Below are 60,948 nucleotides of genomic sequence, written 5' to 3' on the forward strand. Positions count from 1 at the left end.
CTACCTAGTTAAAAAAAAACTTATCGTCACCTTTTTGAACGTGATTATTGGACACCCGTTAAATCTCCACCGAGGTTTCTTGAGAGATCGTTCAGCGAGCGAGTAATAAAAAACTACGTCGCTTCCAACCTCTGCTGTCACTGTAAACTCGGACGTGATGTTCTGCAGATGTGCAGTGTGCCTTTCCTCTTGTCGTATTCAAGAGTACTCACTGTGTGAGCTCCTCACTGCGTGTTCTGTATTCTACTGTGATTTAATTTAGATGATTACGTGGAGTAGAGTGACAAGATCTACTTGAACATTTTCGGTTTGTGAAATGAAACACTAAATAGACTACTGTAAATACGAGTAATGGACATTTAAAATAACCACAGTAAAGCTAGAAGAGTGAAAGATAAAAGACTATTTAGAATGACATTCACAATAGAATTAAAAACAGCACAGCCGCCCGAACAGGGACTTGAACCCTGGGCCCTCAGATTAAAAGTCTGATGCTCTACCGACTGAGCTACCCGGGCTCTGAAAGAAAGTCGACACTGTCGGGATCCTCGCAAGTCACGTGTCTCTTGTGCCGAAGAGCAGTCATACCTGACCTGTCTGGAATGACCACTGACAGACTTTATCCAGAAGCGACAACCACTCCCAGTAGAATGAGTGACAAATACAGCATGACATGGGTAGTTAAGGGGCTCCCACAATCCATCTTTCCTCACATTACTTTTTTTTTTCAATAGCATTTTGACCTTTTTTCACATTCAGATTTTTTTCACATTTAATAAAATCTTTTAATCAACAACATTAAAAAGAAAACAAATGGAACATTTTTTGGAACAATAATTAAAAAAAAAACTTTCAATGCCTTGGTTGTATACGTGTGCACACCCTTTATAAAGGGAGTTGCAACAGTGCTGAAATGTAAAGAGCATTTCTGTAGAGAAAACAGCATTTTTTCTGCCTTGATGTTATAGGGAGCCTGTCTTTTAGAAATTCTATTTCTTAACACCTTGCACAGCCTCCCGGTAGACTAACAAATATTTTTTTGGAGAAATTGGCTCACACACCGGAAGACACTAACGTTTATTTACGTTAGAGTATGTAAAACTCAGGCTTTAACAGATGTTCATGATGTTTCACACGGGGTGTTACCTGTTGTAGTGTTTCAAAAGATGTGTTAGCGGACCACAAATTATCTTGAAAAGATTTGGGTTTGTACTGGCTGGGATTCAAACCCGACTCAATTATTTGGAAGGCGCCTGTACCACCAATGCACTTCCGAGAAGCACCTGCAAATTATCACAATCCTCTCTCTCACCTACAAAGTTATGGAGACACATACGTCCAATGAAAACTAATTTTATTCACTCAAGGCTCCACTCTTTTGTTGTGATGTCATTTTAATTGATATTAGCTTTGATAAGGTGTCGTTTTTGCCTCTTAAAGTTAAAGTCAGCTCCTTTGTTCCTGGTATAGAAATAACATGTTCCATCTTTGTTTAAAAACACCACTAAAAGTAAATTATTCAGCTCTAACGCCTGTGTGCATTGACAAGACATCTCAAAAGGACTTATCAAATAAGAACACGATCCTGCTTGTTACCATTCCTGTGGTTGGGGTGTTGTTTCACCCTTTTATGTTCTTCTACACTATTTGCAGACAGGGCTTTATCACTCGAGTTGTACAGAACAAGTAGAAGAACAGGGGACTGTTGACATTACATGTTACAGGTGTGGACTAACAACGCACAAAGCAGATGAATGCGGAGCGCAAACAGCAAAATGTCTACACTGCAAGAAAACAGGACATTATGCACTAGTGTGTAGAAAGAAAGACGGTTCCCATCAGGAAAAGAAATTGAATACAAATAAGGAAGGGACAAAACTGCGAGCAGTTCAAGAACCGTGTTCAGACTCAGATGAATTTGTTAATTCCATTGACCCTGAAGGTAAAGAAACTGTTCGAATAAATGGCCAAGAGATAAAAATGGTGATAGATACAGGAAGTCAAAGAAACTTCATTGGAGTAGAATTTTTAAAGAAAGTGTTTGCACACAGAACTAAACTTCAGCAGACTAAGAAGAAATTTTATGCCTATGCACAAATTAGTCCACTTAAGTGTGTTGGCTACTTCGAGGCACAGCTGAAATGGCAGAAAAATGTAATAAAGGACAAAGTAGTTGAAGGAAATGTAGAAGTGTTGTTGAGAAGAAAAGCATGTTTTGATCTGAAGATTCTGAATGTAGGAGACACTGTCAATGCGGTTGACCAGTCTTCAGAGAGGTTTAAGCGGTTAGCACAGGAATATGAGTCACTCTTTAAAGGTTTAGGACAGATCAAGGGTTACAGTCACAAGGTTACAGTAGATGAGAAAGTTTCACCAGTAGCTCAAAGTCTGAGATGAGTTCCCTATCCAATGACAGAAGCTGTTAATCAAGAGTTAGATAAAATGTTGGATGATGGAATTATTGAAGACGTGAATGAAGGTGCAGAATGGATCTCAAATATTCTGATAATACCTAAAAAAGACACCAAGGAAGTGAGACTGTGTGTGGATCTGCAAGAAGTGAATAAAGCAGTTATCAGAGAGAGACATCCAGTACCAACGGTTGGCAGCATATTGCAAGCAGTGCAAGGAGCCAAAGTTTTTGCAAAGTTAGATGTTCGAAAATGGTTCTGGCAAGTTGAGTTGGCCCCGGAATCAAGACACCTGACTACCTTCATCACACACAGGGATTGTTACCATTTCAGAAAAGTTCCCTTTTGGCTTGTCTAGTGCCCCAGAGGCCTATCAGAAAGCTATGGACTTGATGTTGTGTGCAATGCCAGGTGTTGTATGGTATATGGATGATGTTGTAGTACATGCGGAAAATGAAGAACAACTAGAACAGAGGCTCAGGCAAGTATTCCAAAGATTCCAAGACAGAGGCTTAACTTTAAATAAAGATAAGTGTATATTTGGCCTGAAAGAGATCGAGATACTGGGACATTTGGTCACTGCAGAAGGAATAAAACCAGACCCGAAAAAGGTGACAGCTGTTTGCAGTGCACCGAGACCTGAGAATGTTGCACTTTTGCGCTCATTCTTAGGAACTTGTGGATTTTTGATTAAATTTATTCCGAATTATGCAGATATATCAGAACCCCTTAGAAAACTAGCGAGGAAAGGACAGAAGTGGGAATGGACATCCGAAACTGAGAAAGCCATTGCCGAGTTGAAAAGAGCACTTGTAACTGAACCATGTCTGGCATACTTCAAACTAGATGCGCCACCAGTAGTGATCAGTGAGGCGAGTCCTGTAGGACTTGGAGCAGCATTGCTACAAAGACCAGAAGAAGCCAGTGGCATATGCAAGTTGCTCACTTACCCCAACAGAAAGGCATTACTCGCAAATAGAGCGTGAAGCCTTGGGTTGTGTTTGGGCAGTGCAACATTTTAGGACATATTTATGAGGAGGCAAGTTCACACTTCAAACGGATCATAAACCCCTCATTTACATGATCAATCCCAAAAAGGCAACTTTGTTACCACCCAGGATACAAAGACTTGGATTGAGATTACAGCCGTATGATTACAGAATTGAACACATAGTAGGGAAAACCAATGTTGCAGACTCATTGTCACGTCTTCCTTTACCAGACACAGAAGACACTGGTTATGTAGACACCTATGTTGATAAAGTGCTTTCAATCAGCACTTATGAACTGCATGCACTGACACTTGAGGAACATAAACAAGCAACAAACGAAGATGACACATTGAAATTGTTGATGTCCATAGTGGAAAAAGGACAATGGCCTAATCCAATTCCAGACGAACTGCAGCCATACCACAGGTGTAGGTTGGAGTTATCTACATATGATGGACTGCTTTTAAGAGGACAGAGGATTGTGTTACCGAAAACAAAAATCAGACAAGCACTGAAAATAGCACATGAGACACATCAGGGTGTAGTTCGTACAAAACAGTACCTGAGAAGCAACTTTTACTGGCCCAACATGGACAGTGATGTTGAAAGACTAATCAGGAATTGTTCCACTTGTGTGTTGAATCAGCCATTGCAGGAGGATCAACTTCTCCAACCACTTGAATTACCACCAAGGCCTTGGACAAAATTGGGCATTGCCCTGGTAGGCCCCATTCAGAATGAATACATATTGACTGTCATAGACTATTATACTTCTTAACCTGAGGCGGTTGTTGTATCAGACATATCTTCAGCCACAGTTATTAGAGAGCTGATGAACATCTTTGCACGATTTGGTTATCCACTAGAGGTAGTAACAGATAATGGCAGGCAATTCATAGCACAGTTGTTTGAATAATTTCTGACTAATTGTGGAATTAAACACATCCGTGCATCACCTTACTATCCAAGATGTAATGGCAAAATTGAAAGATTTCACAGATACCTGAAAAAGGCCTTAAGAGCAGCTGTGACAGAAGGAAAAAAGAGAGAGAGGAATTCCCTAAGATTCTGCTGACTTATAGATCAACACCACACAGGGCATCTGGAGAAACCCCAGCTAATCTTATCTTTGGGCGTGATATCCGGACTAAACTACCAAACGTGGAGAAGAAAGAAGAAGAGTCAAGGGACATTCAAAAGACAAAAGATATCCATAGACATCATGAGGAGTGTAGTGATTCATAGCCGTTCAGGGACGCCAAACATGTAACGTTGCCATAGCCAAAATGTAATGTAGTGGCTCTCTGAAGGCACCAGTTCTGTAGGGTTTGGGCATTTACTGAAACAATTATTAATTGTAGCAGTAAATCACAAAGTTGATTCTTTTGATGGCTTTAGAGTCCAACTATGCGACATAACTCAAACAACGCACACACACAGGTACTAATACACGAGGATACATTTATTAATACATAGAATATGCATGTAAACCTAACAGATCTTATCGAGAGGGTTATCAGAATACAAAAGATATATATGCAATCAGTTACGAAGTGTTACATATATCAAGAGGACATACGTTCAGTATATCATTCATTAAGACCGTTTCGTAAATGAACTTAGTTATAACTTCTACATTAGATACTCAAACAAGTACATAACTCTTAGGAATTAAATTGATATCAACTGGTTGGGATAACAATTGAATTCTCGAGCTGTAATGCATTGAAGTTGAATACTCATCCAATCTTTGGGGATTCAGATCTCCTGCGGGCACAAAGAAACAGTTGCAGGCTGTTGCTGTCCAATCCGCGCTCTCTGGCTCCGTGCCAGGCTGTGCTGTGCGGCTTGCGACGGTGCGCTGCTGATGCTCATTGTTGGCTTTAACTAGCAAAGTTTGTGCACAGGAGAAAAGATGACTGTGGGTCCCAGCAAGTCAGGAAGAGGACCGGTTCATTCCTGGTGAAGAGCTAGTTCTGAATAGTGATTCAGCTGTCCACAGTTCCGACCTGTTCACGAGGCCTGCTGCTGGTTACTCTCTGGCAACCTCCACTCTAGACTCTTAGAACAAAGGAAAGTTCTGGCACTCGGACACACTGGCCGTTCCGTGGTTGTCCGGGCTGAATCTCAAGATGGTCAGGAGGCGTGCTGCGAGGATGTCCTGCCCTTGGGAGCCTTCTGCTCCTGGGCCGTCCTGCCCTGGAATTCTCCTTTGAATTCCCTTTAGAACAGTCCACAGAATCCTCTCCAGAATCCCTTCTGAATCTTGTTGAATCTCCCTTTCTGAATCTGAATCTCACAGGCTCTCTGTGTTGCCTGTTTTTACCTGGAGGAACTTCAGCTCATTGATTGGCTGAAAGTTCCATGGGCATCAGAGTCCCACGTGGGTTACTCGGCCCTACCGGTCCCTGATTGGTTGATCAAGGTGAGATATGAGTCACTTACTCCTGACACTTAGTAATGCAGTCCAGATGTCCAACTGGCACTCCCTAAACAGATAGGCGCCAATGGATGACCATTGATCATGATAGCCAGGCTTAGCTAAGTGCATCCCCCTGTGGGAGCTGTCCTTATCAAAAGAAAACATCTTGCATGAATAGTTTCTCTGTGGCTGCACCACAGAGATGAACAGAGAAATGGGGCCTCATTTGGGAAGCTCAGAAACACTTAATTCTGCCTTATTATTAAGCCTCGCCGCTACAGGAGTATGCACACAAAATTGTACTGTTTACTGTGTGTTGATATAAACTTGTTACAATTGTATGGTAAAGTTATAGACTTTATAAATAACAAAGGAAGGGATGTAGTATAGTGAATAGACATCGCAAGACAACAGAACGAGAGAGTAGAAGGCGGGAACATATGGTGTGAGAGCGTGATTTGTGTAGTTAATAAAATAGTCTAAATCATGTAAGAAAGGCTCTTTATTAAGATACACAACATGCTCAATAAGCTACTGGACACACCCGTCCCTCCTCACACAGACCGTGGAAAAGCCCACGAGTGGGAGGGCTCTCTCTTCCTCCCAGGACCTCTTGGACACGATGCACAGACAGAGCGCGGGGAGCCGCCGCCTGCAAACACAGCTCCAGGCAGGACTCCGCTCCGCAGGAGCCACAGAGCGGAGGAGATGGGGGCTGCTTAGTCCCTGTGCAGAGACCTGAGCTGTTGTTGCTGCGGACGCTGTCTTTTCTTTTCACGGGGTAGGAGTGAATTTTAAGTTGCCCTTAGAAATGAAGCAGAGCACTTCAACGTTCGATCTGTCTCCCAGAATCACCAGGGCGCACGGGTGTGTGTGTGTGTGCGCCCTGGTGATTCTGGGAGACAGATCGAACCTGGGCTAAAAGAGAGGGGGTTTAGCCCTCTTGCATTTGCTAGTTCGAAGTTGTACAACCCATTTGTATCTGCTAGGCGGCGCAGTCTTTGTGCACAAAGAACGCTTTGAAAAGCGTCAAAAGCAAGTCATTCTGAGTTGGTCGTTTGTGTTTTCCGTTCAGACGCGAAATGCTGAAATGAACGAACGGCGCTTTACAGAGGAGTACTGCCTGACTGGATCGGTGATGAACGACAGAGGCCACTCCGACCTCTTCTCGGTTTTCTTCAATGACTTACTAAGGATCTTCTTCACATTCGCCCATGCAGGGGAAGCCAGTTACACCAAAGCAAACGCAGGAAAGTGCAATTCAAGCAGAGACCAGGAGGGACTTGTTTACACCGAGAGTGGTCGGAGAATGGAACAATGCGCCCAGCCCTGTTGCTGGAGCCGATTCTTGATGAGATCTTGGGCTCACTAAGAGGCCCCCGCTGGATGCTAATCTTTCTGTTGTTCTTGCAGGTCCTGCTCTGCTTTTGAGCCGACAGAGCTCGTCCTGGTCTGTCTGCACAGCTCAATTGCAAATGATCGGCTCCGCGTACAGAAGGAACGTGCGTTTGGTACAAGAGTGCACGAAGGCACCGGAAATACATTGGGAACAAATGACCGGTCGCTCAAGACCTCTGTGAAGTACAGGAGCGTGCAAAACAAGGCTGTTTCCGTCTGGTTTCAAACCAGGGATCTTTCGCCTGGGAAGCGAACGTGAAAACCGCTACACTACGGAAACCTGCAGGGACCGCTGCTGGTGTCTCGCTTGCGTTTCGGGCTGAGAAAGGGAAGCGTCACTTTAGGCAGGGGGCGCTGGAGAGAGGAACAAAGGGCGCGATGAAACAAAATGCCAAAACCCGGGATCTTTAGATCTTCAGTCTAACGCTCTCCCAACTACGGAAACGGTTAGAACACAAGTCCACCGGCAGTGAGTATTCAACCTCATTGCGTTACTGCTCCCAACCAGTTGATATCAATTTAATTCCTAAGGGTTATGTACTTGTTTTGAGTATCTAATGTAGAAGTTGTAAACAAGTTAAATTACGAAACGGTCTAAATGAATGATATACGAAACTCATGTCCTCTTGATATGTATAACTCTTTGTAACTGAATGAATTTATATCTTTTGTATTCTGATAACCCTTACGATAAGATCTGTTAGGTTTACACGCATATTCTATATATTAATAAATGTATCCTCGTGTATTAGTACCTGTGTGTGCGTTGTTTGAGTTATATCGCATGGTTGGATTCTAAGACCATTAAAAGAATCAATTTTGTGATTTACTGCCACAAAAATAATTGTCCCAGTAAATGCCCAAACCCCTACAGAACTGGTGCCTCGTGAGAGCACACTACAACAGTGTGTGATCTCCTGCCCCAGCCTGAGGAACAGACATTGAGCCTGTCTCTCAATAATAATAATACAGTGTGTGATTTCCTGTCCCAGCCTGGGGAACAGTGAGCCAGATACTCAATAATAATAATACAGTGTGTGATCTCCTGTCCCAGCCTGGGAAAAAGTGAGTCAGACTCTCAATAATTATAATACAGTGTGATCTACTGTCCCAGCCTGAGGAACACACAGTGAGCCAGTATCTCAATAATAATAATACAGTGCGTGATCTCCTGTACTAGCCTGAGGAACAGTGAGCCATACTCTCAATAATAATAATAATACAGTGTGATCTACTGTCCCAGCCTGAGGAACACTGAGTTTATCTGTCAATAATAATAATACAGTGTGATGTCCTGTCCCAGCCTGAGGAACAGTGAGCTTGTCTCTCAATAATAATAATAATAATAATAATACAGTGTGATCTCCTGTCCCAGCCTGAGGAACCGTGAGCCTGTCTCTCTATAATAATAATACAGTGTGTGATCTCCTGTCCCAGCCTGAGGAACGGACAGTGAGCCTGTCTCTCAAAGATAATAATAATACAGTGTGTGACCTCTTGTCCCAGCCTGAGGAACAGGCAATGAGCCTGTCTTTCAATAATAATAATACAGTTTGTGATTTCCTGTCCCAGCCTGGGGAACAGTGAGCCAGACTCTCAATAATAATAGTACAGTGTGATCTACTGTCCCAGCCTGAGGAACAGACAGTGAGCCTTTATCTCAATAATAATAATACAGTGCGTGATCTCCTGTACTAGCCTGAGGAACAGACAGCGAGCCTGTCTCTCAATAATAATAATACAGTGTGTGACCTCCTGTCACAGCCTGGGGAACAGTGAGCCAGATACTCAATAATAATAATACAGTGTGATCTACTGTCCCAGCCTGAGGAACAGACAGTGAGTTTGTCTCTCAATAATAATACAGTGTTATCTCCTGTCCCAGCCTGGGGAACAGACAGTGAGACTGTCTCTCAATAATAAGAATACAGTATGTGATGTCCTGTCTCAGCTTGAGGAACAGAGAGTAAGCCTGTCTCTCAATAATAATAATTCAGTGTGGGATCTCCTGTCCCAGCCTGAGGAACAAACAGTGAGCCTGTCTCTCAATAATAATAATACAGTGTGTGACCTCCTGTCACAGCCTGGGGAACAGTGAGCCAGATACTCAATTATAATAATACAGTGTGTGATCTCCTGTCCCAGCCTGGGATACAGTGAGTCAGACTCTCAATAATTATAATGCAGTGTGATCTACTGTCCCAGCCTGAGGAACAGACAGTGAGCATGTCTCTCAACAATAATATGAATAAACTATGTGATCTCCTGTCCCAGCCTGAGGAACAGTGAGCTTGTCTCTCAATAATAATAATACAGTGTGTGATCTCCTGTCCCAGCCTGAGGAACAGACAGTGAGCCTGTCTCTCAAAGATAATAATAATACAGTGTGTGAACTCCTGTCCCAGCCTGAGGAAGAGACAGTGAGCCTGTCTCTCAATAATAATAATACAGTTTGTGATTTCCTGTCCCAGCCTGGGGAACAGTGAGCCAGACTCTCAATAATAATAATACAGTGTGATCTATGTTCCCAGCCTGAGGAACAGACAGTGAGCCTTTATCTCAATAATAATAATACAGTGCGTGACCTCCTGTCCCAGCTTGGGGAACAGTAAGCCAGACTCTAAGCAATAATAATAGTGTGATCTACTGTCCCAACCTGAGGAACAGTGAGTTTATCTGTCAATAATAATAATACAGTTTGATCTCCTGTCCCAGCATGAGGAACAGTGAGCTTGTCTCTCAATAATAATAATACAGTATAATCTCCTGTCCCAGCCTGAGGAACACTGAGCCTGTCTCTCAATAATAATACTACAGTGTTGGATCTCCTGTCCCAGCCTGGGAAACAGTGAGCCAGACTCTCAATAATAATAATAATAATAATACAGTGTGGGATCTCCTGTCCCAGCCTGGGGAACAGTGAGCCAGACTCTCAATAATAATAATACAGTGTGATCTACTGTCCCAGCCTGAGGAACAGACAGTGAGTTTGTCTCTCAATAATAATACAGTGTTATCTCCTGTCCCAGCCTGGGGAACAGACAGTGAGACTGTCTCTCAATAATAAGAATACAGTATGTGATGTCCTGTCTCAGCTTGAGGAACAGAGAGTAAGCCTGTCTCTCAATAATAATAATTCAGTGTGGGATCTCCTGTCCCAGCCTGAGGAACAAACAGTGAGCCTGTCTCTCAATAATAATAATACAGTGTGGGATCTCCTGTCCCAGCCTGGCGAACAGTGAGCCAGACTCTCAATAATATTAATAATAATAATACAGTGTGATCTACTGTCCCAGCCTGAGGTACAGACAGTGAACCTGTCTCTCAATAATAATATAGTGTGTGACCACCTGTCCCAGACTGAGAAAAAGACAGTGAGTCTGTCTCTCAATAAGTATAATACAGTGTGTGACCTCCTGTCCCAGACTGAGGAAAAGACAGTGAGTCTGTCTCTAAATAATAATGATACAGTGTGGGATCTCCTGTCCCAGCCTCGGGAACAGTGAGCCAGACTCTCAATAATAATAATACAGTGTGTGATCTCCTATCCCAGCCTGAGGAACAGACAGTGAGCCTCTCTCTCAATAATAATAATACAGTGTGTGATCTACTGTCCGAGCCCAAACGAAGACACAGTGAGCCTGTCTCTCAATAATAATAATACAGTGTGTGATCTCCTGTTCCAGTCTGGGGAACAGAAAGTGAGCCTGTCTCTCAGTAATAATAATACAGTGTGTGATCTCCTGTCCCAGCCTGAGGAACAGACAGTGAGCCTGTCTCTCAATAATAATAAGACAGTGTGATCTCCTGTCTCAGGCTGAGGAACAGTGAGCAGTCCTAATAATTACCGCTTCCTGATTTAGCTCAGCAGCTTTTATTTCGCCTGAAGCACAAGCAACTTGTGAGAACAGGTTGGGTTTGCTGTGCTCAACTGGATCGGCGTCTTCGTGTCGTAGCGCCGCAACGGTGTGTTTTCCTTCCTTCTCTTTTCAGCCCAGAAGAAACATTTTACTTGTTCCTTTTGTAGCCCACGCATGCCGACGCCTGTGTTGTGTTTTGGATTTTCTCCTTCTTGAATTTGTACTCCTCCTCCCTCTCTCTCCCTCTCTCTACCTCTCCCTTTTCCCCTCCCTACCTCTCTCCCTACCTCTACCTCTCCCTCTCTCTACTTCTCCCTCTCTCCCTAACCCCCTCTCTCTGCACCTCTCTCCCTCTCCCTCGCCCTCCACCTCTCTCCCTCTCTCTACCTCTCTACCGCTCTACCTCTCTCTACCTCTCCCTACCCCTCTCTGCTCTCTCTCTCTCTCTCTCACTCTGGAGTTTATTTTCCAGACAGAAATCCAGCTCCGTCCCTCCTGTGGAAGATAGGTGATGCAGGATGAGAGCCCCTAACCGAGAGCACTGCAGCGGCATGTTCTGTGGTCTGTTTCAAATCCGCCCGCGATGAGACACCGAGGAGAAATGAAGAGCCCCAGTCGCGCTAGAAAATCACCCGGGAAAGAGACTTTCAATGTAGGAAAAAAAAGTCGTTAGTAACAGACATAATATGTTTATTTTGTTTTTTTCATCGCTGCGATGTGTGACTAAGCTCATACGACTAAGAGTTGCCCCCTTTGTCTAGATCTGGTAACCTGCTCGTCGCTGGTGGGCCAGATCGTGTCCCCCGTCACTATACTGGTGCATTAGGACCCACACAGACCACAGGGTGAGCACCCCCTGCTGGCCCCACAGAGAGGGAGAGGTAGAGCACCACAACCCAGACTCAACCACATCACAGCACAGATCAAACAGCAATATCTCACACACTGGGACACACACAAACACAACATAAACTGGAATGCTACAGAACCTTAAACAGACAATACACACTAGCTGAATATTTGACCAAAATAAAAAATAACAAACAGAAACAGACCCTGACGAAGTACAGGCTCAGTGACCACAACCTGGCCATAGAAACTGGGCGACACAGGCAGACCTGGCTGCCCAGAGAGGACAGGCTGTGCTCCCACTGCCAGCGGGGAGAAATAGAGACAGAGGTGCACTTCCTACTGCACTGTGACAGATACTCTGGGATTAGAGAAACATTCTTCCCGAAATTCAGAAATCTAATCCCAGAGTTCCCACACCTGCCAAAACCACAACAGGTCCCAATCCTACTGGGAGAGGGAGGAGGGAACTCAGTTGATCTGGCAGCCCAGTATGTGATCTCCTGTCACAGCCTGAGGAACAGTGAGTCTGTCTCCCAATAATGCTCCAGCCGCCTACAGTATATGTCAATATTTTATAATATGTCTTTGTTGTAAATGTCTGTAACATGTCTGTAGATTTTATTTTACTTCTATTTCTTGTTTTGTTCCATGTTAATTTTATTATTTTTATTTGCTTTGGCAACACTGATTGTACCCATCGGTCATGCTAATAAAGCACCTTGAATTGAAATAGAGGTAGGGAGAGAGGTAGGGAGGGGAAAAGGGAGAGGTAGGGAGAGAGGTAGAGAGAGGGAGAGGTAGAGGTAGGGAGAGAGAGGAGGAGTACAAATTCAAGCAGAAGCCTGAGTGGAGCACTGTCGTATGGCCCTGACATCAATCCCTCAACTCTCTGCATAAAGCAGTGTCTTATGGCCATGACATCCCACCCCCACCACTCTCAGTGGAAAGCACTGTCGTAACCCACCTCCTCCGCTCTCTGCGAAAAGCAGTATCTTCAGGCCCTGACATCCAACCCCCGCCACTCTCTGCGTAAAGAAGAATCGTCAGGCCCTGACATCCTACCCCCGCCACTCTCTACGTAAAGAAGTGTCATATGGCACTGACACCCACCCCTTCACTCTCTGCGTTAAGCTGTGTTGTCAGGCCCTGACATCCCACCCCCGCCACTTTCTGTGTAAAGCAGTGTCATATGGCCCTGACATCCCAATCCCGCCACTCTCTGTGTAAAGCAGTGTCATATGGCCCTGACATCCCACCCCCACCACTCTCTGTGTAAAACACTGTCATAAGGCCCTGACATCACACCCCCACCACTCTCTGCGGAAAGCACAGTCATATATCCCTGACACCCACCCCTCCACTCTTTGAATAAAGCGGTGTCGTCTAGCCCTGACATCCCACCCCCGCCACTCTCTACGTAAAGAAGTGTCGTATGGCCCTGACATCCCACCCCCACCACTAACTGCGTAAAGTAGTATCGTCAGGCCCTGACATCCCACTCCCGCCACTGTCTACGTAAAGAAGTGTCGTATGGCACTGACACCCACCCCTTCACTCTCTGCGTTAAGCTGTGTTGTCAGGCCCTGACATCCCACCCCTGCCACTTTCTGTGTAAAGCAGTGTCATATGGCCCTGACACCAATCCCTCCACTCTCTGTAAAAACCAGTGTCTTATGGCCCTGAAACCCTCCCCTCCACTCTCTACATAAAGCAGTGTCTTCAAGCCCTAACATTCCTCCCCCGCCACTATCTGTGTAAAGCACTGTCATTTACCCCTGACACCCACCCCTCCACTCTCTGCTTAATGCAGTGTCGTTAAGCCCTGACATCCCACCCCCGCCACTCTCTACGTAAAGAAGTGTCGTATGGCCCTGACACCCACCCCTCCACACTCTGCGTTAAGCTGTGTTGTCAGGCCCTGACATCCCACCCCCGCCACTCTCTGTGTAAAGCACTGCTGTATGGCCCTGACATCACACCCCCACCACTCTCTGTGTAAAGAAATGTCGTATGGCCCTGACATCACACCCCCACCACTCTCTGCGGAAAGCAGTGTCGTCTAGCCCTGACATCCCACCCCTGCCACTCTCTACGTAAAGAAGTGTCGTATGGCCCTGACATCACACCCCCACCACTCTCTGTGTAAAGCACTGTCGTATGGCCCTGACATCACACCCCCACCACTCTCTGCGGAAAGCAGTGTCGTCTAGCCCTGACATCCCACCCCCGCCACTCTCTACGTAAAGAAGTGTCGTATGGCCCTGACATCCCACCCCCACCACTAACTGCGTAAAGTAGTATCGTCAGGCCCTGACATCCCACCCCCGCCACTCTCTACGTAAAGAAGTGTCGTATGGCCCTGACACCGACCCTCCACTCTCTGCTTTAAGCTGTGTTGTCAGGCCCTGACATCCCACCCTCGCCACTCACTGTGTAAAGCAGTGTCGTATAGCCCTGAGACTCACCCCTCCACTCTCAGCATAATGCAGTCTCGTCAGGCCCTGACACCCCCCCTTATCACTCTCTGCGTAAGGCAGTATCGTCAGGCCCTGACATCCCACCCCTGCCACTCTCTGCGTAAAGAAGTGTTGTATGGCCCTGACACCCACCCCTCCACTCTCTGCGTAAAGCACTGTCGTATGGCTCTGAAATCCTGCCTCCTCTCCTCTCTGCGTAAACCACTGTCGTCAGCCTCTGACATCCCACCCCCACCACTCTCTGCATAAAGTGGTGTCTTACTGCCCTGACATCCCACCCTCTCCACTCTCTGCATAAAGCGGTGTCTTACTGGCCTGACATCCACACCCCTCCATTCTCTGCATAAAGCAGTGTCGTCAGACCCTGACATCCCACCCTTGCCACTCTCTGGGTAAAGAATTGTCGTATGGCCCTGACACCCACCCCTCCACTCTCTGCATAAAGCAATGTCGTCAGGCCCTGACATCCCACCCCCTGTACTCTCTGCGTAATGCGGTATCGTCAGGGCTTGACATCCCACCCCCACCACTCTCTGCATAAAGTGGTGTCTTACTGCCCTGACATCCAACCCCTGCCACTCTCAGCGTAAAGCAGTATCGTCAGGCCCTAACATCCCACCCCTGCTAATTTCTGCGTAAAGCAGTATCGTCAGGCCCTGACATTCCACCCCTGCCACTCTCTGCGTAAAGAAGTGTCGTATGGACCTGACACCCACCCCTCCACTCTCTGCATAAAGCAGTGTCGTCAAGCCCTGACATCCCACCCCCGCCACTCTCTACGTAAAGAAGTGTCGTATGGCCCTGACACCCACCCCTCCACTCTCTGCGTTAAGCTGTTTTGTCAGGCCCTGAAATCCCACCCTCGCCACTCACTGTGTAAAGCAGTGTCGTATAGCCCTGAGACCCACCCCTCCACTCTCAGCATAATGCAGTCTCGTCAGGCCCTGACACCCCCCCCTTATCACTCTCTGCGTAAGGCAGTATCGTCAGGCCCTGACATCCCACCCCTGCCACTCTCTGCGTAAAGAAGTGTCGTATGGCCCTGACACCCACCCCTCCACTCTCAGCGTTAAGCAGTGTTGTCAGACCCTGACATCCCTCTCCCTCCACTCTCTGCGTAAAGCACTGTCGTATGGCCCTGAAATCCTGCCTCCTCTGCTCTCTTCGTAAACCACTGTCGTCAGCCTCTGACATCCCACCCCCACCACTCTCTGCATAAAGTGGTGTCTTACTGCCCTGACATCCCACCCTCTCCACTCTCTGCATAAAGCGGTGTCTTACTGGCCTGACATCCACACCCCTCCATTCTCTGCATAATGCAGTGTCGTCAGACCCTGACATCCCACCCTTGCCACTCTCTGGGTAAAGAATTGTCGTATGGCCCTGACACCCACCCCTCCACTCTCTGCATAAAGCAGTGTCGTCAGGCCCTGACATCCCACCCCCTGTACTCTCTGCGTAACGCGGTATCGTCAGGGCTTGACATCCCACCCCCACCACTCTCAGCATAAAGCAGTGTCTTACGGCCCTGACATCCCACCCCCTCCACTCTCTGCATAAAGTGGTGTCTTACTGCCCTGACATCCAACCCCTGCCACTCTCAGCGTAAAGCAGTATCGTCAGGCCCTAACATCCCACCCCTGCTAATTTCTGCGTAAAGCAGTATCGGCAGGCCCTGACATTCCACCCCTGCCACTCTCTGCGTAAAGAAGTGTCGTATGGACCAGACACCCACCCCTCCACTCTCTGCATAAAGCAGTGTCGTCAAGCCCTGACATCCCACCCCCGCCACTCTCTACGTAAAGCAGTGTCGTATAGCCCTGAGACCCACCCCTCCACTCTCAGCATAATGCAGTCTCGTCAGGCCCTGACACCCCCCATTATCACTCTCTGCGTAAGGCAGTATCGTCAGGCCCTGACATCCCACCCCTGCCACTCTCTGCGTAAAGAAGTGTCGTATAGCCCTGACACCCACCCCTCCACTCTCAGCGTTAAGCAGTGTTGTCAGACCCTGACATCCCTCCCCCTCCACTCTCTGCGTAAAGCACTGTCGTATGGCCCTGAAATCCTGCCTCCTCTGCTCTCTGCGTAAACCACTGTCGTCAGCCTCTGACATCCCACCCCCACCACTCTCTGCATAAAGTGGTGTCTTACTGCCCTGACATCCCACCCTCTCCACTCTCTGCATAAAGCGGTGTCTTACTGGCCTGACATCCACACCCCTCCATTCTCTGCATAATGCAGTGTCGTCAGACCCTGACATCCCACCCTTGCCACTCTCTGGGTAAAGAATTGTCGTATGGCCCTGACACCCACCCCTCCACTCTCTGCATAAAGCAGTGTCGTCAGGCCCTGACATCCCACCCCCTGTACTCTCTGCGTAACACGGTATCGTCAGGCCTTGACATCCCACCCCCGCCACTCTCTGCATAAAGCAGTGTCTTACGGCCCTGACATCCCACCCCCTCCACTCTCTGCATAAAGCGGTGTCTTACTGCCCTGACATCCAACCCCTGCCACTCTTTGCGTAAAGCAGTATCATCAGGCCCTGAAATCCGACCCCCGCCACTCTCTACGTAATGCAGTACAGTCAGGCCATGACATCCCACCCCCGCCACTCTATGTGTAAAGCAGTCGTATGGCCCTGACATCCCGCCTCCTACGCTCTCTGCGTAAAGCACTGTCAACAGCCTCTGACATCCCACCCTCACCACTCTCTGCGAAAAGCAGTATCTTCAGGCCCTGACATCCCACCCCTGCCACTCTCTGCATAATGCAGTCTCGTCAGGCCCTGACATCCCACACCCTGCCACTCTTTGCGTAAAGCAGTATCATCAGGCCCTGACATCCTACCCCCACCACTCTCTGCGTAAAGAAGTGTTGTATGGCGCCGACATCCCACCCCGCCACTCTCTGCGTAAAGCAGTATCGTCAGGCCCTGACATCCCACCCCTGCCACTCTCTGCGTAAAGAAGTGTCGTATGGCCCTGACACCCACCCCCCACTCTCTGCATTAAGCAGTGTCAATAGGCCCTGACATCCAATCCCCGCCACTCTCTACGTAAAGAAGTGTCGTACGACCCTGACATCCCACCCTCGCCACTCACTGTGTAAAGCAGTGTCGTATGGCCATGACACCCACCCTGCTACTCTCTACGTTAAGAAGTGTCGTATGGCGCTGACACCCACCCTCCACTCTCTGCGTTAAGCAGTGTTGTCAGGCCCTGACATCCCACCCCCACCACTCTCTGCATAAAGAAATGTCCTATGGACCTAACACCCACCCCTTCAATCTCTGCATAATGGAGTGTCGTCAGGCCCTGACATCCCACCCTTGCCACTCTCTGGGTAAAGAATTGTCGTACGACCCTGACATCCGTCCCCCACCACTCTCTGCGTAAAGCAATGTCGTATGGCCCTGACATCCCACTCGTGCCACTCTCTGCATAAAGCAGTGACGTCAGGCCCTGACATCCCACCCCTGCCACTCCCTGCGTAAAGAAGTGTCGTGTGGCCCTGACACCCACCCTCCAGCTCTCCGCCGCCCCAGGCTTGAGCTCGATAAGCTACTGGACACACCTGCCCCTCCTCACACAGACCGTGGAAAAGCCCCCGAGTGGGAGGGCTCTCTCTTCCTCCCAGGACCTCTTGGACACGATGCACAGACAGAGCGCGGGGAGCCGCCGCCTGCAAACACAGCTCCAGGCAGGACTCCACTCCGCAGGAGCCACAGAGCGGAGGAGATGGGGGCTGCTTAGCTCCTGTGCAGAGACTTGAGCTGTTGTTGCTGCGGACGCTGTCTTTTCTTTTCACGGGGTAGGAGTGAATGTTAAGTTGCCCTTAGAAATGAAGCAGAGCACTTCAACATTCGATCTGTCTCCCAGAATCACCAGGGCGCACGGCTGTGTGTGTGTGTGTGCGCCCTGGTGATTCTGGGAGACAGATCGAACCTGGGCTAAAAGAGGCTGTTTCCGCCCGGTCTCGAACCGGGGACCTTTCGCGTGTTAGGCGAACGTGATAGCCGCTACACTACGGAAACCTGCAGGGACCGCTGCTGGTGTCTCGCTTGCGTTTCGGGCTGAGAAAGGGACGCGTCACTTTAGGCAGGGGGCGCTGGAGAGAGGAACAAAGGGCGCGATGAAACAAAATGCCGAAACCCGGGATCGAACCAGGGACCTTTAGCTCTTCAGTCTAACGCTCTCCCAACTGAGCTATTTCGGCGGTGCGCAAAGCCCACAGCCACCTGCTCCAGCCTTCCTGTGTTGTGGCATGAGCGCACCAAGAGTAGCGGGAGTGTGTTGCAGGAACGTCACTCAGAAGGAAAACCACCCAGCTGCGCCCTCTGAGCTCTGTCCAGCGCATCTTCCTCGCATGGACTCCTGCCTGCGACGGGCAGGAAACAATTAGCAAGAACAGAACGACACCCCATGGGTGTCTCATGACCGCACCTTAGGTTGTGACACGTGCAGGTGTGAGGGGTTGCCGGGCTGCTTTGGAGCAGAGCTTGGGCGGAGGGGGGGCGGGAAAGCAGACAAAGAGGTGACACCTCAAGGTCTGCACGATCACAGCTCTCCGCCGCCCCAGGCTTCCGCTCGATAAGCTACTGGACACACCCGCCCCTCCTCACACAGACCTCACTCTTCCTCCCAGGAGCTCTTGGACACGACGCACAGACAGGGCGCGGGGAGCCGCCGCCTGCAAACACGGCTCCAGGCAGGACTCCACTCCGCAGGAGCCGCAGAGCAGAGGAGATGGGGGCAGCTTAGCTCCTGTGCAGAGACCTGAGCTGTTGTTGCTGTGGATGCTGTCTTTTCTGCACTCGGGGTAGGAGTGAATGTTGAGTTGCCCTTAGAAATGAAGCAGAGCACTTCAACGGCACGGGTGTGTGTGTGTGTGTGCGCCCTGGTGATTCCGGGAGACAGATCGAACCTGGGCTAAAAGAGAGGGGGTTTAGCCCTCTTCCATTTGCTAGTTCAAAGTTGTACAACCCCTTTGTATCTGCTAGGCGGCGCAGTCGTCGTGCACAAAGAACGCTTTGAAAAGCGTCAAAGGCAAGTCATTCCGAGTTGGTCGTTTGTGTTTTCCGTTCAGACGCGAAATGCTGAAATGATCTCTCGGCTCCTCGGTTGTCATTTCTGCTCCGTAAAGGGATCACAGCACGCGTCGGCTTCCAGCATGCTGGGTCGGGACACGATGCCGGGGGTTGGAGCGAGCGTTGTCTTCTCGTTAGTATAGTGGCAAGTATCCCCGCCTGTCACGCGGGAGACCGGGGTTCGATTCCCCGACGGGGAGTAGCTTTTCTTTCACCTCCTTAGAGAAATGACTGCCTTTCACTTCTCTGTTTTCTTTCACAGCGTCGTGCACCTTTTCATTGTTCTCGCTTTCAGAGCCTCCGCACGGCACACGACTCGACATCAGGAAGCACATTGAAGTGAAAGCAGGAAGCGCTGCGACATGCACTGTGCAGATCCCGCCACACTAAGAGGTGAGTGGGTCTGTTCGATGCACAAAGAACGCTTTGAGAAGCGTCAAAGGCAAGTCATTCCGAGTTGGTCGTTTGTGTTTTCCGTTCAGACGCGAAATGCTGAAATGATCTCTCGGCTCCTCGGTTGTCATTTCTGCTCCGTAAAGGAATCACAGCACGCGTCGGCTTCCAGCACGGTGGGTCGGGACACGATGCCGGGGGTCGGAGAGAGCGCTGTCTTCCTCGTTAGTATAGGACCTGTCACCTGTCCCCACCTGTCACGCGGGAGACTGGGGTACATCAGGACGCGCATTGAAGTGAAAGCAGGATGCGCTGTGATATGCACTGTGCAGATCCCGCCACACTAAGAGGTGAGTGGGTCTGTTCGATCACAGCACTAGGCGAATCCCCAATCCCCTTTTGTACCTGGCGACAAAAGATGTGTGTTTCCACCTGGTTTCGAACCAGGGACTTTTCGCGTGTGAGGCGAACGTGATAACCACTACACTACGGAAACGGTGGCAAGGTGTGCCCAGCGGCCCAGCGCTGAGCTTCGCCAATGCAAACGCAGGAAAGTGCATTTCAAGCAGAGACCAGGAGGGACTTGTTTACACCGAGAGTGGGCGGAGAATGGAACAATGCGCCCAGCCCTGTTGCTGGAGCCGATTCTTGATGAGCTCTTGGGCTCACTAAGAGGCCCCCGCTGGATGCTAATCTTTCTGTTGTTCTTGCAGGTCCTGCGCTGCTTTTGAGCCGACAGAGCTCGTCCTGGTCTGTCGGCACAGCCCAATTGCAAATGATCGGCTCTGCGTACAGAAGGAACGTGCGTTTGGTACAAGAGTGCACGAAGGCACCGGAAATACATTGGGAACAAATGACCGGTCGCTCAAGACCTCTGTGAAGTACAGGAGCGTGCAAAACGAGGCTGTTTCCGCCCGGTCTCGAACCGGGGACCTTTCGCGTGTTAGGCGAACGTGATAGCCGCTACACTACGGAAACCTGCAGGGACCGCTGCTGGTGTCTCGCTTGCGTTTCGGGCTGAGAAAGGGACGCGTCACTTTAGGAAGGGGGCGCTGGAGAGAGGAACAAAGGGCGTGATGAAACAGAATGCCGAAACCCGGGATCAAACCAGGGACCTTTAGATCTTCAGTCTAACGCTCTCCCAACTGAGCTATTTCGGCGGTGCGCAAAGCCCACAGCCACCTGCTCCAGCCTTCCTGTGTTGTGGCATGAGCGCACCAAGAGTAGCGGGAGAGTGTTGCAGGAACGTCACTCAGAAGGAAAGCCACCCAGCTGCGCCCTCTGAGCTCTGTCCAGCGCATCTTCCTCGCATGGACTCCTGCCTGCGACGGGCAGGAAACAATTAGCAAGAACAGAACGACACCCCATGGGTGTCTCATGACCGCACCTTAGGTTGTGACACGTGCAGGTGTGAGGGGTTGCCGGGCTACTTTGGAGCAGAGCTTGGGCGGAGGGGGGGCGGGAAAGCAGACAAAGAGGTGACACCTCAAGGTCTGCACGATCACAGCTCTCCGCCGCCCCAGGCTTCCGCTCGATAAGCTACTGGACACACCCGCCCCTCCTCACACAGACCGTGGAAAAGCCCCCGAGTGGGAGGGCTCTCTCTTCCTCCCAGGAGCTCTTGGACACGACGCACAGACAGGGCGCGGGGAGCTGCCGCCTGCAAACACGGCTCCAGGCAGGACTCCACTCCGCAGGAGCCGCAGAGCAGAGGAGATGAGGGCAGCTTAGCTCCTGTGCAGAGACCTGAGCTGTTGTTGCTGTGGATGCTGTCTTTTCTGCACTCGGGGTAGGAGTGAATGTTGAGTTGCCCTTAGAAATGAAGCAGAGCACTTCAACGGCACGGGTGTGTGTGTGTGCGCCCTGGTGATTCTGGGAGACAGATCGAACCTGGGCTAAAAGAGAGGGGGCTTAGCCCTCTTCCATTTGCTAGTTCAAAGTTGTACAACCCATTTGTATCTGCTAGGCGGCGCAGTCGTCGTGCACAAAGAACGCTTTGAAAAGCGTCAAAGGCAAGTCATTCCGAGTTGGTCGTTTGTGTTTTCCGTTCAGACGCGAAATGCTGAAATGATCTCTCGGCTCCTCGGTTGTCATTTCTGCTCCGTAAAGGGATCACAGCGCGCGTCGGCTTCCAGCATGCTGGGTCGGGACACGATGCCGGGGGTTGGAGAGAGCGCTGTCTTCCTCGTTAGTATAGGACCTGTCACCTGTCCCCACCTGTCACGCGGGAGACTGGGGTACATCAGGACGCGCATTGAAGTGAAAGCAGGATGCGCTGTGACATGCACTGTGCAGATCCCGCCACACTAAGAGGTGAGTGGGTCTGTTCGATCACAGCGCTAGGCGAATCCCCAATCCCCTTTTGTGCCTGGCGACAAAAGATGTCTGTTTCCGCCCGGTTTCGAACCGGGGACCTTTCGCGTGTGAGGCGAACGTGATAACCACTACACTACGGAAACGGTGGTAAGATGTGCCCAGCGGCCCAGTGCTGAGCTTCGCCAATGCGATTCAGCTGCTTCCAGTGCCTTTATTGGAGTGCGCTGATGGACCGTGCTCTCTCTCCAGAGACCAGCACGCCTGTCATGGACGGAGCAGGAAAGGCGGCGCCACATTCTACAGCCCTCTCCACGCAATCGACGAAATCGGGCTACTGAAGTGGAGAAAATCGCCTCTCCAGAAAGTGCAAATATCATCTTGGAGACTATAAATCCTATTGCCGAAGGTCAGCCCTGTCTACCAGAGTAACCCTCCTGCAGCGATGATCAGCTCGTCTCACACGCGAGAAGTTTCGGCTGGAAACAAGCGCCCCCTCTTCTCGCACGTTTTGCACGTTCGAGTAGTTTTAATGTGGCTCCTTCGTACACGGTGCTGATCTTTTGGAAAGCAGGAGGCAAAACTGACACGTTCCCATACCGGGAGTCGAACCCGGGCTGCCTGGGTGAAAACCATGAATCCTAACCGCTAAACCATATGGGAGCGCACAACCCTGCTGTTCCGGGCATCATGCAAGCAAACTACATAAATATGAGAACACGCAAGAGAGTTGTCACTCAGAGTGTCGAAGGGTCGATGTATACTGGGGCTCAGTTGAAATGCAACGTCAGGACTTTTCCGAATTATGTCACACGAAGAGAGCACATCCTTTTCCGCCCTGCTACATGTGTCTCGGTAACTCGCCGTGATCGTATAGTGGTCAGTACTTTGCGTTGTGGCCGCAACAACCCCGGTTTGAATCCGGGTCACGGCAGAATAGGGGCGTCTGCTTTTACTACTTGCACGAATGAAGGCAAGAAAAAGCCAATCGATGTGAACGAACGGCGCTTTACAGAGGAGTACTGCCTGACTGGATCGTTGATGAACGACAGAGGCCACTTCGACCTCTTCTCGGTTTTCTTCAATGACTTACTAAGGATCTTCTTCACATTCGCCCATGCAGGGGAAGCCACTTACACCAAAGCAAACGCAGGAAAGTGCAATTCAAGCAGAGACCAGGAGGGACTTGTTTACACCGAGAGTGGTCGGAGAATGGAACAATGCGCCCAGCCCTGTTGCTGGAGCCGATTCTTGATGAGATCTTGGGCTCACTAAGAGGCCCCCGCTGGATGCTAATCTTTCTGTTGTACTTGCAGGTCCTGCGCTGCTTTTGAGCCGACAGAGCTCGTCCTGGTCTGTCGGCACAGCCCAATTGCAAATGATCGGCTCCGGTTACAGAAGAAACGTGCGTTTGGTACTGTTGTAACAGAAGGAATAAGGTTCTTGATCCCAAGATGAAGTAAAACAGATGAGTTTATTGCATGCAAGGAACAATAAAGCCGAAGTCTTGTTTCCCGCAAGAAACAACAAAACCGAAGTATTGTTCGATGTGCCGGTACAAACTTTTAGGTTATATAGTCCTTGCTTGCTGCTTCAGACGTCATTCAATGTTATGGTAAGGGGGGGGGTCATGGTATTTGGCCAGTTAAGAGGCCCTGGCCAAATGGTCAGTTTAAGATTATGCCCCCAGGGGGTTCCTTGTTCGCATCCTTATCAGTTAACCCCCTTTCCTGCCATAAACCCCTGTTGCTTAGAAGTCTAATTTTCAGGCAGAACTGACTTAAGTTAACCCTTTTTACATCTTATCTCTTACTTCATTCCCCCCTTATAAAATATGGCATACGTCAGGACTGCCTATTTTTACACATACAATGTCAGGGCAAATCTTTCCTTTTTAGATGTACAGGCATGCATTACCATCACATTGTGTGTTCCACAGTTACAACAAGATGTTATTGATGTTTTTGTACAAGTGATAGTTACAATTATACATATAAAACAACCCTAATCCTACAAATACATAAAGTCCTACTCCAGGACCCAAACGCAGACCTCAGCCATGTGGAGATCTATCCTCAGGATCTTGGAATAACAATATTGACCCAACTCCGATTATAATTTTTTTGGCTGAATAGATATGCCAACACCCGGAATGTATTGATACCATATCCTCAGTAATGCTCCTCAGGCCTAACAAGCACACTGTTGGTCTTAGGAAACATCAGACACAGAAACGGTAACAACATCCTTCTTTCTGTTCACTCAGTCTCTGGTGCCGTGGGTCGGTGAAAGTGCGATACGCGGATCCAGCGATCTCATCCTGTCACTCAGATGGCACAGTCAGTAGTTGGAGGCACTTGATATGGTCCCTCCCAGCAGGATTGCAACGTCTGGCAGGGTATCTCTTCTTCACCTACACCCACTCGCCAGGTATCCGGTCGTGTCTCCCCTCTACTGGAGGTCCCCAAGCGTCCGGCACCTGTTCACGAGCCCTGTGCACTGCTTCAGTTAACAAACCTACAATACTTTAATAGAGAGTTAGTTAATTCATCAGTGCGTTAGCCAAACTTGGCCTCCAGGGAGCTTCTTTGGCTGCCCGTGATGATCTCAAATGGGCTCAGTCTCACAGTTCTGTTTGCTCCAGCCCGCAAACCGCACAGGACTGCAGGTAGAGCATCTACCCACGGTGTTCCTTCAGTTGATATTTCCTTAGTTGGTCTTTCAGACTGTGGGTGATGGGGGCAATGTGACTTCTAACTTACCCCTAGTGAGACAATTACAGCCTGGCACACCTTCCCAGTGTAGTATGCCCCTAGATCAGTATCCAAGGGGAAGGGCAGTCCGTACCACGGGATCATCTTTGTCATACACTTGGGTATGTGCCAGCCCACATCCCATCATTATACAACCCCACATTTTTACACATTTGTTCTAACCACTATTAAACATCTATTAAAGCCCTCAACCTGAATTCTCCCCTTTCCCCAATAGAGGTTTCACAGGGGTCTCAGACTCCCGCTCTCCCAGTGCCGCTCGTCTGGCATCTGCATCTGCATGGTTGTTACCTTGAGTTACTGGAATTCTTTATTTATTGTGTTATTTACACCTTACTCAAGCTGCTTCTGTCGGCAGCTGTAAAACTACAAATCAGTTCAGAGACAAGCCCAGTATTCTTAACTGGAGTCCCTGCCGTTGTGAGAGAATCCTATTTCTCCATAGCCATCCAGAATTGTGGCCTACATGCAACAAATACATACATTATATACATATACAGTAACCCTTTGTCCACACTTACATATAAAGGAATGGTTGATCCATCTGAGGAAACCCCAGTCTCAGCACCTGTAAGAGAGCTTGTTTCAAATGATTACAGGCGGCTTTTGCCGCTGGAACCAAGGCAATCTTGTCCTTGTACTGCACTCCCCCCTTAAGCAGATCTGTTAAAAGTTGTGCTCACCCCGTAAAAACATTGCACCCTGGCCCTGTTAAAATTCCACAATGCTCGACACAAAAGGGCCTTATTATAACTGCTTAATATTAGACACTCTAAAGCTGAAGCAACTCAGACTTGTGGGTTTCCTCGTCAGGGGAAGAACTCAGAATACCATCAACATACTGAGTGATCACAGTCAGTTGAAGCCACGTGATACCCTGTTCTGGATAGTCATTCTTTGTAATGCATAATATTCCAACCCAATAGATCTGGGATAAAACCACCCATTAAAATCTGGTACTCGGCAAGTAAAACTTGCTGCCCCAATACTCCTGTGGCCTCCTGCCGTCTCCCCATATACATTACTCTATAGCACACTGTTGAACAGAGGAGTGAAACAAGCATGACAGTAGTGCTCCAGTATCCCCTAACAGAGAAACCAACACTCCATTAACAGTACATTTTTATCCACTGGACTGGGACAGACTTAGGGAGGCTACAAGGGATTTACAGGATCTAATCGTTAGGTAAACAGATCTTCTCACAAGACGTTATTCTCCCCAGTCTCGATTCTAAACCTACAGCGTTTCAGCATGTCTGGTTTCGAGACATTCGAAAAAATCCAAATTGTTTCCACTATTGCAACTAATTGTATAAAAATACAAAAACTGTTTATCTAACTACTTTTACATCCACCTGTACTGTACTTATACGTTTCAGACACTCTTATATTTTCCAATCTCCTTACAGATGCAGCCATTCAAAGTGCGCGGTACAGACACGTACCGGAGGTAATTGGCTACGGCTTCGTGCATCGTGACACGCGATGACGCAAAATACCGCGGTGCGTGATTGGTTGACCGACAGGGGCACTCGTGGTCCGTTGGTCTGTCGTAGAAAGACTTACTGTAAACGTCTTTACTGTGCCCGTTGTAGATATTGAATTTTACCACTGAAGGGAAATCTTAGTAGCTGAGCATAAAAAGAATAGGAGCATACTGTAACGCGTGTGAAGGCCATAAACGATATTAATTTTGGAACATAGACATACAGTATATAGCTGGTCTTGGTACTTTAAAGAAAAAAATACACACCAGTATTCCATTTCTCCCTAAACATTGTAAGCTTCGAAGTCTTTAACTAACGTGATACCGGAGTCAACAAGCATACTTTTAGAATTTGATTAAAAGGGAATATAATATGGAATCGCGTATCTCAAGAATTTAATAACGGTATGATTATATCCATGTACTGCGACAGGGCTCTGTAGGGCTGTTTCGCCTGCCTGTTCATGCGAGCTGTCTTGTAACCTACTGGTCTAGGTGCGTGACTACCAACTGGCAGGTTGTGTGTTCAAAACCAGCTGGTGCTGGACTTTTCATTTGTATTTATTTATTTTTTAATCACGTAACATAAACATATTACCGTATGCAAACTGTACTGTATACAGTATGTATATGTATATTTAATGTCTTAACTGTGCCCGGTTAAGTATTGAATATTCATATCTAATTTTACCACTGAAGGGAAATCTTAGTAGCTGAGCATAAAAAGAATAGGAGCATACTGTAACGCGTGTGAAGGCCATAAACTATATTAATTTTGGAACATAAACATACAGTATATGGCTGGTCTCGGTACTTTAAAGAAAAAAATACACACCAGTATTCCATTTCTCCCTAAACATTGTAAGCTTCGAAGTCTTTAACTAACGTGATACCGGAGTCAACAAGCATACTTTTAGAATTTGATTAAAAGGGAATATAATATGGAATCGCGTATCTCAAGAAATTAATAACGATATAATTAAATTCATGTTGCAAAAGAACTGCAACGGACATAAAAACTCCCTTGCTTTTAACAGAGCGTTGCATAATTTCTAACTACGAAAATGCCAGGTGAAAGGATTTGTAAAATATTTTGTTAAAGCAAGTCAGTTTTTTCCGCAACACATAAAATACATTTTTCCAAGAAAGTTTAGCCTTTGTCACTAATGAAACCACTAAATAAAGACATAAATATAGAAATCTTATTTAAATCTTATTTAATGTTGGTAGAAGGATGAACTGTCAGAGTGTATATTTTGTTGCAGAGTTGCTGCAAGATGTTAACAGTGAAAAAGGTATTTAGAAATGAGTTATTTCAAGATGAAAAAGAAAACATACACGAAACATGGTTTCATTATGACAAAAATCGGTCTTGAGATATTTTTAACTTGATTTACAGTATTTGAACGGTATGTCTTAACACCGATACTACAGTGCTTAAATACTGCTCACGTATATGTTTCTAGGTTTATATTATGCATTCCATACGGTCAAATTACTTTTGAGCAACTAATAAGAAGCGCGAAACGGTATGTGTTTTAGTTTCGTTTTGTGCTGGGACCCGTGGATTGATTAGAGATATCAAGTACATACAAGTCATTTTTTAAATGTTGTAGTTCGTCTTGAAAAAAATGTTACGAGTACATCATCTATCAACAATTACACAGGTTCTGTTTCCATATTGCGGATTTTGGTTACGTAATATTATTTTCTAGATTTCACGTTGTGAATATATGATTTGGGCAAACAGAGCCGCAAAGAAGTTAATTATTGGTTGTTGGGTTTTTTTTTGCAGTTTTATCTAGAACAAGCGATGCTTAAACCTTTGTCTGATTCTTGTGAAACTATCCACACGACAGTTACAGTACCTAGGAGTTGACTTCAGTGATGTCACTGATGGGATGTTTCTAAAAATCCATTCTCTGTAAAACGTCTTCTCTAGTTGTCCTGCATATGTATTCGCTAATGAAGCTGTGTGTTCTGAGCCTGGATCTCTACATTTCTGTATGAACCAGTTTAGAGGGCTAAAGACAGCTTGTGTTTAAATTGAGTGTAAGGCAATTTATGCTTCTAAAGTCATGGTCAGCATTTATTTTTGTACTGTGCTGTAAACTTGTTCTGTGCCAAGTCACATTATTTTATAGCGTTTTTATAGCGTTATCAAATCCGGTGGCGCTGTGTGTTAGTTTACTGACTCCCATGTCACATGGTCTGTGATTGAAACCTGTAAAACCGGTTTAATTCGTCACAGCCAGCACTCTTCAGGTGTGAGGGTCTTCTGCTCAGAATGAAACGCTAAAATGTTTGTGTATATTCTAATGGTAGTGGGGGCAGGGTGTGTGGGAACAGGTTTGGTTGAAATTGCATTGGAGATCTATGTTCTTCACACCTGAAACATTTTCTCTGAAAGCATTTTCTTCGCAGTTTAACCGATCTTGTTACAGCATGTTACAGTTTACTATTATTAACCATATTAATTTTAAGTGCTTAATGTAAAATCTTGTAAAAATATATTTTCATTGTTCCAATATACATTAAGTCTGACTATCATATAATAAGTTAAATACAAAACTAAAGAAAAAATAGGGTTAAATATAATTCAAAATATTTTGCTAACAATGTTAACTGTTTATGAATAATAAAATGTATTAACTAAGGAGTAGGATGGCACAGTTGTTAGTATGTTTTTTGTTTTGTTTCTTTTTCATAAATACAACAGTAGTACTTGATGTCTCAGTGGCTTTCAAAATTAAATTATGCATGCAAACCTGTGAACTAGAAAGATAACTAAGATATCCATCCATTATATTCCATAATATCCATGAAATATATGGCGCTGAAATATGTGTGACGCAGTGGTGGCCTGACACGGTGAGGTGCCCTGGCAGCTGTATGATGCAGTGGTGGCTTGGCACGGTGAGGTGCGCTTGCAGCTATGTGACGCAGTGGTGGTCTGGCACGGTGAGGTGCGCTGGCAGCTGTGTGATGCAGTGGTGGTCGGGTATGTAGAGGTGGAATTTCCCGCCAGCGTGGAGCTTGAATTCACAACCTTGAGACTCAGTGTTCAAGAGTCACAGAAGAGGTCAGCCTGGTCTTCAGTTTGCCAACGATAAGCTCCGGCAGTGCTCCTCTGTAAAGCAGATTGTTCGGATCGGTTATGTGGGACGGCACTTCGATACTAAGATCGTTTGCAGCACATGCATGGTTTCCCCCTTCACGCAAAAAACATAGACGAAGGAAGCTCTATTGTCTTGGGCTGCTGACTCCCGGATTTAAAGCGCTCTGGGTGCCAGCTAAGTCTCTAACAAGCACACTATAAAGACAGGAATTACACTTTGCGCACGTCACGCATGGAATGGCGAGGCTACTTGATCCAATATTATCTAGTCTCACCTCATATGGTGCCGATTCCTGGTTTTCATTTAAGAAAGAGCACTGCAAACACCGTAAACAGTGCAAAACGTGTGATGAAAGAAGTCTTTTCCCCCCTTTGTCTAAAGCAGAACACAGCGGAGTCATGCCGAGGGTTGTGAGATCAAGATTTCAGTGGAGCACTGTCGTCTACGTCTTTAGCTACATGAGTTGGACATCCTCTTGTACACGGAAAGCAGATTGAGATCCTCTGACATGAAAAGTGCCAGATAAAAGCCATTTCTCATCCTTTCTCTTAGTGGTGGAGCTATCGCATGTAAATGAGGAAACTTGCAAGGCGAGCAGGCTCGGTGCACACCGAATGCAGATGTCTCAGAGCAGTTGAGACGTGTCCATGTGGCTGTCAAAGGACAGCACTTTGCCGGCGCCGTGGCTTAGTTGGCTAAAGCGCCTGTCTGGTAAACAGGAGATCCTGGGTCCGATTCCCAGCAGTGCCTTTCTTCCTGTCTTACTGTACAGAATTTATCCTTACGGGCAAATCCCATGCCTTTTAATTCAGGTGAATGCAAGTGTTCGTTTCCTTTCTGGAACAACTTGTTTTGAAAGAAATCTATACAGCTTGAGAAAGATGAAACACAAATCTTGCTTATCAGTGAAGAAGAGGTGCTCCCAGCAGGCCAGCTAATACCAGCAAGTTTTTTTTCACCCTGACCCAGAGAATGGAGAAAAGCGAGGCGCCTGTGGCTCTGCAGTGTAATCAGTTCGGGAGTTCGGCGGTTAGCTGAAAGAGTGGTAAATGGAGCTCGCCCCAGCCCGTCCTTATTCTTTTAAAGAGGATAAAAAATTAACTTCGCCGCCACTACTACCAGCTTTAAAAGACTGCCATGGGCACGGAAAAAAACACACCACAGATGACTTTTCTGGAACCGAAGCAGAGATTCCTTTACGAACCAACTGATAAAGCTCAGCCAGTGAATACTGTTAACAGAATGTGAAAGCACGATCAACTTTGTAACTGCAACCACAGGAAAAACAGCAAGAAGCAGGCTCCATTCCCCATTTAAATCTGTCGTGCGAGGCATGCTTTTTGGCACGCATGAAGTAAATCCCACGATCGCTTTTGAACTTGGACAAAGTACTTCCAAAGGAGCGCTATGCGCAAAGATTTAACAAGCTCAACCCCCGCCGATGATTTGGTGTGAAGAAGCAGAACATTCAAGTTTCACAGACAGAAGCAGCACGCCAGCACAGCCAACATTAAAACGGAGGGCACACTACGATTTGCATTGACACAAAAGTGATCTGGGCAGACGTCGTTCCCTGCATAACGCAAAAAGTGGCAAAGCGCTTTTGGGTTGAGAGGACGCAAGAAGGTTTTTGTTTTGTGCCTTGATGTCAAGCTGAGAAAGTATCTTTAAACACTTTGCTTAGTTTCTCGAGAGACTGCCAAAAAGCAGTTCCCTCCCTTTCGTCTGAAGCCAGCTGAAAGGGGGTCTTGACAGAAGCACCTGGCAGCGGTGGGATTCGAACCCACGCCCCCGAAGAGACTGGAGCCTTAATCCAGCGCCTTAGACCGCTCAGCCACACTACCCGCTGTGTGTTGTTTCTTTGTCTCATTACTTGCCCGGAGGAAGCCGGGTGGGTTTTGCTCTTGTCGCCCGACTTAGTGGCGTTATGACCGTGGAACCGACTGCACCTGCTTTTTCTGAGATGCTTCCCCTCTCATGGCGAGATCTCGACTTCTTTAACACCTCTGGATAAAGATCTTCTGTGGAGCAGGTTTCAGACCTCTGCGTACAGCACCCTTGATGTCATTTTATTTTTACAGCAGCCGCATCCGGAAAGTTGTGTCTTTTACGTTTTATTTGAACAACAAAACTACATACAATACAAACAAGAGCACATATAACGTATCAAGAAAATCGTCAGGGGCACATGCTATAATACAATTACACTTTATGAAAAACGATTACACAAGGTAAATAAAGATAAGGTCCGCACAGCTTGTTCTTACATTTCGAAAGAGTCCGTAAATACCCCTTGACGTCTATTTTGAACTGTTCAAACGTAGGACTCTTCCCAGACCATTTCACTTTATACCACATTCCTAAACGAGGATGCTTCTCCTGTTTTAGAACTATTTTGGGTGGTATGGCTTATACAGCACACCCACAGTATTCTAATGGTGGACTGCAGATCTGTGCTATAGTTCAGTCGAATTCAAAGGATCCAGCAATCGTACTGGATTTGACTGGGATTCTGAAATGTCTCTTGCAAAAGTATTCGGGTTTGCTTGAACCTTTGATACAAAAAGTGATCTGATCTGAAACTACCCAGCTTACAATCTCTGAGGTAGTTGTCACTAAACTCGGACGTGATGTGGCACACATGTGCCGTGTGCCTTTACTTTTGTAAAAAACTGGTATCGGGAAAAGTTTCTTAATATTTCTTTTGATTAGCATGCAAGAAAATGTGATCATTACCTATGGAATTTCCCGCCAGCGTGGAGCTTGAATTCACAACCTTGAGACTCAGTGTTCAAGAGTCACAGAAGAGGTCAGCCTGGTCTTCAGTTTGCCAACGATTTGTCTGATTGTTGTGAAACTATCCACACGACAGTTACAGTACCTAGGAGTTGACTTCAGTGATGTCACTGATGGGATGTTTCTAAAAATCCATTCTCTGTAAAACGTCTTCTCTAGTTGTCCTGCATATGTATTCGCTAATGAAGCTGTGTGTTCTGAGCCTGGATCTCTACATTTCTGTATGAACCAGTTTAGAGGGCTAAAGACAGCTTGTGTTTAAATTGAGTGTAAGGCAATTTATGCTTCTAAAGTCATGGTCAGCATTTATTTTTGTACTGTGCTGTAAACTTGTTCTGTGCCAAGTCACATTATTTTATAGCGTTTTTATAGCGTTATCAAATCCGGTGGCGCTGTGTGTTAGTTTACTGACTCCCATGTCACATGGTCTGTGATTGAAACCTGTAAAACCGGTTTAATTCGTCACAGCCAGCACTCTTCAGGTGTGAGGGTCTTCTGCTCAGAATGAAACGCTAAAATGTTTGTGTATATTCTAATGGTAGTGGGGGCAGGGTGTGTGGGAACAGGTTTGGTTGAAATTGCATTGGAGATCTATGTTCTTCACACCTGAAACATTTTCTCTGAAAGCATTTTCTTCGCAGTTTAACCGATCTTGTTACAGCATGTTACAGTTTACTATTATTAACCATATTAATTTTAAGTGCTTAATGTAAAATCTTGTAAAAATATATTTTCATTGTTCCAATATACATTAAGTCTGACTATCATATAATAAGTTAAATACAAAACTAAAGAAAAAATAGGGTTAAATATAATTCAAAATATTTTGCTAACAATGTTAACTGTTTATGAATAATAAAATGTATTAACTAAGGAGTAGGATGGCACAGTTGTTAGTATGTTTTTTGTTTTGTTTCTTTTTCATAAATACAACAGTAGTACTTGATGTCTCAGTGGCTTTCAAAATTAAATTATGCATGCAAACCTGTGAACTAGAAAGATAACTAAGATATCCATCCATTATATTCCATAATATCCATGAAATATATGGCGCTGAAATATGTGTGACGCAGTGGTGGCCTGACACGGTGAGGTGCCCTGGCAGCTGTATGATGCAGTGGTGGCTTGGCACGGTGAGGTGCGCTTGCAGCTATGTGACGCAGTGGTGGTCTGGCACGGTGAGGTGCGCTGGCAGCTGTGTGATGCAGTGGTGGTCGGGTATGTAGAGGTGGAATTTCCCGCCAGCGTGGAGCTTGAATTCACAACCTTGAGACTCAGTGTTCAAGAGTCACAGAAGAGGTCAGCCTGGTCTTCAGTTTGCCAACGATAAGCTCCGGCAGTGCTCCTCTGTAAAGCAGATTGTTCGGATCGGTTATGTGGGACGGCACTTCGATACTAAGATCGTTTGCAGCACACGCATGGTTTCCCCCTTCACGCAAAAAACATAGACGAAGGAAGCTCTATTGTCTTGGGCTGCTGACTCCCGGATTTAAAGCGCTCTGGGTGCCAGCTAAGTCTCTAACAAGCACACTATAAAGACAGGAATTACACTTTGCGCACGTCACGCATGGAATGGCGAGGCTACTTGATCCAATATTATCTAGTTTCACCTCATATGGTGCCGATTCCTGGTTTTCATTTAAGAAAGAGCACTGCAAACACCGTAAACAGTGCAAAACGTGTGATGAAAGAAGTCTTTTCCCCCCTTTGTCTAAAGCAGAACACAGAGGAGTCATGCCGAGGGTTGTGAGATCAAGATTTCAGTGGAGCACTGTCGTCTACGTCTTTAGCTACATGAGTTGGACATCCTCTTGAACACGGAAAGCAGATTGAGATCCTCTGACATGAAAAGTGCCAGATAAAAGCCATTTCTCATCCTTTCTCTTAGTGGTGGAGCTATCGCATGTAAATGAGGAAACTTGCAAGGCGAGCAGGCTCGGTGCACACCGAATGCAGATGTCTCAGAGCAGTTGAGACGTGTCCATGTGGCTGTCAAAGGACAGCACTTTGCCGGCGCCGTGGCTTAGTTGGCTAAAGCGCCTGTCTAGTAAACAGGAGATCCTGGGTCCGATTCCCAGCGGTGCCTTTCTTCCTGTCTTACTGTACAGAATTTATCCTTACGGGCAAATCCCATGCCTTTTAATTCAGGTGAATGCAAGTGTTCGTTTCCTTTCTGGAACAACTTGTTTTGAAAGAAATCTATACAGCTTGAGAAAGATGAAACACAAATCTTGCTTATCAGTGAAGAAGAGGTGCTCCCAGCAGGCCAGCTAATACCAGCAAGTTTTTTTTCACCCTGACCCAGAGAATGGAGAAAAGCGAGGCGCCTGTGGCTCTGCAGTGTAATCAGTTCGGGAGTTCGGCGGTTAGCTGAAAGAGTGGTAAATGGAGCTCGCCCCAGCCCGTCCTTATTCTTTTAAAGAGGATAAAAAATTAACTTCGCCGCCACTACTACCAGCTTTAAAAGACTGCCATGGGCACGGAAAAAAACACACCACAGATGACTTTTCTGGAACCGAAGCAGAGATTCCTTTACGAACCAACTGATAAAGCTCAGCCAGTGAATACTGTTAACAGAATGTGAAAGCATGATCAACTTTGTAACTGCAACCACAGGAAAAACAGCAAGAAGCAGGCTCCATTCCCCATTTAAATCTGTCGTGCGAGGCATGCTTTTTGGCACGCATGAAGTAAATCCCACGATCGCTTTTGAACTTGGACAAAGTACTTCCAAAGGAGCGCTATGCGCAAAGATTTAACAAGCTCAACCCCCGCCGATGATTTGGTGTGAAGAAGCAGAACATTCAAGTTTCACAGACAGAAGCAGCACGCCAGCACAGCCAACATTAAAACGGAGGGCACACTACGATTTGCATTGACACAAAAGTGATCTGGGCAGACGTCGTTCCCTGCATAACGCAAAAAGTGGCAAAGCGCTTTTGGGTTGAGAGGACGCAAGAAGGTTTTTGTTTTGTGCCTTGATGTCAAGCTGAGAAAGTATCTTTAAACACTTTGCTTAGTTTCTCGAGAGACTGCCAAAAAGCAGTTCCCTCCCTTTCGTCTGAAGCCAGCTGAAAGGGGGTCTCGACAAAAGCACCTGGCAGCGGTGGGATTCGAACCCCCGCCCCCGAAGAGACTGGAGCCTTAATTCAGCGCCTTAGACCACTCGGCCACGCTACCCGCTGTGCGGTGTCTCTTTGTCTCATTACTTGCCCGGAGGAAGCCGGGTGGGTTTTGCTCTTGTCGCCCGACTTAGTGGCGTTATGACCGTGGAACCGACTGCACCTGCTTTTTCTGAGATGCTTCCCCTCTCATGGCGAGATCTCGACTTCTTTAACACCTCTGGATAAAGATCTTCTGTGGAGCAGGTTTCAGACCTCTGCGTACAGCACCCTTGATGTCATTTTATTTTTACAGCAGCCGCATCCGGAAAGTTGTGTCTTTTACGTTTTATTTGAACAACAAAACTACATACAATACAAACAAGAGCACATATAACGTATCAAGAAAATCGTCAGGGGCACATGCTATAATACAATTACACTTTATGAAAAACGATTACACAAGGTAAATAAAGATAAGGTCCGCACAGCTTGTTCTTACATTTCGAAAGAGTCCGTAAATACCCCTTGACGTCTATTTTGAACTGTTCAAACGTAGGACTCTTCCCAGACCATTTCACTTTATACCACATTCCTAAACGAGGATGCTTCTCCTGTTTTAGAACTATTTTGGGCGGTATGGCTTATACAGCACACCCACAGTATTCTAATGGTGGACTGCAGATCTGTGCTATAGTTCAGTCGAATTCAAAGGATCCAGCAATCGTACTGGATTTGACTGGGATTCTGAAATGTCTCTTGCAAAAGTATTCGGGTTTGCTTGAACCTTTGATACAAAAAGTGATCTGATCTGAAACTACCCAGCTTACAATCTCTGAGGTAGTTGTCACTAAACTCGGACGTGATGTGGCACACATGTGCCATGTGCCTTTACTTTTGTAAAAAACTGGTATCGGGAAAAGTTTCTTAATATTTCTTTTGATTAGCATGCAAGAAAATGTGATCATTACCTATGGAATTTCCCGCCAGCGTGGAGCTTGAATTCACAACCTTGAGACTCAGTGTTCAAGAGTCACAGAAGAGGTCAGCCTGGTCTTCAGTTTGCCAACGATAAGCTCCGGCAGTGCTCCTCTGTAAAGCAGATTGTTCGGATCGGTTATGTGGGACGGCACTTCGATACTAAGATCGTTTGCAGCACACGCATGGTTTCCCCCTTCACGCAAAAAACATAGACGAAGGAAGCTCTATTGTCTTGGGCTGCTGACTCCCGGATTTAAAGCGCTCTGGGTGCCAGCTAAGTCTCTAACAAGCACACTATAAAGACAGGAATTACACTTTGCGCACGTCACGCATGGAATGGCGAGGCTACTTGATCTAATATTATCTAGTCTCACCTCATATGGTGCCGATTCCTGGTTTTCATTTAAGAAAGAGCACTGCAAACACCGTAAACAGTGCAAAACGTGTGATGAAAGAAGTCTTTTCCCCCCTTTGTCTAAAGCAGAACACAGCGGAGTCATGCCGAGGGTTGTGAGATCAAGATTTCAGTGGAGCACTGTCGTCTACGTCTTTAGCTACATGAGTTGGACATCCTCTTGTACACGGAAAGCAGATTGAGATCCTCTGACATGAAAAGTGCCAGATAAAAGCCATTTCTCATCCTTTCTCTTAGTGGTGGAGCTATCGCATGTAAATGAGGAAACTTGCAAGGCGAGCAGGCTCGGTGCACACCGAATGCAGATGTCTCAGAGCAGTTGAGACGTGTCCATGTGGCTGTCAAAGGACAGCACTTTGCCGGCACCGTGGCTTAGTTGGCTAAAGCGCCTGTCTAGTAAACAGGAGATCCTGGGTCCGATTCCCAGCGGTGCCTTTCTTCCTGTCTTACTGTGCAGAATTTATCCTTACGGGCAAATCCCATGCCTTTTAATTCAGGTGAATGCAAGTGTTCGTTTCCTTTCTGGAACAACTTGTTTTGAAAGAAATCTATACAGCTTGAGAAAGATGAAACACAAATCTTGCTTATCAGTGAAGAAGAGGTGCTCCCAGCGGGCCAGCTAATACCAGCAAGTTTTTTTTCACCCTGACCCAGAGAATGGAGAAAAGCGAGGCGCCTGTGGCTCTGCAGTGTAATCAGTTCGGGAGTTCGGCGGCTAGCTGAAAGAGTGGTAAATGGAGCTCGCCCCAGCCCGTCCTTATTCTTTTAAAGAGGATAAAAAATTAACTTCGCCGCCACTACTACCAGCTTTAAAAGACTGCCATGGGCACGGAAAAAAACACACCACAGATGACTTTTCTGGAACCGAAGCAGAGATTCCTTTACGAACCAACTGATAAAGCTCAGCCAGTGAATACTGTTAACAGAATGTGAAAGCACGATCAACTTTGTAACTGCAACCACAGGAAAAACAGCAAGAAGCAGGCTCCATTCCCCATTTAAATCTGTCGTGCGAGGCATGCTTTTTGGCACGCATGAAGTAAATCCCACGATTGCTTTTGAACTTGGACAAAGTACTTCCAAAGGAGCGCTATGCGCAAAGATTTAACAAGCTCAACCCCCGCCGATGATTTGGTGTGAAGAAGCAGAACATTCAAGTTTCACAGACAGAAGCAGCACGCCAGCACAGCCAACATTAAAACGGAGGGCACACTACGATTTGCATTGACACAAAAGTGATCTGGGCAGACGTCGTTCCCTGCATAACGCAAAAAGTGGCAAAGCGCTTTTGGGTTGAGAGGACGCAAGAAGGTTTTTGTTTTGTGCCTTGATGTCAAGCTGAGAAAGTATCTTTAAACACTTTGCTTAGTTTCTCGAGAGACTGCCAAAAAGCAGTTCCCTCCCTTTCGTCTGAAGCCAGCTGAAAGGGGGTCTCGACAAAAGCACCTGGCAGCGGTGGGATTCGAACCCACGCCCCCGAAGAGACTGGAGCCTTAATCCAGCGCCTTAGACCGCTCGGCCACGCTACCCGCTGTGCAGTGTCTCTTTGTCTCATTACTTGCCCGGAGGAAGCCGGGTGGGTTTTGCTCTTGTCGCCCGACTTAGTGGCGTTATGACCGTGGAACCGACTGCACCTGCTTTTTCTGAGATGCTTCCCCTCTCATGGCGAGATCTCGACTTCTTTAACACCTCTGGATAAAGATCTTCTGTGGAGCAGGTTTCAGACCTCTGCGTACAGCACCCTTGATGTCATTTTATTTTTACAGCAGCCGCATCCGGAAAGTTGTGTCTTTTACGTTTTATTTGAACAACAAAACTACATACAATACAAACAAGAGCACATATAACGTATCAAGAAAATCGTCAGGGGCACATGCTATAATACAATTACACTTTATGAAAAACGATTACACAAGGTAAATAAAGATAAGGTCCGCACAGCTTGTTCTTACATTTCGAAAGAGTCCGTAAATACCCCTTGACGTCTATTTTGAACTGTTCAAACGTAGGACTCTTCCCAGACCATTTCACTTTATACCACATTCCTAAACGAGGATGCTTCTCCTGTTTTAGAACTATTTTGGGCGGTATGGCTTATACAGCACACCCACAGTATTCTAATGGTGGACTGCAGATCTGTGCTATAGTTCAGTCGAATTCAAAGGATCCAGCAATCGTACTGGATTTGACTGGGATTCTGAATGTCTCTTGCAAAAGTATTCGGGTTTGCTTGAACCTTTGATACAAAAAGTGATCTGATCTGAAACTACCCAGCTTACAATCTCTGAGGTAGTTGTCACTAAACTCGGACGTGATGTGGCACACATGTGCCGTGTGCCTTTACTTTTGTAAAAAACTGGTATCGGGAAAAGTTTCTTAATATTTCTTTTGATTAGCATGCAAGAAAATGTGATCATTACCTATGGAATTTCCCGCCAGCGTGGAGCTTGAATTCACAACCTTGAGACTCAGTGTTCAAGAGTCACAGAAGAGGTCAGCCTGGTCTTCAGTTTGCCAACGATAAGCTCCGGCAGTGCTCCTCTGTAAAGCAGATTGTTCGGATCGGTTATGTGGGACGGCACTTCGATACTAAGATCGTTTGCAGCACACGCATGGTTTCCCCCTTCACGCAAAAAACATAGACGAAGGAAGCTCTATTGTCTTGGGCTGCTGACTCCCGGATTTAAAGCGCTCTGGGTGCCAGCTTAGTCTCTAACAAGCACACTATAAAGACAGGAATTACACTTTGCGCACGTCACGCATGGAATGGCGAGGCTACTTGATCCAATATTATCTAGTCTCACCTCATATGGTGCCGATTCCTGGTTTTCATTTAAGAAAGAGCACTGCAAACACCGTAAACAGTGCAAAACGTGTGATGAAAGAAGTCTTTTCCCCCCTTTGTCTAAAGCAGAACACAGCGGAGTCATGCCGAGGGTTGTGAGATCAAGATTTCAGTGGAGCACTATCGTCTACGTCTTTAGCTACATGAGTTGGACATCCTCTTGTACAGGGAAAGCAGATTGAGATCCTCTGACATGAAAAGTGACAGATAAAAGCCATTTCTCATCCTTTCTCTTAGTGGTGGAACTATCGCATGTAAATGAGGCAACTTGCAAGGCGAGCAGGCTCGGTGCACACCGAACGCAGATGTCTCAGAGCAGTTGAGACGTGTCCAAGTGGCTGTCAAAGGACAGCACTTTGCCGGCGCCGTGGCTTAGTTGGCTAAAGCGCCTATCTAGTAAACAGGAGATCCTGGGTCCGATTCCCAGCGGTGCCTTTCTTCCTGTCTTACTGTACAGAATTTATCCTTATGGGCAAATCCCATGCCTTTTAATTCAGGTGAATGCAAGTGTTCGTTTCCTTTCTGGAACAACTTGTTTTGAAAGAAATCTATACAGCTTGCGAAAGATGAAACACAAATCTTGCTTATCAGTGAAGAAGAGGTACTCCCAGCAGGCCAGCTAATACCAGCAAAGTTTTTTTTTTCACCCTAACCCAGAGAATGGAGAAAAGCGAGGCGCCTGTGGCTCTGCAGTGTAATCAGTTCGCGAGTTCGGCGGTTAGCTGAAAGAGTGGTAAATGGAGCTCGCCCCAGCCCGTCCTTATTCTTTTAAAGAGGATAAAAAATTAACTTCTCCGCCATTACTACCATCTTTAAAAGACTGCCATGGGCACGGAAAAAAACACACTACAGATGACTTTTCTGGAACCGAAGCAGAGATTCCTTTACGAACCAACTGATAAAGCTCAGCCAGTGAATACTGTTAACAGAATGTGAAAGCACGATCAACTTTGTAACTGCAACCACAGGAAAAACAGCAAGAAGCAGGCTCCATTCCCCATTTAAATCTGTCGTGCAAGGCATGCTTTTTGGCACGCATGAAGTAAATCCCACGATCGCTTTTGAACTTGGACAAAGTACTTCCAAAGGAGCGCTATGCGCAAAGATTTAACAAGCTCAACCCCCGCCGATGATTTGGTGTGAAGAAGCAGAACATTCAAGTTTCACAGACAGAAGCAGCACGCCAGCACAGCCAACATTAAAACGGAGGGCACACTACGATTTGCATTGACACAAAAGTGATCTGGGCAGACGTCGTGCCCTGCATAACGCAAAAAGTGGCAAAGCGCTTTTGGGTTGAGAGGACGCAAGAAGGTTTTTGTTTTGTGCCTTTGATGTCAAGCTGAGAAAGTATCTTTAAACACTTTGCTTAGTTTCTCGAGAGACTGCCAAAAAGCAGTTCCCTCCCTTTCGTCTGAAGCCAGCTGAAAGGGGGTCTCGACAAAAGCACCTGGCAGCGGTGGGATTCGAACCCACGCCCCCGAAGAGACTGGAGCCTTAATCCAGCGCCTTTGACCGCTCGGCCACGCTACCCGCTGTGCGGTGTCTCTTTGTCTCATTACTTGCCCGGAGGAAGCCGGGTGGGTTTTGCTCTTGTCGCCCGACTTAGTGGCGTTATGACCGTGGAACCGACTGCACCTGCTTTTTCTGAGATGCTTCCCCTCTCATGGCGAGATCTCGACTTCTTTAACACCTCTGGATAAAGATCTTCTGTGGAGCAGGTTTCAGACCTCTGCGTACAGCACCCTTGATGTCATTTTATTTTTACAGCAGCCGCATCCGGAAAGTTGTGTCTTTTACGTTTTATTTGAACAACAAAACTACATACAATACAAACAAGAGCACATATAACGTATCAAGAAAATCGTCAGGGGCACATGCTATAATACAATTACACTTTATGAAAAACGATTACACAAGGTAAATAAAGATAAGGTCCGCACAGCTTGTTCTTACATTTCGAAAGAGTCCGTAAATACCCCTTGACGTCTATTTTGAACTGTTCAAACGTAGGACTCTTCCCAGACCATTTCACTTTATACCACATTCCTAAACGAGGATGCTTCTCCTGTTTTAGAACTATTTTGGGCGGTATGGCTTATACAGCACACCCACAGTATTCTAATGGTGGACTGCAGATCTGTGCTATAGTTCAGTCGAATTCAAAGGATCCAGCAATCGTACTGGATTTGACTGGGATTCTGAATGTCTCTTGCAAAAGTATTCGGGTTTGCTTGAACCTTTGATACAAAAAGTGATCTGATCTGAAACTACCCAGCTTACAATCTCTGAGGTAGTTGTCACTAAACTCGGACGTGATGTGGCACACATGTGCCGTGTGCCTTTACTTTTGTAAAAAACTGGTATCGGGAAAAGTTTCTTAATATTTCTTTTGATTAGCATGCAAGAAAATGTGATCATTACCTATGGAATTTCCCGCCAGCGTGGAGCTTGAATTCACAACCTTGAGACTCAGTGTTCAAGAGTCACAGAAGAGGTCAGCCTGGTCTTCAGTTTGCCAACGATAAGCTCCGGCAGTGCTCCTCTGTAAAGCAGATTGTTCGGATCGGTTATGTGGGACGGCACTTCGATACTAAGATCGTTTGCAGCACACGCATGGTTTCCCCCTTCACGCAAAAAACATAGACGAAGGAAGCTCTATTGTCTTGGGCTGCTGACTCCCGGATTTAAAGCGCTCTGGGTGCCAGCTTAGTCTCTAACAAGCACACTATAAAGACAGGAATTACACTTTGCGCACGTCACGCATGGAATGGCGAGGCTACTTGATCCAATATTATCTAGTCTCACCTCATATGGTGCCGATTCCTGGTTTTCATTTAAGAAAGAGCACTGCAAACACCGTAAACAGTGCAAAACGTGTGATGAAAGAAGTCTTTTCCCCCCTTTGTCTAAAGCAGAACACAGCGGAGTCATGCCGAGGGTTGTGAGATCAAGATTTCAGTGGAGCACTATCGTCTACGTCTTTAGCTACATGAGTTGGACATCCTCTTGTACAGGGAAAGCAGATTGAGATCCTCTGACATGAAAAGTGACAGATAAAAGCCATTTCTCATCCTTTCTCTTAGTGGTGGAACTATCGCATGTAAATGAGGCAACTTGCAAGGCGAGCAGGCTCGGTGCACACCGAACGCAGATGTCTCAGAGCAGTTGAGACGTGTCCAAGTGGCTGTCAAAGGACAGCACTTTGCCGGCGCCGTGGCTTAGTTGGCTAAAGCGCCTATCTAGTAAACAGGAGATCCTGGGTCCGATTCCCAGCGGTGCCTTTCTTCCTGTCTTACTGTACAGAATTTATCCTTATGGGCAAATCCCATGCCTTTTAATTCAGGTGAATGCAAGTGTTCGTTTCCTTTCTGGAACAACTTGTTTTGAAAGAAATCTATACAGCTTGCGAAAGATGAAACACAAATCTTGCTTATCAGTGAAGAAGAGGTACTCCCAGCAGGCCAGCTAATACCAGCAAAGTTTTTTTTTTCACCCTAACCCAGAGAATGGAGAAAAGCGAGGCGCCTGTGGCTCTGCAGTGTAATCAGTTCGCGAGTTCGGCGGTTAGCTGAAAGAGTGGTAAATGGAGCTCGCCCCAGCCCGTCCTTATTCTTTTAAAGAGGATAAAAAATTAACTTCTCCGCCATTACTACCATCTTTAAAAGACTGCCATGGGCACGGAAAAAAACACACTACAGATGACTTTTCTGGAACCGAAGCAGAGATTCCTTTACGAACCAACTGATAAAGCTCAGCCAGTGAATACTGTTAACAGAATGTGAAAGCACGATCAACTTTGTAACTGCAACCACAGGAAAAACAGCAAGAAGCAGGCTCCATTCCCCATTTAAATCTGTCGTGCAAGGCATGCTTTTTGGCACGCATGAAGTAAATCCCACGATCGCTTTTGAACTTGGACAAAGTACTTCCAAAGGAGCGCTATGCGCAAAGATTTAACAAGCTCAACCCCCGCCGATGATTTGGTGTGAAGAAGCAGAACATTCAAGTTTCACAGACAGAAGCAGCACGCCAGCACAGCCAACATTAAAACGGAGGGCACACTACGATTTGCATTGACACAAAAGTGATCTGGGCAGACGTCGTGCCCTGCATAACGCAAAAAGTGGCAAAGCGCTTTTGGGTTGAGAGGACGCAAGAAGGTTTTTGTTTTGTGCCTTTGATGTCAAGCTGAGAAAGTATCTTTAAACACTTTGCTTAGTTTCTCGAGAGACTGCCAAAAAGCAGTTCCCTCCCTTTCGTCTGAAGCCAGCTGAAAGGGGGTCTCGACAAAAGCACCTGGCAGCGGTGGGATTCGAACCCACGCCCCCGAAGAGACTGGAGCCTTAATCCAGCGCCTTTGACCGCTCGGCCACGCTACCCGCTGTGCGGTGTCTCTTTGTCTCATTACTTGCCCGGAGGAAGCCGGGTGGGTTTTGCTCTTGTCGCCCGACTTAGTGGCGTTATGACCGTGGAACCGACTGCACCTGCTTTTTCTGAGATGCTTCCCCTCTCATGGCGAGATCTCGACTTCTTTAACACCTCTGGATAAAGATCTTCTGTGGAGCAGGTTTCAGACCTCTGCGTACAGCACCCTTGATGTCATTTTATTTTTACAGCAGCCGCATCCGGAAAGTTGTGTCTTTTACGTTTTATTTGAACAACAAAACTACATACAATACAAACAAGAGCACATATAACGTATCAAGAAAATCGTCAGGGGCACATGCTATAATACAATTACACTTTATGAAAAACGATTACACAAGGTAAATAAAGATAAGGTCCGCACAGCTTGTTCTTACATTTCGAAAGAGTCCGTAAATACCCCTTGACGTCTATTTTGAACTGTTCAAACGTAGGACTCTTCCCAGACCATTTCACTTTATACCACATTCCTAAACGAGGATGCTTCTCCTGTTTTAGAACTATTTTGGGCGGTATGGCTTATACAGCACACCCACAGTATTCTAATGGTGGACTGCAGATCTGTGCTATAGTTCAGTCGAATTCAAAGGATCCAGCAATCGTACTGGATTTGACTGGGATTCTGAAATGTCTCTTGCAAAAGTATTCGGGTTTGCTTGAACCTTTGATACAAAAAGTGATCTGATCTGAAACTACCCAGCTTACAATCTCTGAGGTAGTTGTCACTAAACTCGGACGTTATGTGGCACACATGTGCCATGTGCCTTTACTTTTGTAAAAAACTGGTATCGGGAAAAGTTTCTTAATATTTCTTTTGATTAGCATGCAAGAAAATGTGATCATTACCTATGGAATTTCCCGCCAGCGTGGAGCTTGAATTCACAACCTTGAGACTCAGTGTTCAAGAGTCACAGAAGAGGTCAGCCTGGTCTTCAGTTTGCCAACGATAAGCTCCGGCAGTGCTCCTCTGTAAAGCAGATTGTTCGGATCGGTTATGTGGGATGGCACTTCGATACTAAGATCGTTTGCAGCACACGCATGGTTTCCCCCTTCACGCAAAAAACATAGACGAAGGAAGCTCTATTGTCTTGGGCTGCTGACTCCCGGATTTAAAGCGCTCTGGGTGCCAGCTTAGTCTCTAACAAGCACACTATAAAGACAGGAATTACACTTTGCGCACGTCACGAATGGAATGGCGAGGCTACTTGATCCAATATTATCTAGTCTCACCTCATATGGTGCCGATTCCTGGTTTTCATTTAAGAAAGAGCACTGCAAACACCGTAAACAGTGCAAAACGTGTGATGAAAGAAGTCTTTTCCCCCCTTTGTCTAAAGCAGAACACAGCGGAGTCATGCCGAGGGTTGTGAGATCAAGATTTCAGTGGAGCACTGTCGTCTACGTCTTTAGCTACATGAGTTGGACATCCTCTTGTACACGGAAAGCAGATTGAGATCCTCTGACATGAAAAGTGCCAGATAAAAGCCATTTCTCATCCTTTCTCTTAGTGGTGGAGCTATCGCATGTAAATGAGGAAACTTGCAAGGCGAGCAGGCTCGGTGCACACCGAATGCAGATGTCTCAGAGCAGTTGAGACGTGTCCATGTGGCTGTCAAAGGACAGCACTTTGCCGGCACCGTGGCTTAGTTGGCTAAAGCGCCTGTCTAGTAAACAGGAGATCCTGGGTCCGATTCCCAGCGGTGCCTTTCTTCCTGTCTTACTGTGCAGAATTTATCCTTACGGGCAAATCCCATGCCTTTTAATTCAGGTGAATGCAAGTGTTCGTTTCCTTTCTGGAACAACTTGTTTTGAAAGAAATCTATACAGCTTGAGAAAGATGAAACACAAATCTTGCTTATCAGTGAAGAAGAGGTGCTCCCAGCGGGCCAGCTAATACCAGCAAGTTTTTTTTCACCCTGACCCAGAGAATGGAGAAAAGCGAGGCGCCTGTGGCTCTGCAGTGTAATCAGTTCGCGAGTTCGGCGGTTAGCTGAAAGAGTGGTAAATGGAGCTCGCCCCAGCCCGTCCTTATTCTTTTAAAGAGGATAAAAAATTAACTTCTCCGCCATTACTACCATCTTTAAAAGACTGCCATGGGCACGGAAAAAAACACACTACAGATGACTTTTCTGGAACCGAAGCAGAGATTCCTTTATGAACCAACTGATAAAGCTCAGCCAGTGAATACTGTTAACAGAATGTGAAAGCACGATCAACTTTGTAACTGCAACCACAGGAAAAACAGCAAGAAGCAGGCTCCATTCCCCATTTAAATCTGTCGTGCGAGGCATGCTTTTTGGCACGCATGAAGTAAATCCCACGATCGCTTTTGAACTTGGACAAAGTACTTCCAAAGGAGCGCTATGCGCAAAGATTTAACAAGCTCAACCCCCGCCGATGATTTGGTGTGAAGAAGCAGAACATTCAAGTTTCACAGACAGAAGCAGCACGCCAGCACAGCCAACATTAAAACGGAGGGCACACTACGATTTGCATTGACACAAAAGTGATCTGGGCAGACGTCGTTCCCTGCATAACGCAAAAAGTGGCAAAGCGCTTTTGGGTTGAGAGGACGCAAGAAGGTTTTTGTTTTGTGCCTTGATGTCAAGCTGAGAAAGTATCTTTAAACACTTTGCTTAGTTTCTCGAGAGACTGCCAAAAAGCAGCTCCCTCCCTTTCGTCTGAAGCCAGCTGAAAGGGGGTCTCGACAAAAGCACCTGGCAGCGGTGGGATTTGAACCCACGCCCCCGAAGAGACTGGAGCCTTAATCCAGCGCCTTAGACCGCTCGGCCACGCTACCCGCTGTGTACTGTCTCTTTGTCTCATTACTTGCCCGCAGGAAGCCGGGTGGGTTTTGCTCTTGTCGCCCGAATTAGTGGCGTTATGACCGTGGAACCGACTGCACCTGCTTTTTCTGAGATGCTTCCCCTCTCATGGCGAGATCTCGACTTCTTTAACACCTCTGGATAAAGATCTTCTGTGGAGCAGGTTTCAGACCTCTGCGTACAGCACCCTTGATGTCATTTTATTTTTACAGCAGCCGCATCCGGAAAGTTGTGTCTTTTACGTTTTATTTGAACAACAAAACTACATACAATACAAACAAGAGCACATATAACGTATCAAGAAAATCGTGAGGGGCACATGCTATAATACAATTACACTTTATGAAAAACGATTACACAAGGTAAATAAAGATAAGGTCCGCACAGCTTGTTCTTACATTTCGAAAGAGTCCGTAAATACCCCTTTACGTCTATTTTGAACTGTTCAAACATAGGACTCTTCCCAGACCATTTCACTTTATACCACATTCCGAAACGAGGATGCATCTCCTGTTTTAGAACTATTTTGGGCGGTATGGCTTATACAACACACCCACAGTATTCTAATGGTGGACTGCAGATCTGTGCTATAGTTCAGTCGAATTCGAAGAATCCAGCAATCGTTTCCAACGATAAGCTCCGGCAGTGCTCCTCTGTAAAGCAGACTGTTCGGATCGGTTATTTGGGACGGCACTTCAATACTAAGATCATTTGCAGTTCACTCAAAAAACATAGACGAAGAAGGTGTCACAGTAAGGTGAACCCTATGGGCGAGGGATGTTCCTGCCTCGTGTACGACTACACCACCTAGCAATACAAACGGGGTGCTAGGGCCCCTCTACATTACCACAGGTTCTGTTTATCTCCTAGAATCACCAATGCACACACAGACCAGCGACAAGCATTTGTATTGTATAAGTGCCCTTTTTATTTTCCAACTACATTCACATGCACTATCACCCAAAAACACAACGAAAACAGAATTCACAGCAGCAAGAGGTCCTTCCCAGGGTCAAAATGAATACAGAGGGGCAGCAGTCTTTCCTGTAAAATACTAAAGAGAGGTCCCTCGAACGTCTCTACTTAGTACCTGTAGTCTCTGATGGCCCACTTTGAGGAGAGGGGTATCGCCCATTCCTATTTCCCCAGTCTCTGTTCAGGTAACAATAGAAATCCTCTGCGACTGTATTACATTCCTCTCTGTGCTAACTGTGCCAGTTTCCCTGTTCCTCACCTTCAGGTGTTAAAAGTCTCTGTACAGTACCTCTGTTTCAATGCCAATGTCTCTTGTTGTCGTCAGTTACTGAACCAGTAGATCCTTGCCTCCAGGTATTAGAAGTCTCTGCAGAGTACCTCCGGGGTCTTGCACTTCACAGCTTCCCTTGTGCTGCCTGTGTCGTCTCCAGGGTCCAGTGGGAATCGGGAGCCCCCTCTGTTCTGTCTCAGGTCTTTTTATCCCTCTCCTTAGCCAATCCCTTTCAGGGGGGTTTCCACTGTCCCTGTCAGAAACGGGTCTAGGAGGAAGCTTGTGTTGTTTGAGGGGTGTTGGAGTGCTGAGCTAGGTGTCATGGAACCTTATCAGTTCACCCCTTGGTCTGGCTAAAACTGGCTCAGCGACTCCTCACACCTCCAAGTCTCGATACCTAATTGCTCCCTGAACGACTTGGGTTTAACTGTTTTTACTGACTGTTCCTGTATTAATTGGGACAACTGCAGTCACCCCCTTGAGTGAGAGGCAACATTGACACCATCCTGGAAATCAACATAACCTAATCAATCACAGCCTGTTACTGCCTCAATGACCCACACCCTGTAACACAAATCAACATAACCCAATCAATCCCAGACCGTGACTGCCTCAATGACACACATCCTGCGACACAAGCTTCACCTGGAGCACAATGGCTGTGTTTTCAGCTACGGAAACTTCCTGTTGACAAGTCGGTGTTTGTGTTGCTTTTTCTGCTCAATGGAGCTGTATTAATGCAGGCACACGTGCTTCCATGGCAAGTTATTTTATTAGTGCTCACAAACCAACACACTGCAGACACCTCTGATACTGTCACTGCTTGTGGACCACATGTTCCTGCCGTCAGCCTACTATACCATGTTCATGCACATCTAGAAATATTACTGCTGTAGTACAGGAGCGAAAGACTAAACGAAAGCACACCCAGTTTAAAAAGGCACATTTGTCAACTGCTGAACTTCACAAGGATGGGATTCACACCCACATGTGCAGAGCACAATGGATTAGTAGTCCATCGCCTTACCACTCCACCACCTCATCCCAGAAGTTAGCCTCCTGACATGAGTTAGTGCTCAAATGGTCGTATTTCCTCTACTCAAGGATCATTTTCCTCTTCCACCTGAGATTTCACCATTTTCCTTGAAGATGTCAAACATAAAAAGCATATTGAGCTCCTTGGACTTGAAATAACCAGATAAAAGCCATTTCTCAACACTTGCTCAGCGAGCAGGCTCAGCGCACACAGAACACAGGTATCTCAGAGCGGTGTGTCTAAGAGGCTGTAAAAGGAGAGTGCTCCATTGGTGCTGTGGCTTAGCTGGTTAACGTGCATGTTTAGTAAATAAGCTTCTGGGTTCAAATCACCACAGTGCTTTTCTTCCTCTCTTGCCATGCAGAGTTGGTCGTTGTGGACAGCAACAGGTGTCTGCCTTAACTTTAATGGAAGTGTTCATTTCTGGAGCAACTTTTTTAAAAACAAATTCCACACATATTGCGATAGATAAAATACTAATCTTCCCTGTTGGTGCAGAATAATTAGTGCCAGCTAGCAAGAAAACGACAACAATTTTTTTTGTCTTTAGCGTAAAACCTGTGAATGTAGAAGAAAAGATGACGTGTGTCAATTTTTATGGCACCGTGAGCTTGTCCTTCAGTCAAACACGTCGGTAATTCAAACACACCCAGAGACGCACTTTGAATTAGCTTTGACCTAAATACTATCTACTCCAGATGTGATTGGGCCTCTTTCCACATCCTGATATATGCAGAGAACACAAGCTTTTGGCACGAATGAATATAAATGTAAACATAAATGCTATTCAATATATCGGAATTTTGTTGTATTTAAAAAATATTTTAGCTGGGGATCCTCAAATCAGGAGTGTAGAAAAAAGCACCGTAAAACACCATCGGGAGTGCAGAACGTGATAAAAGTGTTCTTTAAACAAAAAGTGAAAATAGTGAATTTGTCTTTCACTTAGATGTTCATTGAAAGCTCAGTAAACGATAAAGCAGAGGCTCGTTTTGTGAATTCTCCTCGCATCACATTGTCTTGCTTCGACCTTTAAATTGTATACTGTGTAGACGCTTCACTCTCCCTAACTCAATTAAAGAGCCGCAGGCAAAAGTGCTTGTCAGTTTAGTTCAGTGGTAGAGCATGTAGCGGCGAGGCTTATTAAGAAGGCAGAATTAAGTGTTTCTGAGCTTTCCCAAATTAGGCCTCATATCTCTGTTCATCTCTGTGGTGCAGCCACAGAGAAACTATTCATGCAGGCTGATTTAAGGTTTCCTTTGATAAGGTTTCCTAGGACAGCTCCCAAAGGGGGATGCACTTAGCTAAGCCTGGCTATCATGATCAATGGTCATCCATTGGCGCCTATCTGTCTAGGGAGTGCCAGATGGACATCTGGACTGCATTCCTAAGTGTCAGGAGTAAGTGACTCATATCTCACCTTGATCAAGCAATCACGGACTGGTAGGGCCGAGTAACCCACGTGGGACTCTGATGCCCATGGAACTTTCAGCCAATCAACGGGCTGAAGTTCCTCCAGGTAAAAACAGGCAACACAGAGAGCCGAAGAGATTCAGTAAGATTCAGGAGAATTCTGTAGACTTTTCTAAAGGGAATTCAAAGGAGAATTCCAGGGCAGGACAGCCCAGGAGCAGAAGGCTCCCAAGGGCAGGACATTCTCGCAGCGCGCCTCCTGACCATCCTGAGACTCAGCCCGGACAACCACGGAATGGCCAATGTGTCCGAGTGCCAGAACTTTCCTTTGTTCTAAGAGTCTAGAGCGGAGGTTGCCAGAGAGTAACCAGAGGATCCACCCGAGGTTAGCACCAGCAGCAAGCCTCGTGAACAGGTCGGAACTGTGGACAGCTGAATCACTATTCAGAACTAGCTCTTCATCAGGAACGAACCGGTCCTCTTCCTGACTTGCTGGGACCCACAGTCATCTTTTCTCCTGTGCACAAACTTTGCTAGTTAAATCCAACACTAACCAGCCGGTCAGTGAGCATCAGCAGCGCACCGTCGCAAGCCGCACAGCACAGCCTGTCACGGAGCCAGAGAGTGCGGATTGGACAGCAACAGCCTGCAACTGTTTCTTTGTGCCCGCAGGAGATCTGAATCCCCAGAGTTTGGATGAGTATTCAACTTCAATGCATTACAGCTTGAGAATTCAATTGTTATCCCAACCAGTTGATATCAATTTAATTCCTAAGAGTTATGTACTTGTTTTGAGTATCTAATGTAGAAGTTATAACCAAGTTCATTTACGAAACGATCTAAATGAATGATATACTGAACGGATGTCCTCTTGATGTGTAACTCTTCATAACTGACTGACTATATACCTTTTGTATTCTGATAACCCTCTCGATAAGATCTGTTAGGTTTATATGCATATTCTATGTATTAATAAATGTATCCTCGTGTATTAGTACCTGTGTGTGTGCGTTGTTTGAGTTATATCGCATGGTTGGATTCTAAAGCCACCAAAAGAATCAATTTTGTGATTTACTGCTACAATTAATAATTGTCCCAGTAAATGCCCAAACCCTACAGAACTAGTGCCTTCAGAGAGCATACTACATTACAAGCACTTTCATCTCATTTATAAGGCTTTGTTTTCTACTGCCACTCTGGATTTCTTTTTAAACGCAACATCTTATCTGTAATTGTCTTTCATGTGACATCCCCCGTGTGTGAATTTCAGCATGACACATAAAATCGTTTGAGATGCTATTTTTAAAACAGACCAAATGAAAGACCTAGTAGCTAAATACAAGTAGAAAACACGTGAATCAAATTGAGAAAATTTGGACCAGAGCGATGTATAGTATTGTAATGGTTGGGGGTTCAGGCAGGCACCCTTGCCATTGCCACTTAAGTCAGCCCCCCACCGTCGGGGACTCAAACCTGCAACCGCCACCATAGCTCAACAGGGACCCAACCGCTTGAGCTTATGGACGGTCTCCCTTTAGTTCAACAGGCTTGGTCCCTGTTGAGTGATGCCAGAGGCCTGGGTTTGAGTCCCCGACGGTGGGGGACTGACCTGATGTGGCAGTGGCGAGGATGCCCATGTGAACCCTGGAGCGTTACATTGGTGTCAGCAGTGGGATGGGATAGCCCTTTGCTGAGGTTGGTGAGTTAAGCGGGGGAGAGTGTAACGCATACGGCCACCATTGAGTGTGTAAGAGCCGGCTTACCAGAGCGGTGATGTCACTGCCCTTCCCTGTAATAGCAGGGCCACAGCCGCAGGACTGAAGGGAGATTGCTCTTTAGCTCAACAGGCTAGGTCCCTGTTGAGTGATGCAGGAGGCCTGGGTTTGAGTCCCTGGTGGTGGGGGGCTCTTGTGAACACCGGAGTGCTACAGTATTACTAATAGCAGCGCAAAGCTCACAGTGGTGGCTTTAGGGTATCAGAGCCAGTAGCGCAATGGATAATGTGTTTGACTTCGGATCAGAAGATCGTAGGTTTGACTCCTCTCTGGCTCGTTAAGCTTTTAAACTACACTTCTCAGCGTACACAACCCTTCTGTCGACTGGATGAGTCTCCCGTTACGTCTCCAATTCTTTCCGCACATTCTGCTTGTTTCACCACCGTTACTGTTGGACCACAGCCACAGAATGGAGGAGAGATACGGTTCCGATAAACTGTCTTAAATAATCATGTTGAAAAAGGTGACAACGTTTTTTTTTTCTTTAACATAACCTTACATTTGCCTGTTCAGTTCAAGTTATTTTCTGTACCTGCAAATTCCCCAAAGACATGTGTCAAATCACAATCTATTCAGTTAACACCCAGATGTAACAGAACACATTTAAGACTTACACCCCCTTTAAATATGTATTTCCTTCATTTCAGTTTTCTTACCTCCCCAAGATACCTGAAAGTTCACTATCCCATATTAAGGACTGTACATGCATTACCGGTAATACAGCTACTAATAAAGATATACATTAATCTTAATTATTAATAAATTACACTTTTATTAATAAAGACATGTATTCATCAAATTCATTGTGAATAGTTGTGGTGTCTAGAAAACAATTTTAGCTACAGTAAATATTTCAAGCGAGTGGTGCGTATGTTCGTTACTTTGTGACCATATTATTTCCACTACATTCAGAACAGTTCAAATGCGATCGACTGTTCCTCTACTGAGCTACATAAACCCTGTGAAGAGGTGGTTTAAGTTAGTCTCCTACATCGGTAACAACTAATGGGCAGCATATGTTATTTTAGGTTTGTTGCAATTGAGAACAGGTTTAGTATGGAGCTGCCGACAAATTTCAGCAGCCACGTTCGTTGCAATGACCCGTTGTAGGGTCATTGCCAATCAGCTGCAAGAAAAAAAAACATCATTTGTGCCTTTATTTAAAAAAAGAAAAACAGAGTAGTAGTTTATGTGGTAATTTCAGGTACAATGTAAGAACTTAAGTTAACTAGTCCCACAGTAATGCGTGGGGTCCTATCAATAGAAAAAAAAATACTTGTAACCCAAAAACACAACAACCACGATGCAAGAAGCCTTCCGGGAACCTAGGTAAATCACTGTAGTAGTCTAACGACTACAGAAAATAAAATAAAAAAAGGAACAACTTCAAAACAAAAAGAACATTAAATACAAATCTGGGAAACAACAAAAACAGAATCTAATGCCAGAGCTTTTTCAAGTCTTTGGTACCCCATCATGCTCCCTTAGTCCCAGTAGACCTCTCATCTAAGAAGATATCTCTCATCTATCTGTGTAGAGATCAGCTGGGGGTCCACAGCTGATGGGAATTTAAGTAGTGACCTGCGTCAGCTGCAAAGGAAAAAGTATAGGTTTATTCCATGCTGAAAGGAGAAGGAAACACAACATGGAACCTTCTTCGGGTGTGACGTGGAATAAACCTTTACCTGTTCCTTTGATGTTAATTTAGACCGGATTTCCAACAAATACCTAACAGGCTACAATCCCGTTAGATAAAGTGTTAAGGACGACCTATAAGTAGCAGTATCTAAAGTGGACAGTTGCTTTCAGTAGCTAAAGACAGGACACGCTGCTCCAGGTGAGGCTCGAACTCACAACCTCGGCATGACTCCGCTGTGCACTGCTGTATAAGTACCGCGCGCTGACCGATTGCGCCACTGGAGCCGCGGAAAGTGCTTTCCCTTCACACACTGACGTTGAACAAACACAGGGTGAAAACGATTTCGGCACGTTTTCCGTCTCTCCGTGGGAGAAAGGGACAGTAAAAGAGCGAGGAAACTACAAGGGAAGAAAATGAAAAAATAGTGCTCACTGCAAAAGAGGGAGGAGAGAGATGGTCAGACACGTAAATCAGCCCGGCGGATTTACACTACAAATTTGTCATTTTTAGTGACATTTATGAGTCTTCATGTGTCTGAAACTGTCCAGTTTGTATTTTCGTTTCAAAAATCCAGTAAACTTGAATAAGACAAGAAGGCACACACTGCACATCTGCGGAACATCACGTCCGATGTTTACAGTGACATCAGAGATTGAAAGCCAAGTCGTTTTTTATTAAAAGTTCAAGGAAACCTGAATATGTTTGCTAGACGTATTTCAGAATCACAGTGAAATGTAGTACGATTGCTGCACAGATCTGCAGTCTGCAATTAGAATACGGTTTGTGCGTTTTCTAAAACTGCAGAGATACATTTCGGAATGCGTCTTCCTGTACAAATTAAATATCTATTTTATTTGACGGGCGCTATAAGCAGAGTCTGAAGCCAGCTCCACAGAAGAACTATATTCAGTGGTCCAAAAAAGTGAGTATTTCACTAAGTGAGCAATTACTGTACATCATAATCATATTTGTTTTACTTCTCCTGCCATTGCAATTTGTGCACAGATTTTTTTCTTCAAAATTTATTAGCCTTGATGGGAAAAAAACTAAACTGTGTGCGCGGTGGTCAAGTGGTAAGGCATCGGTCTCATAAACCGAAAAGCGCGGGTTCAAGCCCTCTCCGTGCCTGGTTTGCGTACCACGATATACCTTTATCTAAATCGTCAATTGTCTTGCAATGTTGAAATCTCTGTAATAAGAAAAGAAAAGTAGTTAATAATCCTTTAACAAAGCAACGGGCATCCTCCACTGCTTGTCAGGATGGCTGAGTTTCTTCAAAAGTTCTGTCAATTAACAGTGGAGAGCTAGCCGATGTACGTTTTCATGAAAACTCTCTTAAAGCGATTACAATTATCTTGAGCAAATCTGCGTCGTATTTTTTTTAAAAAAGTTTAGCTCAAGATGCAACAGGAGTATAAATGAATTCTCCCGCCCTACATTCCAAGATATGGAATCTTATTTGTCTTGAAGTGTCTGATGTTGGTCGTTATTGGAAATTGCCCGGTGATATCGACTCAGGTACTCAGTTGTTACGTGCTGTAATTCGATACATCCAAAGCATTTATATTCCCTCAAATTATTAATAAGGCCAATAATGTATTAAACATTACATGCCACTTTTTCTCTAGATGATGTTCACGATGGAACAGTGAGAAAGTCGTGCCTAGATGTGCTTGAACCAGCACCTTACTATCGTTTTAGTCCCGACCTGACCGCACTGAGCAATGGTACGACAGAGACTCCAACGGGTCGGTTTTCTCCTTTTACAGTTTTTGGGAAAAAAATAATCTGCACTTTTAAGCAAGTATTTTATTTCAAATTTTGCAAAGTGTAAGTTTTTCTTGGAAAACGTTGTTTCAGAAATAAACTGAATTGACGGGAATAGCCCTGTCAGTAGAATATCTAACTTTTCATCTGAGCTAGTTCTTCTGTGGAACAGGCTTCAGAACTCTACGTACAACTCCTTTGATGTCATTTTATTTCTACAGCAGACGCATCCGGAATGTTTTTTTTTTTACTTTTTATTTGAACAACAAAATAGATTCAATATAAACAAGAGCACTTATAACATCAGTAGAATCGTCAAGGGTACATAAAATAATACAATTACACTTTCTGAAAACGATTAAACTAGGTAAATCAAGATAAGGTCCGCACAGCTTTAATGTTCTTACATTTCGAAAGAGTCTGTAATTACCCTTTTTCGTCTATTTTGAACTATTCAAACTTAGGACTCGTACCAGACCATTTCACTCTACGTACAGTATATCTCTTTTCGTAACGAAAATGTATTTCCTGTCTTAGAAATGCTGTGTGCGGTATGTCTTGCACAACGTGGACTGCAGATCTGTGATATTGTCGAATTCGAGGGATCCAGCAATCATACTGGATTTGACTGGGATTCTGAAATGTCTCTTGCAAAGGTATTTGGGTTTGCTTAAACATTTAATAAAAAAGTGATCTGAGACTTCCTAGCTTCCAGTCTATAATCTCACTGTAACTAAACTAGGATGTGATGTTTCGCAGATGTGCAGTGTGTCTTTACGCTTGGCATGTTCAAGACTATTCGTTGCGTGAGCTCCTCACTGCGTGTCCTGTACTGTATTGTGATTTCGTTGAGATTATCTACGAGGAGTACAGCGACTAGAACGCCTTGAACCTTTTTTTCGGTATATAAAAGAAAACGCTAAAGCACATACAAAGTAACTAACATTTCCTATATGTAGGTTTTCTGATTATATCTCTACTTTACTTAAATACCTTAGTGACAGGCGATTCTTTCCGATATTTGTTCCGGCGCGGTTATTGATCCCATACTAAAGATTATTTTTATAAAGAACATGTCACCTGCAAACTGGTATCGAGAAAGTTTTATAATATTACTTTTTATTTAAAAAAGTAAATTTATCATAACCTATATGATTTCTTACCAGCGTGGAGCTCGAATTCACAACCCCGAGATTAAGTGTTTGGCACTAGCTGCGCCACAGAAAAAAATGAAATCTCTTATTTACATTAAATACTGCGGCTCCTGACCTTTTCTTCTCGTCAGAGAAGAGGTCGGTCTGGTCTCCAGATTATCAACTATAAGATCAGACCGTGCTCCTTTGTAAAGCAGTGTTGGTTCACATTGCTTATATGGGGCAACACATCAACTCGATGATCGCTCGCTGTACACGCATGCCCCCCTTCACTGAAATAACATAGACGAAGGAAACTCTCTTGTCTTGGGCTGCTGTCACCTGGATTCAAAGCGCGGGTATTGCGGTCACAGCACAAAGTACTGACCACTATACCATCGCGGCGAGCTGGGACAGACTATCGTTAATTTTATTCAAATGCTCACAGTGTCTTTAATCTGATGGATTCATATACCGTGCTCATGAGAAAGTCACAAACCTGTCATCTACACACTGTTCCCAGAGCTGGATAAATTAATCCAGATTCTACAGCTCTCTAGCAATAGTGGAAATCAGGCTACAGAAATGGAGAAATTCTCTTCAAAATGTGGAAATATATTCCCGAGACGAGTCCTTTCTCAAAGGTCAACTCTGCTTGTAAATCACCCCTCCCCACATCGCACGGTGTAGCGGTTATAACCTTCTATTAACACACCAAAGGGCTTCAGTGAGAAAGCGGGCAGAAACAAAGCGATCTCTTTCATTTTTACGTTTTGCACGCCTGACGGGGTTTTACGGTGCTCTTTTCTACACTGAACTGATCATTTGGACATAGAAAGGCAAGAGAGACACATTTCTATGTAATCAGGAAACCAGGAATCCTAACCGTTAGCCCGTTAGTGCCACAGAGAAAAAAAAACGTTTCAACGAGATAAAATTGCAGGATAAACACATTTTTTTTCTTTTTCGTAGCGTTTGTGTTTTGTTTGATTTAGCGAATTTTATACACTTTATTTCTGACACATGAGTTAAAAGGCTAGTAGAGTATATTTAATACAAGAGCGCTGAACAACAATTTTCATCTACCGTATTGTAATGTTTTTTTAAAAAAAACAAGTTAAATGGATATATAGTAAATGTTTTTTTTCATATAATAGTGTTTATGGTCTGAAAAACATCATTCATTATTTAACGGACATTTGGTATAATTAAAAAAAAAAAACTCATTCACGAATGTTAACATTTTTTACAATAACGTGTTCTATTGTGATCTTGCGCCCCGTGCAGCAATATCACCAGACAGTTTAATTGTCTTAGTTCAGGTGGGTAGCTGCGCCAGCATGCGTAGGCTGCAAAGGAACAAGTAAAAGGTTTATTCCATGCTGAAAAAAAAGAAGAAAGAGAACACAACGTTTCGGCCGTGGAGCCTTCTTCAGGTGTGAGAGAGACAGGGCAGTAGGCAAAGGTAAAGTAGCGGGAGAACAAAGGTTGGGAGGGAGGAGGAGTGAGAGGCGGGAGCAGGGGACAGAAAGAGAGGCCAATCAAGAGGTGTGAAGTCAGAATTGGTGCAGAGAGGTATGAAATGAAACTTCCAATGAATGGAGAAAATTTGAAAAGAACAGTAGTCTGTCGTTAAGGGAAGGGAGAATGTGTGATCCTAGCTGCAGAATAATTTTAGTTTCGGTGGTCTTTCTGATGTATGAGTTTGGAAAACCGTCTTTGCGAACACTGGTGCCCGGCTAGCTCAGTCAGTAGAGCATGCGACTCTTTAGCTCAGGAGTGTGGGTTTAAACCCCATGTTGGGCGGTGTCCATCTCCTTATTAACAAAGTTTCCTGCTCATCCTTGACCCTCTTACACCTCGATGGTACTGAGCACGGTTTTCCGTTGGAACTGATTAAAGAACTTAATCTGAACTGACACAGGAGAGAGAGAAAATCAAAGTTCTGAAAAGTAAGCACAAGGCACACCCTGCTAAAGAAATGTATTGCCTTAAAAAAATGCTTAGAAGGTCAGAGGAACAATTGTTGTGTTTTTTTTTTTGCTCAAGTATTTTTATAAGTTTAATTTCCAGTTCTGTTAAAAATAAAACTTAACTTTACTGGTTATCAGTCGGTGTCTTTTGTAATGATTTAGCTGTAATGATGTCTGCTTATTCATCTGGAGTGTTAAACAAAATTAATGCTGCAATAATACAGTAGTGTTTAATTTCAAATGCACAGCTGCTGTTCTCATTTGTTTCATGACTAATTATAATTGGCTATCTCATTAATAACTATGTAGCCTCATCAGGTGAATTGTCGCCTAAATGCAATTCTTAAATTAAAAACTAACTGATTTGTCAGGAAATTTAGTTTGAATATAAATGAGAAACAGAAAAGTAATTGTATATTAATGTGGCCTACATATTATTCTACTAATCAGAAGTGTTCTGATGTACAGTCCTCTCCAGTTCGGGCTAATTAGTACAACAAGGCCGAGCCCTTGGAACCGGATTAAGCACAAGTTGAGCTGAGCTCCAACTTTGTTCCACATATTTTTTGCTGCAATTGAACTTGGAGCGAATGTACCATACTAACTTAGTACGCGGCTGTGTTTTAATTCGGGAAGTCCATTGCATTTGACCCTATGGGTTTATATACATGGGTTTCTCTGCATACACTACCATAAGGGAGGAATGGTGAGTTAGAGGGAGGGCACCAGTTTGGTTTATCAAGAATTCACCAAACTGAGTAGAACTACAGATCTAACCATTCAAAATGTGCAAGGTATGCTGCAGTAAATCGCAGTGCTCGTTCCGCAAAGAACTGTAGGATACCGCATGATGTATCGAAGTAGGGTGGAATATCTTGTAAAACCACCAGGTGGAGCTATGAAAGCTCTCATGTGCAGCATTTGGGCTCTTGCCAGAAAACACTTGGTTTTGAATCCCTGTCAATGCTGAGGGACAATCTTTTGTCAATTACAGAATTTAACAGTCTAAATGGTATATACAATTTAATAAGTTTAAGCTTTGTATTACATTGTTAAACATTAAACTGATTAAAAAGTACACTGAAGTGTTATAGAGGACACAAATTGTGTATTGCCTCTTACATTAAAAAAATTATTTAAAAAGATTAATAATGAATAACATTGGATAGGCTGTAAGCTCAAAATATTACTGTAGTCCACTTTCTTTCTAAACATCTGCATCAATTTCTCATTCACCCATGATTACTTAAACATTTTGCCTGCCCTTTTCAGCTATAGCTTTGTTTGAACCCATCTCCTGGCATGAGTTTTCCTTTAACAAAAACATTTATTTGAAAAACTAAAATAGTAAATTATATTGATTTGTTGTTATTTCTAAATATCACAACATGTTCAAAGTTAAGTGATTTATTAATAACAACTAATCATTTCAAACTGCTTGTATTCTAAAATTGTATTTTGTTTGGGGTGATTTGTCACTGTTTTCACAAACTTGAATTTATTAAACATCTGAGATAGGGTGTTCTATACCTCTGTTTACTTTCTGAAACTCCATCGATATTTCCTGTTTTCACACAGATAAGAATAAACTGCACGTGCAAATCTTTTCACAAGTGTAAAGATGTTCTGTGCTCAATAGCGCTTTAACACAGTGCGCATTATGTCAAATCTATAAGCATCAGTGGAAGCATTCTGAAGTCTGACAATCGTAAAAAGTTACCAAATAGTATTGGTGAAACTGTTACCTGTCCTGGATAAAGCGATTAGAAAATAGCTGGATTTACACATGAACTTTCTGATTTTAATGGGATATGGAAGATATTAATAATAAATTACAGTGGATGGTCTAAATGGAAAATATATAGAGGGGACATGTTGAGTCTTCTTTTCAGCTTGAAATTAACTTTTGCCTACTACTGTATATTCCATTGCAGCCATTTTAATGCAACGCAGCTCCATACCTCTCACAAAGTCTAGGCTAGGTGT

At 45.4% G+C, this 60,948-nt stretch overlaps 16 non-coding genes across 16 annotated transcripts; 4 read left to right on the plus strand and 12 right to left on the minus strand.

The window, feature by feature from the left end:
• Positions 1–445: 445 nt before the first annotated feature.
• On the minus strand, positions 446–518 carry trnak-uuu (transfer RNA lysine (anticodon UUU)). The gene has a single exon. It is a non-coding gene; the product is annotated as a tRNA-Lys (tRNA).
• Positions 519–18,378: 17,860 nt separating this feature from the next.
• Positions 18,379–18,451, minus strand: trnav-aac (transfer RNA valine (anticodon AAC)). Its single transcript has one exon. It is a non-coding gene; the product is annotated as a tRNA-Val (tRNA).
• A 2,351-nt stretch (positions 18,452–20,802) lies between these two features.
• On the minus strand, positions 20,803–20,875 carry trnav-aac (transfer RNA valine (anticodon AAC)). The gene has a single exon. It is a non-coding gene; the product is annotated as a tRNA-Val (tRNA).
• A 109-nt stretch (positions 20,876–20,984) lies between these two features.
• trnaf-gaa (transfer RNA phenylalanine (anticodon GAA)) lies at positions 20,985–21,057 on the minus strand. Its single transcript has one exon. It is a non-coding gene; the product is annotated as a tRNA-Phe (tRNA).
• A 1,226-nt stretch (positions 21,058–22,283) lies between these two features.
• trnav-cac (transfer RNA valine (anticodon CAC)) lies at positions 22,284–22,356 on the minus strand. Its single transcript has one exon. It is a non-coding gene; the product is annotated as a tRNA-Val (tRNA).
• A 7,909-nt stretch (positions 22,357–30,265) lies between these two features.
• trnat-ggu (transfer RNA threonine (anticodon GGU)) lies at positions 30,266–30,339 on the plus strand. Its single transcript has one exon. It is a non-coding gene; the product is annotated as a tRNA-Thr (tRNA).
• Positions 30,340–31,351: 1,012 nt separating this feature from the next.
• Positions 31,352–31,433, minus strand: trnal-aag (transfer RNA leucine (anticodon AAG)). Its single transcript has one exon. It is a non-coding gene; the product is annotated as a tRNA-Leu (tRNA).
• A 2,964-nt stretch (positions 31,434–34,397) lies between these two features.
• On the plus strand, positions 34,398–34,471 carry trnat-agu (transfer RNA threonine (anticodon AGU)). Its single transcript has one exon. It is a non-coding gene; the product is annotated as a tRNA-Thr (tRNA).
• A 1,012-nt stretch (positions 34,472–35,483) lies between these two features.
• Positions 35,484–35,565, minus strand: trnal-aag (transfer RNA leucine (anticodon AAG)). The gene has a single exon. It is a non-coding gene; the product is annotated as a tRNA-Leu (tRNA).
• Positions 35,566–37,243: 1,678 nt separating this feature from the next.
• trnat-agu (transfer RNA threonine (anticodon AGU)) lies at positions 37,244–37,317 on the plus strand. The gene has a single exon. It is a non-coding gene; the product is annotated as a tRNA-Thr (tRNA).
• A 1,012-nt stretch (positions 37,318–38,329) lies between these two features.
• trnal-aag (transfer RNA leucine (anticodon AAG)) lies at positions 38,330–38,411 on the minus strand. Its single transcript has one exon. It is a non-coding gene; the product is annotated as a tRNA-Leu (tRNA).
• Positions 38,412–41,178: 2,767 nt separating this feature from the next.
• trnal-aag (transfer RNA leucine (anticodon AAG)) lies at positions 41,179–41,260 on the minus strand. The gene has a single exon. It is a non-coding gene; the product is annotated as a tRNA-Leu (tRNA).
• Positions 41,261–44,027: 2,767 nt separating this feature from the next.
• On the minus strand, positions 44,028–44,109 carry trnal-aag (transfer RNA leucine (anticodon AAG)). The gene has a single exon. It is a non-coding gene; the product is annotated as a tRNA-Leu (tRNA).
• A 1,678-nt stretch (positions 44,110–45,787) lies between these two features.
• trnat-agu (transfer RNA threonine (anticodon AGU)) lies at positions 45,788–45,861 on the plus strand. Its single transcript has one exon. It is a non-coding gene; the product is annotated as a tRNA-Thr (tRNA).
• A 1,012-nt stretch (positions 45,862–46,873) lies between these two features.
• Positions 46,874–46,955, minus strand: trnal-aag (transfer RNA leucine (anticodon AAG)). The gene has a single exon. It is a non-coding gene; the product is annotated as a tRNA-Leu (tRNA).
• A 7,324-nt stretch (positions 46,956–54,279) lies between these two features.
• trnai-uau (transfer RNA isoleucine (anticodon UAU)) lies at positions 54,280–54,373 on the minus strand. Its single transcript has 2 exons — positions 54,336–54,373; positions 54,280–54,315 (listed from the first exon to the last, which is right to left on the minus strand). It is a non-coding gene; the product is annotated as a tRNA-Ile (tRNA).
• Between the last annotated feature and the right edge of the window lie 6,575 nt (positions 54,374–60,948).

This window comes from Lepisosteus platostomus, chromosome 5 (genome assembly GCF_059453375.1).
Source record: "Lepisosteus platostomus isolate fLepPlt1 chromosome 5, fLepPlt1.hap1, whole genome shotgun sequence".
NCBI lineage: Eukaryota > Metazoa > Chordata > Actinopteri > Semionotiformes > Lepisosteidae > Lepisosteus > Lepisosteus platostomus.